General features: G+C 45.8%; 2 protein-coding genes and 1 long non-coding RNA gene across 4 annotated transcripts in view; 1 reads left to right on the top strand and 2 right to left on the bottom strand.

Annotated features, from left to right (window-relative positions):
* LOC123830603 (selection and upkeep of intraepithelial T-cells protein 7-like) overlaps positions 1–1,263 on the bottom strand; it is a 19,737-nt gene extending 18,474 nt beyond the window's left edge. The window contains exon 1 of the mRNA XM_045857010.1: positions 1,185–1,263. Within this exon, the coding sequence (XP_045712966.1) occupies positions 1,185–1,263 (79 nt within the window). The remainder of the gene's footprint in view (positions 1–1,184) is intronic.
* Positions 1,264–28,520: 27,257 nt separating this feature from the next.
* Positions 28,521–46,160, bottom strand: LOC123830749. Its single transcript, XR_006787807.1, has 3 exons — positions 46,151–46,160; positions 45,165–45,166; positions 28,521–28,671 (listed from the first exon to the last, which is right to left on the bottom strand). It is a non-coding gene; the product is annotated as an uncharacterized LOC123830749 (long non-coding RNA).
* On the top strand, positions 43,255–64,100 carry SLC5A9 (solute carrier family 5 member 9). Of its 2 annotated transcripts, none has more exons than XM_045857265.1 (14): positions 43,255–43,560; positions 44,825–44,896; positions 45,859–45,963; positions 46,277–46,441; positions 47,510–47,615; positions 48,489–48,569; positions 48,890–49,095; positions 49,280–49,415; positions 50,042–50,149; positions 52,275–52,425; positions 54,427–54,595; positions 55,508–55,723; positions 56,940–57,099; positions 62,487–64,100. In XM_045857265.1, the coding sequence occupies exons 1-14, from the start codon at positions 43,399–43,401 to the stop codon at positions 62,693–62,695; spliced, it is 2,046 nt and encodes a 681-aa protein (XP_045713221.1). In that variant the 5' UTR covers positions 43,255–43,398; the 3' UTR covers positions 62,696–64,100. The 2 variants fall into 2 exon arrangements, with proteins under 2 accessions (XP_045713221.1, XP_045713223.1); XM_045857267.1 differs by lacking the exon at positions 62,487–64,100 and adding an exon at positions 61,530–61,667.
* The last annotated feature ends 2,304 nt before the right edge of the window (positions 64,101–66,404 follow it).

Genomic DNA, 66,404 nt, shown 5'->3' with positions numbered 1-66,404 from the left:
TTTCTCTTTCTCTTAAAACTCCTTTTTTTCTATTTGTTTTTCAGGTCTGAAAGTTTCCATTGATATTTCTTCTTACTCAAGATATTCTTTCGTCATTTACATCTAGTCTACTATGAGTCCATAAAAGGTATTCTTCATTTCTGCTACAATGTTTTTGATCTCTATAATTTTTTAAATTCTTTCTTAGAATTTACATTTTTCTGCTTGCATTTCTTATCTGGTCTTGCAAGTTGCCTGCTTTTTCCATTAGAGCCCTTAGCATAGTAAATATAATTATTATATTAAATTCCAAATCTGACAATTCCAAAATGTTACTACATCAAAGTCTGGATTTGATGTTTGCTCTGTCCCTTTAAACTGTACTTTTTGCCTTTTCTATGCCTTGCAACTTTTTTCTGAAAGCTGAACATGGCAGAATGGGTAAAAAGAACTCTGATTAAAGGTTTTTAGTGATAGAATAAGTGTAGGGGGAGGACAGTACCCTTTAATCCTGTGATTAGACCTCAGTCTTTTATTGAGCCTATGTCCTTGGCTGTGAACTTCATAAGTGCATTTCAGTCTCCTCCTCACCCTTAGATGGGCTGAAGTTGGATATTTCTCTATCTCCAAGTCAGACTGATGAAACACTGATAGTTTAGTCTCTGGTAAAGTAGTCTCTTGAAGACAGGTCTTATTAAGGGGATCATATTTCAAAAAATGGTTACTCTTCACCTCTCTCTGCCTAAAACATAAGAGGATTTTTTTTCTCCATTATTCACTGTGAGATCCTAGTAAAAATCCTGGAGGTAAAATTCACAAAAGTGAGTTCAACTGATATGGGCCTTCTTAAAGTCTTTAACTCAGACTTGTCCACAGTGAGCCCCCAGCAATTCAGTAATCACAGCTTAGATCTTCCTACCTTACTTCTGGTTCCCACAGAGAGTTCTGCTCTGAAAGTTGTGAGTTTCTAACTCTGCCATTTGTCTAACTTGCCATTTGGGGGACAGCAATTTGTCCTATGACCTCACTCCCCTATTGGATCTAAAAAGACTTGTTGATTTTCGAGGGGCTTTTCCGGCTTTTTAACTTGATGTTAGGAGGCAATGATGACTTCCAAGCTCTTTCCATGCTGAACTGAACACTGCAAGTCTGCCCGAGGTTCCTTCCATAGTGTGACTCAGTAAGAAAAAAGGAGATGTTCTCACCTGGTGTTGATGTCATCACTTGTAGGAAAAGAAAGCCCACATAATACCCAGAAAAATAAGAGTACTTAGGCGTCATCATGCCTAGAAAAAAAACAAGAAGAAAGTCATAGGCTATGATATACTAGTAGGAATTGTCAAGATACATGAAATTCAATCAAGAACCTGAGAGGGGACAACCTCTCAGTGTTCAACAAAATGACGAGTCTCCCTAAAGTGTTTGATCAGAAAGGTCTTTTCAGTTCCTTTCTCCCACTAAGTCACACTTCACTTTTTATCCCTCACTTTGTAACCTAACCTGCTAAGTGAACATTTTCTCCAGTAGGCATAACAAATGGAGCAGAAAAAATATTCAAGTGAATGAACTGAGGGAGAGAAAAAAATGGCAAGTACAAACACACAAATGCATAAATGTGCATGGTAAAGTAAGGAAAGTATTTTTTAAATTCATTTCTTTGAACAATTAGGACAAGACCAAACTGTGGTGGCACTGAAAAGGCTTGTTAATAATTTTATATATTATTTATTAAAAAGAAAATGTTGCTGAAATATTAACTGGACATCCTGTGTTTTATGTGCAACCTGCTCTAATTCATAGTCACAAACATGAGTTGATTCACAGGGTCAATAAGTAAAAAAAATACATAAAACCAACAACCAAAGAGTGGCTCAGGCAATATATATCTTAAAGGGAGATGTAGGACTTTATAAAAATCATAGATAGCCATGTGCTAAAGAAATGAGTCAAGATCTGAAGGAACAAATTCCTATGGTCCTAGGCACTAACTAAATCTATCTACTATTGAAAAAAAGAGAGAAGTCTATGTGGCCTATATAAAGCCAATGTGAAAAAAATCAAAGTTATGGTGCTTTATATTTTAATATTTTACATATCTGACAGATAAGACAAATGATTATCAGCAACACCAGCCCAACAAACTACTCACATTTGTGTAGGTAAGTTGGCACAGCATCCAGAAATAAAGATTACAATTTCCTAAGAGATGTAGTAATCTCTAGATGATTTATAGTTGCTCTGGTATCTCCATACTTTACTACTCCTACTCAGAATCAGCAACTCAAACCTTGAATCTGTGAAAGACAAATATTCATTTTTAAAAGCCAACTACAAGAAATAAAAGGACATGTCTGTTTTACAACTTGTATCCAAGTGTCAATAACAGCTATATTTGTCAACAACTTGAAATAATTCAAAATTTTATTTATGATGAATGGACAAATAAGTTGTGCTACATCTATATCAAATAATAAAAGGGAATAAACTATTTTTACAGACATGTGAATCTCAAAAGGATTGTGCTGTGGTAAAGAAGTTGGACAGAAAAAAATGGTCCATATTGTGTGACTTCATGAATATAAAATTCTAGAAATTGCAAATAATATCCATAAAAGTAGATCAGTGGTTGCCTAAGGAAGGAAAAATGAAGAGAAGGGAACAATTACAAAAGTACTTGAATTTTTCATCACTTTTAGATGTGATAGATATGTTTATTATATTGATTAGTGATAATTTCACAGGCATATACACAGATAAAACTTGAACAATTCACCTTAAACATGTAGTTTGTTGCATATGAATTATACTGCAATAAATCTGTTTTTTGTAACGTCTACTTTTAAAGTACACTAAAATCTTAATAATAGCCTTTTGGGAGGTAGTGATATTAACAACTGTACCATTTAGATCAGGTCTAAAACACTGGCATCCGCTATAAGCTTTCTTTGAGTTCTTTACAAAAGAGACTGGGGCAGGGGCACCATTTCTGGGACTCGGGCAGATAGGCCCAGTTTTTAATTATTAGCAATCCAATACTAAAATTTGAAAGGAGATCTTCTCTTTTGAAACACCTCACTGACTCTTAACTTTCTACATTGCAGACATTACTTTTCTTTTGATGAAAAGACTGGGGAGGCCTCACGGAATTAGAACTAAAAGGAGCACAAACACCAGGCTTCAGGAGGCAGGAGATAGCCTTGTCCTTAACCGTCATTCACAATCTGATCACTTACTTGAGCTCCAGGATCCAGAGAAAATTTCCTTCCGGTTCTTCAGAAAGTCATCTCTGTGTCTGAAGGTGACTTAACAGTGTGCTTCCACCAACAGTTGGTAACAGGTGAACTACAGTCAAAGTGGGTGCCCTGTTAAGCACAGCTTCCATCTATTGCCTGCCAATGGAACATTTTTTTCTGGCTGATATGAAATCAAAATTCCTTCATGAAAAAAACAACAGGGTATCTGTTTCATGTATTATAAAATTCATTTGCAGCTACACCTTGCGTCACCCAAAAGGACTCTGTGCTGTTTGCCTGAGACATGTCCCAACAAGACATGCCTTCGTCTGAGATGATATCTGAGCCCAAGAGCTTTTCTATATGCGTTTTCCCTGGATCTTTCCCTGGCATCATGAGAAGGCTGGGACAAACCTAAGGGGAATTCTTGCTCTGTTAACAGTGATATGTCCTTTATGGTATCTTTGTAAACACAATTTAGTTTCATTTTACCCACCCACCCTGGCTGAACACTGTTTTCTACGCCCCACGCCAGTGCTGTTTTCCTCCTGAAAACCATATTCCATTCAATTTAGAGAAGAGCACAGAACAAGAACCTGGGAAGTAATATTCCAAACTCTTTAAATTAACCAAACAATGGAATTTTTAAACTAAGAGGAACCTGGATGAAGTTTAAGTAGTCTGTGCTGGAAATTATCAGCTTTAAAAAGAGGCATGGACAGGCCACGAGTACCACAAAGTACAGGTGTAAAATGAGGCTTACTGAGGACAGAATTTACAAGCTGATAAGCAGAAGATTATAGGCAGACCTCTGGACTCTCTGTATTCCAGGGAAAGTTGTGCTCAGGCCAGGCATGGCTGGACTGCAGGTTCAGGGCCAGTGTCTTATAGAGAGGAACTCCTTGCTGTTGTAAAGCTGTACTTTTTTTTTTAAAGATTTTATTCATTCATTTTTAGAGAGGGAAGGAAGGGGGGGAGAGAGAGAGGGAGAGAGAGGGAGAGAGAGAGAGAGAGACATCGATGTGCGGTTGCTGGGGGTCATGGCCTGCAAACCAGGCATGTACCCTGACTGGGAATCAAACCTGCGACACTTTGGTTCGAAGCCCACGCTCAATCCACTGAGCTACGCCAGCCAGGGCTGTAAAGCGCTACTTTTAAGGGAAGAAAAGTAAGAAACATTTATGTGAGTCTAAAACAAAAGTGGCTCCAGAATCAAAGAAATGATTAGTCTTACACTCTTATGCTAACTCAGACCTACTGAGCCATCTGTCTGATGAACTACTGAAAGGGAGGGTTGGAAACGAGCCCCCAGGGCCGTCTAGATTTCTTCAGTACCTCTGTGACACTTGAGGGTTCAGTACATATTTCTTTTCATTGTAATTCACTGCCTGCAGGAGTAGCGGAAAGCTGTTTGGAGGACAGTCCTCTGTATTTGTAATAAGAAAAAGACACTTAATCACCCTAAAAATAGGAGTACTGAAAGCTAACTAAATTCTGCCAATTATCCCTCCCTTTCCCAGAATTTAGCAGGACTAATCCATTCTTGGACAGAGTAAAAATTTGAACAGGTGTCCCGAAGTTTCTATTCTTTCTTCATATAAACTTTAGAATTACCTAACAATTTGTAGTTTTAAAAAGACTTGCTGGGATTTTGATTCAACACCATTGATTTTTGAGACTTCTAGTCTATGACTACGGGTATTGACCAATTTACTTAGTTCATCTTTAATGTATTTGCTTATTAGCAGTTATAGTAACTTTTTATTAGACATTAGGTGGTTCCCCTTTCTGTAAACCACATAATTAAGTGCTATCTTAGATTAGGTTTTAGGAAACTGACTCTAAGATTGTATTCAGGGAATTTATAGGGTGTACACTTGGAATCAACACCAATGCTCAAGTGAAAGAAGTAGCATTTAGTTGTAATGGTTATTGAACTGTAATGAAGCAACAGCAAAGGTCAGTCCTGCAGAAAATTAAGATGGTTCTTGAGGGTTTCACCATCGTGAGGCAAGGGGGTGGGGTAGGCCTTTATACCACCACAAGGACAGTCATTGGTACAAGCTGCCACTGTACCTAAACAAGATGTGTGACCTTTGCTTTGGCTGAGGACATTTCCCATGAAGGCACTCAGCTGAGAAATTTTAATCACCAATGTTCCCAACAACTTGGGAAATGGGTGCCCCAGTCTTGAAGGGACATCTGGGTGGCACACCAACATGTCTACTATATGCCATCCCAGGCACTGCTTGATCCACATACAGTGTATAGTAAGTAAATCTAGGAGACTGGATGCTGTCTTTTTACTGGTAACATAATAGCCAGTCTTAAGGGCATAACTAATACTTAGCATCTTCCCCTTCTCCCACCCATTCTGATTTCTCTCACCTTCAGCTTTTACCCTCACAGCAGCATCTCTGTGAACCTATGGAGCTCAACTGGTGTAATGGTTGAGATCTTATTCCTGAAGTGTGAAAGACCTTTATCACCAAGACCTTCTCAAGCCATAGATGTTACATTTTTCCATTTGCTGTTAATATTTGACAAGGGGAATTTCAAAGGGGCAAGAGGGAGCTTTTGGAACCAAGTCACAGAAAAGTTCTATGTCTTAAATGTGGTAATGGCTACATGTTATACATTTTTTAAAATGCCTAAAAATCTACCTTAAATGGCCACATTTTACTGTATCTAAATGATATTTTAATAAAGTTTATTTTTTTAATTGAGAAATGAAGCCCCAATAGATCATCTGGATGTCAAACTATGCAAATTATACACAACTAAACATAAGTATTTGTAGAAATGACTCATAAAATTTAATGGTTTATACTCATAGGACAGTTTTATCACACAGCATAGAATAGTAACAGCAGAAGGATATGTATTAAAAGGGATTTGGAATTCTCGGGAGCAAGCTTTTTGGTTTGCCCACCACTGGGTCACATCACACAGGATATGCATTGTCTCGAGATCTCAAACCACCATCAGTGTTTTGTGAAGCGCCCCAGTACCAGAAATTCCCAAATCTTCCCACCATAGGGTTCTCAGGTTAAACTGTTCATATACATCTATTCCAGCTATGTGATCAGACTTCATGTTTGAACCCTAAAATTCCTTACTCCCAGACTCCACCAAATGTGATGCTAATCTTAGATATAATAACCATTAATAAGCAATGAAGATAGGCGGATACTTCTTTTCTGTAACAACTCACAGATCCATGGTTTTACAGCACCATATATCTTTAGTTAATAAATTCTATATAATTTACCAAGGGTAATAACTCTGAAGATAAGTATTCAGTCAATCCAGACCAGTTGAAATTAACCAAATGCTATAAACAAACATATTCTCTCCTACCTTCACTCTGTAGTAGTAGTTCTACCTCTTTCTGATGATAAGCATAAATTACCACTATGAAGATAATGGGGTCGCTACCAATTTTCCCTAACTGCTTTTCTCTTAGCAATAGAAACCCAAACACTGTATGGGACTTCTTATTCCAGCTATGATAAAGTAACAAAGATGGAACCTAGTATCAATAAACAATGACAAAATGTGAAAAAAACTTTTTTTAATTTTAGAAAACAGAGACAAGAAAATCAATGAGGCAAGTCCTACAATTGCTTCATCTTCCCGGGGGTAATTTTTTATTGTGGGGAAAGGAATAGAGAACACAAAGAAAACCCAAAAAGGTGGGACTGAATTGAGAAGACATAATACATTTCAAGGAAGCTAAGGTGGCAGGAAGATGTAAGGCTGAGTTTCAGAAGGAAGAGAACTGCTCCAGACTTCTTCAAATGAAATCCCCTGAAAATTTTCTGACTACTCAATAGTACATGTGTAAAGTGAAAATGATAAACTAGGCAAAAAATGATCAACATCATCTTAATGCCTGCACTGGACAAAGACAAGAAAAGAAAAGAAACTATAGGCTAATATCCCCATATGAACATTCATATGAAAATCCTTTACAAAATACTACTAAGCAGAATTCAGAGTATATTAAAAGGAGTATACATCATGGTGAAGTGGGAGTTAATCCGGGATTGTATAAATGGTTCAACATAAAAATAATTGATCAAAGTAATAATACACCACATTAACAAAATCAAAGGAGAAAAAAAACACATGGTCATCTTAACTGATGGAGAAAAATCATTTGATAGAATGAAATGCCCTTACATGACAAAATATTCAAGAACTAGGAATAAAAAGAAACTACTTTGACATAATAAAAGCTATATCTGAAAAATCCACAGTAAACATTATATTCAGTGGTGAAAGATGAAAAGTCTTTTCTCTAAGATCAAGAATAAGGTAAAGATGACCGCTTTTCCACTTCTGTTAAACATAATACTGGAAATCCTAATCAGAAGAAATAAAAGGCATTCATACTGAAAAGAAATAAAATTATTTCTGTTCACAGATTACATGATCTTAAATGTAGAAAACCCTGAAGATTCCATGAAAAACTATCTAAACTAATAAATGAATTTAGCAAAGTAGTAGGATTGTAAAATCAGCACACAAAAAATCAGTTGCATTTCTACACACTATGAATAATATGAAAAGAAAATTTTAAAAAACATTCCATTTACAATAGCATTGAAAAGAATAAAATGCTCAGGAATTAAACAAGGAAGTAGAAGAATTGTATAATGTAAAAAAATTTAAAAATTTCACAGACATCAGAGAAGACATAACTAAATGGAAACACATCCTGAGAGCATGGATTAGAAGACTTAATATTGTTAAAATGTCAATAATACCCAAAGTGATCTATAGATTCAATGAAGTTCTGTCAAAATCCCAATGATTTTTTTACAGAAATAGGAAAACCCATCCTAAAATTCACATGGAATATCAAAGTACCTCAAATAGCCAAAATAATATTGAAAAAAAAGAACAAAATAGGAAGAATCACACTTCATGATTTCAAAACTTACTACAAATCTATAGAAACAAAACGGTGTGAGACTGGCATAAAGATAGACATATGGGCCAATGGAATAGAATAGGCCTCGAAAACAAACTCTCATATATGTGGTCAAATGATCTTGGAAAGAATGTAGAGATCATTCAATGGTGAAAAGAGAGTCGTTTGAACTATTAGTGCTGGGAAAACTGGATATCCACATGCAGAAGAATGAAGTTGGACTCTTGTTGTACACCATATACAAAAAAATTAACAAAATGGATTAAAGACTTGAATATAATAGATAAAATTACAAATACCTTAGAAGAAAACATAGGGGGGAAATTTCATGATAATAAACTCCATAATGATCTCTTGGTTATGATGCCAAAGGAACAGGCAAAAAAAGCAAAAAGAGATATATTTGACCACATCAAAATTAAACTGAATCAAAGGACAAAATTGACAGAGTGAAAAGGCAACTTTTATAATGGAAAAAAGTATTTGCAAATCATATACTGATAAGATTCATATCCAGAGTTATACGGCAGATTCCAAAAACTCAATAACAACAAATTACTCCATTCAAAAATGGAAACTAGGACTTCAGTTTAGCCTAAGTTAATTCAGTGTGTGGAATGATATGACAATTTGAATATTAGCCTAATGAAAAGTTACTTTGCTTTTAATGATAAAATTAAAATTCTAGTTGAATAAATAAAATTTGTATGATGGGAAGTTCTAACACAGCACAAATTTATGCTCAGATCAGCGTAATCCTCCCATTCCTTTCATGCTTTCATGCTGTTCTTATCCTCATTAGTCCCCAATTTTTCCATTATGCTATCAATTCGGGCATGTTATTAATATGTATAGTCTTTATTACTTGGTATTTTTTAAAGTTTTTATTTATTTGTTTTTAGAGAAGGAAGGGAGGAAGGGAGAGAGAGAGAAACATCAATGTGCGGTTGCTGGGGGTCATGGCCTGTGACCCAGGCATGTACCCTGACTGGGAATCAAACCTGCGACACTTTGGTTCGCAGCCCACGCTCAATCCACTGAGCTACGCCAGCCAGGGCTAGTACTTGGTATTTTTAATACTCTATTTTATTTATTTTCTCTTTGGACCAAAATTTGTGTAGGAAAAGGCTTGATTTTTTTCTTTTAACTTTTCCAAGTTTTTATGTCTATTTGTATTTTTGTTAACAATTTCCCTTTGTATGGCATTTGATCAGCCAATTTGTTCTTCATCATTGTTTTCTTCAGAGAATTTAGTAAAGTTTTTTATTCCTGGATTAACAAAGAACCAGAAATGGAGTCAATAAATGTTAACTATAATCATTATGAATTATAGATAGATTTCACTTGCTGTGGTGTAGATATTGGATTAGATAATGAGATTGAAAATTTTTAGTCAGAGAGATTATTTTAGGTGATTATTACTGTAATATCATTGAGAAGTTACCTATACACTCAAATTATAGAAGAGTCCATCTTATAGTTATTTTGTAAATATCCCACAAGGTCTTTGAAAAAATGAAAACAGTAATATACAAGTACTCAGTGTCTCCTGTTGCCAGGTACTGTGTTCAAGGTCCCACAGCCCATAAATAGCACGCAGAATTAAGATCCAAGGTTTGTACCCCCAAGACTGGGATTGGCCATGACCTTCCTCGCAAGGCCCCTGAGCACACGCCCTGGGGCCAGCTGCAGAAACCCCCATCTTAGCTTCCCTCCTCCCAGGGCTCCATTCCTGGCTGCTTCATTTGCCTCTTTTTTTTCCTTCTTTTTGTTTTTTTGCCAGAATTACAATTACTTTTCCCTAATGTGTTGGAAATGGCCTTTTTATTTTGCACAAATAGTTGCACATTTACTGAGGAAATTTAGGAGAGTCGAGTTTTAGCTCTAAAGGGAACTTTTATAACACTCACTAGTAAAGCTACTGATGCAGACGGGCCTCATGGTTGTTGGAAAACCTCTGCTATGGAAAGAGCATGTTTTTCCTCCTGTACATTTCCCTCTTTTAACTGCTATTAAACAAGAAAGCCTATACACCTGTAAAATTTTAAAAAAGATCCAAGATTTGTGTGATTTTCAAATCTGTGGTATTTTCACAGTCCCTAACTTCCTCTTTTTCAAAAATCACACTTAAACATCTCTCCTTCAACTCTCCATAAACTGAGTATATTTTCCACATGGTACACATGGCTTTTCATTTTCTGTTCATCAACAATCAGTAAGTAATCAGGCAAAACATATGCACACATCTCAGCAAACATTTTCCCACTTAGTATGTATAACTTTTGTGTAGGAGTTTCCTTTGAAATTGAGACCTCAGACTATTTATTTACTGGGGAGAAGAGGAATTCACCCTTCATTTTAATGAACCAATCCAGCACTTGAGAAAACAATGCATCCAACTAAACAGGCTCTAAGTCCACAATTGCAAAACCTACTGACACAAAAATACAGAAAGTGTCATTCACAATGAACAGTATTAACAAGCAGATGGAAAAGTAAATCTAAGGTCTACACAGACCAAGAGAAAGTACAGAGCTTAGAGTCTGAAGATCTGTTTTTGGAATCCCACCATGAGATCAGGAGCAAAACAAAATCTTTGAGTCCATTTCATTATCTTTAGAGTAGGGGTATAGAGATATAGAGATGTAGGGGTATAGAATAGGGGTATAGAGATAATTACATATTACAGCAAAACCTCTTTGTACACGACAATGAAACGTTTTCTCAATAAACAAGATTCCTTAGGACAATGAATAAACACATACAATTTCCACGAATAGAAAAACATGGCAACACAAGGAGATGATTGCACAAAGTACCACCCACATGATGTAATTAAAGAGTTACTGATATTTTGTTGAATGTGCATATAACACATTGTCTTTATTTATTTATCTGTTGATGGAGACTTGGGTTGTTTGCATATCATGGTTGTTGTGAATGATGCTGCAATGAACATGGGAGTAGAGGTATCTCTTCCAGATCCTGACTTCAATTCTTTTTAGATATGGACCTTGAAATGGAACTGGTGAATCATAGGTAGTTCCATTTTTAATGTTTTGAGAGATAACTATATCGTTTTTCATAGTTGTGGCAACATTTGACATTCCCACCAACAGTGTGCACAGGTTTCAATTTCTCCACAACCTGTATGGAAATACTTCCACTTCCAACAATGTGGATGAATCTGGAGGACATTATTCTAAGTGAATAAAGTTAGTTGTGGAAGGACAATTACTGCATGGTTCCACCTATATGAGGTGTCCAAAATAGTTTAACTGATAGAAGCAGAGAATACCTAGTGGTTGCCAGGGGCTGCTTGGGAGGGGCTGGGAGAAATGAGTTTTATTCAATGTGTTTACATTTTGATAAATAAATAAGTTCTCGAGATCTGTTGTACAACATAGTGCCTATAGTTAACAATGTGGAATCTATAAAGGACACATGGACAAAACCAAGGTGGGTGGAAGCAGAGGAGGGAGGTGAGGATGATTGGGGTAGGGAGGGAGTGGTGGGGGGTAATTGCAGACAACTGTAATTGAACAATAATAAAATAATTTTAAAAAACAAACAATGTGGAATCACGCACCTCGAAAGTGTAGTCCTCATGTTAAGTGTTCATATGACAAAACACACACACACAGGAAACAACAAAGGGGCAGAAGGAAGCTCTGATAGTATAGGCCATGTGTATTACTTTGATTGCCGTGACAGTATTACAGCTGTTTGCATTTGCCCAAACTCATTAAATTGTACACATTAAACATGTGCAGTTCTTTATATATCAATTATACCTCAATACAGCTCTTTAAAAAAGAGTTAATAGTTAAATTACAAGTGCTTGCTCTCCAAAATTATTGACAGAAATGTTGCCTATTGGTACTAACAAAGATTCTTTGCTTGATCATAATTTATTCAGGGTTTTGAACTTTCTCCTATGCCCATTGGCGCACTTCCTTGAAAAATCTAGTTTCAGCAAGAAACCTGCTAAATCAGTTTAACCAGAATCCCTCACCCACAACACATGATCACCCTCCACGTCTGACCAATGCCTCCCTCCACCATTTCCGCGTGATGTCTAATCACCCTGACCTATCTCCAACAAAGAATCCTTTCAGGTTGGTTTAGCTAAAAACCCCTTACTTCTGATGTTGCCTTTTAGTAATTTTCCACTCACTGATTTTCACCCTGCTCTTTGGCAATAAATTCTCACTTGCCCACACTGCATGTGGAGTTGAACCCACTCTCTCTTTCCCACTGTAAAATCCCATTGTAGAAGTCCATTTGCCCATTACAGTGATGCTGAATAAAGTCTGCTTTACCATCTTTAACAAATGTCATCAAATAAGTTTTTCTTTAACAGGAGCATGCTGGCTCCCTCAAGGAGACACCTTGGGACTTTATCCTGGAGGTCTTCAATATTTTCCTCACGTATCCTGTACCAGGATTTGAGCAAGTCTATATTCCCTTACATATTTATATTAATATCTAGACTGCTATGCAAGTTAAAGTAGTTGCAAAAGGTATAATTTCTAGACTTTTGTAAGTATTGATGCTTTAAAGTAAAGCTTCCTCAGATTTTATATCAGTATGAATATAATAAGCTTGAGAATGTTTATTGATAACCCTATCATAAATTTCTACTATAAAATTATAAATTAGTTTTCTATTTGCGATAAGGTTAAAAATTTTCCTTTACTGATTTATTATTATAATTTCTATCAGAACATATCTAATAAGACATTATAAATATATTATCAATTTTGATAAATAATATTAAAGATAAAAAGTAAAATTTCATTAGAAACAAACCTCTTAAGATGACTGGACTGTTTTTAAAAATAAATTTATCCTTGGATTAATATTAATTATGGATATAATGAAACAGGATTAGCAACAATTCTGTGCTTATCTGTGATGGTTAATTTTATGTTTAAGCTTGGCTAGGCTTTGACACTATGTTTTTTGGTGAAACAACTTCACAGCTGTTGTTGTGAGGGTATTTTTTAGACTTAAAAAAAAGTAGAATATTTTCCATAATCTTGGTGGTCCTAATCCAATCAATTGAAGGCCTTAAGAACAAAGACTGAACTTTCCCAAAGAAGAAACAAATCAGCCTAAAAATTATAATATAGAAACTTTGCCTGTTTTCCCAGTTTGTTAGCCTGTCCTACAGATTTCGGAGTCAGGACTTCACCATCAGCTTTTACCCAAATCTCTAGCCTGCTGCTCTGCCCCAAACCAGATTTTGAACTTGCCAGCTCCTACAACAATCACATGAGCCAATTTCATATTCATTATATATACAGAGTGGGGCAAAAGAGGTTTACAGTTGCTTGCATGGAAAATAATACAGCAACTAATAAATAATAATACAAGAATAAACTGCCTCATGTACTCACATCTATAACCTACTTTTAAACCCTGTATATATTTATTATGTATATATTCATGAGAGAGAGAGATTAACCAAGACATTTTCAAAAATTAAAATTAATATAATTCCTTTCCCTGATCCAAAGGATAAAAGGATTTAGAATACTTTTGGATCCCTATTTTAAGAAATACCAAGATCACATACAAATATATCAGGCATGTTCTCCAGGAAATATTTGCTCTTGAAATCAAGACTGAACCAATTAAAATAGCTAACTTATAAAGACTAACAACTTTTTCATCAAGATTTTGAGACTCTTACTTCCCTGCTCCTATCATTCCTGAGTCCTGCTCAGTCCTAACCAGTTCAGCTCCTGGAAAGATTCTTCTTCAAATCACTGAGCCCATACCCTAAAATCCTAAGAATATCCTTGCTTTATTTGATAGATTAGCTGTTTTTCTCTCTGTTGGTCATTTGGAAACCTGAGATTGGCATCATTCATTGTATTTTTATAGATATAAATGCTGGTTAAAGTTTCCCAGAAATTAGCAATATTGTTTAATTTCTAAATCTCCATTGGAAAATACAAACTAAACCAGAAGTTACTTTTTCAAGAAAGACACAATTGACAAATCTTTAGCAATATTGACCAGAAAAAAATATAAGAATATGCAATATTAAGATTGCAAATCACAATTTAATTGCAAAAGCAGAAAAAAGTAAAGGTGATAAGATTAAAAGAATGACTGTATACCAATATATTTGAAACAGACAAAATGAAGAAAATCATAGAAAAGAAATCAACTAGTTATGGCAGAGGTTGCAAATTTTTCTACAGTACCTGCTTTTTCTTCAATCTTTCTACAAGCTTTGATCTTTAGGTGAGTACATAGCCAAATGGAATACAAACCATATTGCAGCATTTCTTGCAGCCGTATAACCTGAAGAGACTAAGTCCTGGCCAATTAAATATAAGTGCGAATGGTGGTCCTGCTCCAAGGAAGCGTCCTCAGAGAGAAGATATGTTCCTTTCTCTTTGTGTTGTTCCTTTTGCTTGGATATGTCATGAACCACACAGTGGAACCCACATATTGAGGACAGAAAAACATTTTTGAAGAAATTTAAGTTACTGGTGAGTGTGGAATAGACATCCTGCATTAGTGAGGAAAAAAAAGTCATCTTGTTTAAGCCATAGTTACTTGGAGTCTACCACCATCTGCAACTAAACTCAACCATTGAATAAAATTGATAAATTGGATTTCACCAAAATTTAACACTTCTTATCAAAAAATTATTAAAAAATAAATTAAAACTTAGACCAGAAGAAATACTTGTCACATATACATCTGATAAAGGGTTTGTATTCAGAATATATAAATAACATTCACAACTCAACAATAATTTTTAAAACAACTCAGTTTAAAAAGGAGATATATGAAATGGCCAGTAAGTATATTAAAATGTGCTCAATATTACTATCCATTAGGGAATTGCAAAGTAAAGTTACCAAGAGATAATAAGGAACTAAAATGAAAAACACCAACAACACAAAATGTTGGCAAGGATGTGACTAACGAAACTCCCACACATTGCTTTTGTGTCAAAGACTGGCCATTTCTTATAAAGTAAAGCATATATCTACCCAATTGTTGGCATCAAATTGGCACCAACAATTCTACTCCCAGGAACTAATGCAAGAAAAATGAAAACATATCCACAAATCTCTTTGTATAATAATGCTCACAGCAATCTTATTTACAATAGCTAAAAACTAGAAACAGTCCTGCCTGGTGCCCATCAATAAGCAAATGAATGAACTGTGCTGTATTCTGACATTGAAGTAATACTCAGCAGCAACAAAGAAAAGCTAACGATACATGGAACAACATGGATGAATCTCAAAACATTATGCTGAATAAAAGAAGCCACAAGAAAATATGTGCTGTATGATCTCATGTGTATGAAGTTCTAGAACAGGCAAAGCCAATCTAAGTTGCCAAATAGAATGTTCATCACTGGAAGAGAAGGATTGACTAGAAGGGTGTGAACACTTAAGGGGAAAAAAGACCTACTGGGAAGGGCTTCTGGTGGCCAGTTGGGCTCAAATTTTTAAAAATAGAGTCTAGCAGCTATTTCTACACAGTGGCCTCTCACGCAAACTGCATTTCAGGAGACCTGTGCTGGACTGCCTGCCTGCACTCTTTTTCTGTCATCTGTACAAACCCTTATAAAGGAGTCCCTGGAATCCAATTTCAACCAAAAAGACTGAAGCTTTCCTCCCTCCATGGGAGCTGTGCAATCCAGCCAATCAGAGTGGCTCTATTCTGACCAATCAAGACAGTGTCTTTTGGACTAAACTGCAAGGATTGGAGTCCTCACTTGCATGAGGATGAACCAGCCAAGGACCAGGGGTAGGTGGGGAATTCTGTCTATATTAGCCAGCTCCCCTCTGGCTCTGGTTGTGTGCTTTTCTAATCCACTAGAGACTGGAGACTGCATCTCTCTGGCTGAACTGAAATAGAAGATGTCTCATCAGAGCAGAGCAGATCAGAGTGGACTAGTGTAGCACAAAGCAGATTAGCATGGAGCAGAATACAGCAGACCATCAAGCAGGGCAGGTCTGTCTAGTTAGAGGGGGACCTGGCCCCAGGGCTGCCTCACAGTCATGCTGTTTTCACAGTTGTTTTGTATCACAATTGAGCTGTCTTGCACCAAATAAAATTTCCTTCTTCATCTTACCTCAAGTTTGTGAGGCCTGTTGGCATCAAATTGGCACCAATGACTATTGGTTGAGAAGGGATAAGAGAGAACAAATGCTCTAGGATAATAAAAATGTGCTATATATGCACAGGTTATACAGGCATATGCATTTTTCATTCATTAAACTGTATACTTAGTACCTATTTATTTCACTGTATTAAATTATACTTCTACTATAAACACAGAAATTATTCCATTGATTATCTCAGTTTTTTGTTTAGGGGAAATAAACTAGTTGGTAATCAGTTGGCCCAGAATGGGAAAATTTCCACCTCTCACTAACTTTCCTTTCCGTGGGATGTTAAACTGTCTCTACACCACATTAAAAGTTCACACAGCAACATTTTTACTGATATGTCCCCTAGAGCAAAGGACATAAAGGAAAGAATAAAGAAATGGAATCTCATCAAAATAAAAAGCTTCTGCATGGCTAAAGAAAACAGTATTAAAATAAAAAGAGAACCACTGTATGGGAAAACATATTTGCCAATGATACCTCAGACAAGGGTTTAATCTCCAAAATATATAAAGAACTTACACGACTCTACTCTAAGAAGACAAGCAACCCAATTTAAAAAAATGGGCAAAGGACTTGAACAGACACTTCTCCAAGGAGGACACACAGAGGATCCAGAGACACATGAAAAGATGCTCAATATTGTTAGCTATCAAAGAGATGCAAATTAAAAACACAATGAAATACCACTTCACCCCAGTCAGAATGGCCATCACAAACAAAGCAAAAACAAGTGTTGGAGTGGTTGTGGAGAAAAGGGAACCCTAGTGCACTGTTGGTGGGATTGCAGACGGGTACAACCACTATGGAAAAGAGTATGGAATTTTCTCAGAAAACTAAAAATGGATCTGCCTTTTAACCTAGAAATTCCACTGCTGGGATTATATCCTAAGAACCCTGAAACACCAATCCAAAAGGACCTATGTACCCCAATGTTCATAGCAGCACAATTTACAATAGCCAAGTGCTGAAAGCAATCTAGGTGCCCATCAGTAAATGAATGGATCAAAAAACTATGGTACATTTACACAGTGGAATTCTATGCAGCAGAAAGAAAGAAGGAGCTCCTACCCTTTTGCTACAGCATGGATGGAATTGGAGAGCATTATGCTAAGCGAAATAAGCCAGGTGGTGAAAGATAAATACCACATGATCTCACCTTTAACAAGAACCTAAACAACAAAACAAACAGACAAGCAAAATATAACCTAAGACACTGAAATAGAGAACAGGCTGGCAGTAACCAGAGGGGAGAGGGGAGGGAATTTCAGGGGAATTTCAGGGGAAAAGGAGAAGGGTTTACAAGAACAAATATAAAGGACACATGGATAAAAACTAGGGGGGGTGGAAATGGGAGGGAGATAGGGAGGGATGGGTGGGTGGGCTGGGATGGGAATAAAGGACAGAAAACTGTACTTGAACAACGATTAAAATAAAATTAAAATTAAAAATAAAAATTTCCTTGACTATTGCCATAGCCAGGAAAATATTGACTAGGGGAAATCTTAGAGAGTTTTGTCTTTCAGCATTGGCCAGAAACAGCAGTAAAATGGTGATAGGTTATTCATATAGGGAAAAATTCTCAATAAAGAAAATCCCAAGGAATCACAAAAACAAAAGAAAACAAACTCCTGGAATGGATAAGCAGTTATAACAAGGTTGTAGGATACATTGTTAATATGCAAATGTTAATTTCTTTTGGATCTGTATTTGCAATTTATCTATGAACATGTAATTATTTAAAAATAAAAATTCTTAATGGAAAAATTTATCTACTCTCTTTAATATACATATTTGTAATCTTGCCCAGCTTTGATAAAGGCTGATAATTCACCAAATGACATTAAGAATTGATGGTCCACTTAATGAGATTTATTGATAGGACATAAGCCAAGAAGGCCACAAAAACATCTGAAAATGGGGTTCTTTATTTTAATACTAACCTATACTGAAACATACACAAACTTATACAACTGTAGCCCCACTTCTCAAAGAAAATTATTATGATCATTTTGTTAAAACTCAATCTAGTAGTGTGTGTGTGTTAAAAATGAGTTCTCCTCAAACTTCAGTGTGCATGATAATCATTGCAGAACTTGTTAAAACACAACCCACTTGGGCTCCACCCACAGGGTTTCTGATTCAGAAGATCAAGATAGAGTCCAATAATTTGTTTCTAAGAAGTTTCCAGGTAGTGCTAATACTATCAGTACTGAGACTACACATTTGAAATGATTGATAAATACCAGATTATACTCTTTTTTTGTGTTCCACAAAATATATTGTAAACATTTTGTTCAATTCCCACTCAGGCCACATACCTGGGTTGCAGGCCACGGCCCCCAGGAACCTCACATTGATGTTTCTCTCTCTCTCTCCCTCCCTTCCTTCTCTCTCTAAAAATAAATAAATAAAATCTTTTTAAAAAATTTTTTATGTTACTCTTCAAAAACATAATTTTAATGGATTGACAGATTTTCAATATATTTGTGTCCTATAATTTATTTTAAGGTCTTTATACTTTGTTGGGGGTTAGAAAGGACCAAAAATTACCTTCATTAAAGAAAAAAATAAAACATGATATTGGAAAATGAACCTACTATCCACAGACAATTGAACTTTCAAATACTAAATCCAAAAACTAGGCAGATCTATTTGTATAGTCACTGGAAGATTTTCACCACTAAAGACAAATACCTCCATGGGACATGACCAAGAGCAATTGAGAGCATGTGTCCTTTGTGGGCTGCTGGACTCCCAAGACAGAAATTTATGGCTATCTTCACCAAGGATAGAAAACAAACAATCTCTTGGGACAGTTTTACTCATACCTTCACTAGGCTATTCTACAGCAGCAAATGTCAGATCACTTCATTTCTGTGTTCATCTAGGACAACTGGTAAATCACAGACTGCTCACAGAAAATTCATGTTCCTAAACCTCTGCCTAATGAATAACTTATTTTTTATTGCCTAAGTTCTAAACTGATTGAGAAATAATACAAAAAAATAAGGCAGATTGTAGGTTAAAATGTTATCTTTGTAAATCATTGGTATAAGATAAAGCTGGTTTCTGTATGTGGCTGAGTGGACAATGTAATAATGAACTCCAGCATAAGGCTGATTTATCTGCCCTCTCACAGGCAGAACTCAGTTCTTGATCCAAAATTTATACCATGGAGGTACTATGAGGAGGTAGAAAGAGGCCAAGGGTATTACTCTAGTGGTAACAAAAGCTCCTTTAACAAGGAAGTAAACCTCAGCAGTTGGAGAAAACACAGACCTCACAATCTCCACCAACATTTTGTCTCCCCCTCCATCCAATATTGTTAATCACTTAACTCATTTCCAGTGGTCCAGTGTTGTGAAGAGATGACAATGGATATCCATGCATGTCAACCCATTTCTGTGTCTCTGGTTATTTGGCTAGGAAAATTCCTAGAAGTGTGAAATTATTGGGCTAGCAGTTTAAGACTTTTTCTACATCCAATTGTCTCTCAGAAAGGTACAGAGATTTACACTCCCGTCACCACATTGTACTGCAGTATGAGTCAAAATAAATCTCTGTGGTGTTAAACCAGTGAAAAAAGAATAGTATTCACTGCTTTAGAAACATTATCGCTAAATCTTACAGCAGCCCAACAAAATGGAAACTATTATTACCTACTTTATAGAGGCAAAAAACAGGATTAAAGAGGTTAAAATAGTTGCTTGAAGTAACAGCTGATAAGTAGCTGAGGGGCCACTCAAATTTAGGTTTGTCTTACTCCACTCAGGTTTTAAATCACAATTGGTTTGAAGAACGATTTATAGAGAAAATGTCGTGGTTTGAAATCACATGAGATGTAAGCGGAACAGGTATAGATGAGAATCCCACTTATGAAAAGTGCCAACTCCCTTACAGTTTTATTGGAGCATATGTTTATCTACTTATCATCCATTCATTAAGATAAGATTCCTGGAGCCCAGGGTGGCCACCTGGGAAGAGCACTGCCATTAGCAAAGAGGATGGCTCCTCAAGGAAGCCTGGAGAATTTCCTTCCTCCCTCAGTGCATCACAAAAACTTTAACCCTGTAACCAAACACAGGTCCAACTGCCTTCCACTTCAAAAGCCAATACTCAAGAAGCAGTTTCTGATGTAAAGTTTATATTCAGGTGCCAGAAACCAAGAAGATGGAGGACTCTTGTCTCAAAGTCCATCTCCATGTCTCAGAACAGATAGAGATTTCTATAAGGAGGGAGAGGGGAAAGAGACAAAAAGATCAAGGGAATGGGATGAAAAATTCTCTACGTGCAGATAAGCATAGTCCATTCTAATAAGGCAAGTGATGGTTCAGAGTGCATCACACAAACACAATCCCTTTCAATAAGGCAAGTGGTGGTCCAATGTGTGTCATCCTGGTTTAGCCATCCTGACTTTACATCATCCTGGCTCCATGGTTGAAGGTCAGCAAATCTCCTAGAGCTGGATGCCTGAAAGTTGGAGTCTGTATCTTTTGAAGTTAGTTCCTAAGATCCTGAATAGCCAAAAACAAAAACAAAAACAAAAAAAACCCACAAAGTAGGGTGTAACCCACCCCACTATTACAATTCCCTATTGTCACAATTCCTCACTGTCAATTTTTCTTCCATTTCCATGGTAATTAGAAGGTTGTAGCCAAAACATTTAAGAAAACTAGAAAAATTCAGGATCCATTCAAGTTCATAGGTAAAAAAATAAAATTAACTGAACTAGACAATTAACTGAACTAGAGTCTAATTTCCATAATTGTGTACTATAGATTCTATTGAAATATAATTTTTCTCCTAAAATTATCCTCATTCTTATCAAAGAGCCTAATCAAGACCAATTTATTTACTGTATTAAGTCCAGTTTCAATTCAGCATGATTATTTGCATAAATACAATGGGACTAGCAATTGATTGTATAGGCTTTCTTAAATCTGTTTTGCTGCAATGTTACAGGGAATTTTTAGACTGAGCTTTGATAAGCTTCTCAGGGTTGCCATAAGTCTTTACCTGCAATGCCTACATATTTAGGTAAATTTGTCAAGTCCTCAAGGTCCCCAAAATGTCCTGAGGTTCTTCCTTGCCATCTCCCAGGAAAGCAACTTGTTAACTACCCTGTAACCCAATCTCTGCCTTGCTTTCTCCCACCTTCATGTAATCTTCCTTATGTCCCCTCCTTAATTTCAGAGACACAAAAGAAGCTGTAGAGCTGTTACTCTCTAGAGCGTTTGAGATCTTGCTCCCTAGCATTTCTTCAGTTTAGCACAAATAATCTCTTCTTAAAATTCCCTACAGGTTTGGATGGTTTTATATGAATAACTCTTTATCTGATATTCAAATTTAACTGGGACTCTAACATTTTTTGGCTCCACTAGTTGAGAGTTCATTACTGCAGAAAAAAAGATGTGGAAATGTGTGATTTCTAGAACTTCTTGCCCCTGTTATTGCTGTTTCTGAATCCTTCTCACTTGTTACCACAGGTGTAATAGAATCTACAGAACTCCCTCTCCCCAGACACTTTGTTATCCTGCTCCTCCTTCAGACAATAGCACCAAGGTCAAGCATGACTGTCTCTCCTCTCTGTATGAGCCACAAAAATACCAAGTGTGCAGAAAGAGTGAGAACCAAACAAAAGGGTCAAGTTCCTTTGACCATTGTTCCTCAAGTTTCATACCTCGTGATATAATATGGATGTGTAGTGCAAGACCTAGCTTATGGTTGAAAAATTATTTCTAATCAGCAAGTCTTCTTTATCATGTACCTCAACTTTGTTAAATTCCTGGGAGAAGAAGCAAATGAAGAACTAATACTTGCCCTTGAAAACCAATATTCACATTGAAGAAACATGGTTTATGTATTACTTACACAGTAAAAAAATGGTCCAAGATATGGATCCACACTGCAGTAATATATCTGATAAGGAAGGACAAAATAGGCTGGTGGGTGCTTGACACATAATAAAATTTGCCTTTGTAAAGGGATCCGTACAAAGCAGAAATAAATATAGCTTATTTAAAGACAAATAAAATAAAAGTTAAGACAACAAATAGCATAAAAAAATAAAAGTTTCTATTAAATCTTATCTGTTGAATGTCAGAAATCTTACTGGGGCACATGTTTTGGTATCCTGTCTCTGGTTGATCAAAGTAATACTGCCACAAACATCTTATACGTGTGTTTTGACAAAGCCCATGAGCACATAGGTAGGAAATATTCCTGAGTAGAACTGCTTGTCAATGTTATGTGCTATTTTATTATAATACTGCAAGTGTTTTTCTGAAATAGTGACCAACATACATTTTCACCACCGGTATATGTGAGTTGTCAGGTGGTAGTATTATTTCAGATACTATAGGTATTACAGGTATCAGAGCTTTTTATCTTTTCTAAAAACTACAGATGAAAAATGAATCTCTTAGTGATTATATTTTACCATTTTATTAGTGAGTGAAATAGAATATTTTTTAAAGTATATGTTTTTTTCTCCAAATGTCTGCATATGTTCTTCCTCTAAGTCTCCTTTGCACTGTTGATCTTTCTGATGTTGGTTTTTAAGAACTCTGCAGGTTTGGACATTTCTTACATCAACAATGATGATACTAAGATCAGGCCAATCCTTGCTCTCTGAAGCTCATGGGAGGAACGTAAATATATGAGACCACAAGGCAAGAGGTGGGGTACAGGAGGACATGGGACAAGGCAGCAGTGTGTGCACAGTCTGTGCAGTGGAAGGGAACCCTGAGCACTGTCAGGGATGGAAGACCACAGTGAGGGGAGTGCAGGGAGCAGAGAAGAGGAGCCCTGAGGCCAAATGACCCTGTCAGATAGACCACATGGGGACTAGTCAACTTTATTAATACTACTGGAAAACCTCTGAAAAGGTATTATGCAGAGTATAGGATTTGGGGGTGAGGTACTCAGAGTGACAATTGAAAAGTTCTCTCCAGCTTTAAGGGAGGGGATAGATTGGAGATGGGAAGTGGAGAAAAAATTGTACCATTACAGCTTTTCACCGTTACATGCCCAGTGCTGCTTTGGGGAGATACCCTATTTTCCTCCCTTCATACTGCTTGGAGCTGAAGCCTGATCAATAAATCCTGGCTTTCATAGTCCTTTCTTGAATTACTAGCCCAGTAATTTTATAGTTCTAGGAATTATTCCTAGCCAAATAACCAGATATATGGATATAGCAGGATATGCATTTAGGGGGAAAAGTAATACACAAAAACCACCTTCTTCCCCCTTCCCATTTCTTTCAATGTTTTTTTTTAAGATTTTATTTACTTTTAGTGAGAGGTGAAGGGAGAGAGAGAAGAAGTGAAACATCAGTGTGTGTGAGATACATTGATTGGTTGCCTCTTGCACGCTCCCAATGGGAGACCTAGCCTGCAACCCATACATGTGCCCTGACCGGGAATCAAACAAGTGACCTTTTGGTTCATAGCCAGGACTTAAACTACTGAGCCACATCATCCAGGGCTCTTTCAATGTTTTTTAACTTAAAAATTCTAAACCAGTTTTTTAAAGAAACATTCTCTTTTTCCATCAGTAAAGCGAGGGTATCACTGAGTTCATTCATATCCAGGGCTTTACTCTTCACTAGTTTTTGAGGTTCCCTACTGAAGTAAAGAGTATAAAAATTATTCTACCTGATTCTAAAGGTGATCTGATGAAAAGAATGTGAGACAATGAGACCAGTGGCTCCTTCTCCATTTGTTCACCGAAGCAAGTGGCTAAGAGATGATGTTACCCAAGCAGACATTTCTTCCCTTTTCAATTTGGTTTTCCAGAAAGTAGATGCTAAACTTTGTAGTCTTTGTAATTAAAGACAGGGTGGGACAAAAGTAGATTTACAGTTGTTCATGTAGAAAGTAATACAATAATTAATAAATAATAATACAGGAATAAACTCTGTTTCACATACTCAAAACTGTGAACCTACTTTTCCCCACCCTGTATAATCTCAATAGAGTCAAAACAATTCTCAGGTAATAACTTTTTTCTTTTGATTCTCTGAATAACACATTAGTTCTCTTTGCCAAATATGATAGCCCTTCAGCCAATGTCTTTATTTAGATCATGCACTACATTTGCTAATAACATGGCCAAGAACCGAGCTAAATGGTCACATCTCTAGAGACCTACCTCTAGGTTGTCATGGTGGCATCAGCTCTTAAAGCCCACCAAACACATTTCTCCATCGTGTTTCCTGGAGACTTTGGAAAATGTCTTTTTGAAACCCCAATTTTAAAAATTGTCATTCCGTCACATAACTGGTGCCAAAGAACTACTTGATCATTTCATTAATAAATTCTGTGATACCTGTTGGGCAACTCATCTTGAAGATATAAACAGGGCAGTGAGTCTCACATGTCTTGACCATCATTCCTCAAGTCTCCCCTCCAGTACTCATGGTGTATCCTCAAGAAGCCGTGAGTCTCCTTTTATGTTTGAGTGTGCGTGGTATATGTTTGCTCTCCATTGATCCACTTGGAAGGGAGCAGCCCTTCCTCCTGCCCCTCTTGCCCCTTCTCCCTGGGCTGCACAGCCACCCCCTGCCGTGTGGGGGCACTACAGTCTCTGTCCTAGACCAGTGCTATGAGGTGATGTTCTTCCTTGAACCAGACCTTCTCTATTCTCCCACGAGTCTAGACTTCCTCTGGTCAGGGGCCAATCCTCTTTTCTTAGACCCAGGTTGTGGTTAATTACAAGGTTAATGGTCGAACATGCCACTAGAATGTCTTACTGAGGATGGCTCACGCTAGCCGTCTGCTCGGACTCTGTCTTCTCTCCTTTTCCAGTAAAACCCGTCTTCTTTCTACCAGCTCAAATCCAACCTTCTTTAGACGACCTTTGAATAACATCCCACTTGATGTGATATATCCTCCTGTGAGTGCCTCCTCAGTGTGAAATAATTGTTTTAGACTAAGAGACCCACTGTCAATGTAAGAAACTGTGGGGAACCAAGCCCCCAGGAAGGGGTCAAGAGTTAGGGTCCTGCATTGTGAGAATGATGCTTGGGCCTGTTCCTTGGCCTCGGGGGAGGTGACCTGACATCACCCCGGCCTTGTTTGTTATCGGATTGTGCCCAAGAGAAGGACAGGGAGGTGCCGGAGCCTTGAGGCGATGCGTCGTGTCCTTGGAGTTAATCTAAACCAGGATGTTCTGTACGTGACCTGAAGGGGGTGTGTAAACTTTCTTGAACAAAGACTCTCATTGCGTAGCAAGCATTCTATTTTTAGAACATCTCACTATATAATGACAGGAGTTTTCAATAAACTTGCCTTTTGCCACCAGAGCAACTGGTCGCTCTCTCTTTTCAGTCCGTCACTGCGCGTCTCGAACCCACTGCCTCGCTGGCCGCGGCAAGTGGCGCCCGAACAAGGGACCGGAACCAGAGGTCTTCGGGGGACCACCAGAGTCCTGAGATTGACGACAGCAGAGCCTGACAGGACCGCTGCTACAGGGGCCCAGTAAGTATACGAAAGAAAAAAGAAAAACGAAAGTAGCAGGGAGTAGACGAAGAGAGCTAATAAAAATGGGGGGTTTCACTTTCTACCGAGAGGGAACTCTTTGAGCAGGTATTATGTTCCCTATTGAGGGGACGGGGAATTTCCACGTCGAAAGGGCAAATCCATCACTTTGTAGATTTCATTCAGCAGATCTGCCCGTGGTTTCCAGAAGAAGGGACTATAAATATAGATACGTGGAAGAAAGTGGGGGAGCGCATCAAAGAGCATTATCAAACTAATGGTCCTGAGAAGACACCTGTAGATGCGTTCTCTCTTTGGTCTCTTGTTCGAGACTGCTTAAGGGGGGATTCTGAGCTTGCCAAGTGGGAGCGCAGCATGCGGGGCAGTCTCTGTGCTGCTCGCTCGGCGGAGAATCTATATTCCCCACCACCTCCGCCGACCGCACCCCCCCTAAAATGGGAACCGCCGAAGTATGATCAGCCAGAAGTGAACTTATCGGAGAAACCCTGGGTTCCCGATCCAGCAGAAGTTGATTGGGGGGACCTTGCTGACCAGACAGCATCGTATCACCCCCCTCAGGAGGTGTTCCTCGCCTCGGCTGAGGATAAGAAGCCGGCCGGCGAGGCGGATCCAACCCTGAAAGAATTATTGTCTGTGCTTAAAGAATTAAGGGATGAGCGAGTTCAAGAGGGCGTGAAACCGTTAAGAGGTAAACGAGTGGGGTCCGCGCAGTCCGCCCGGAGGATTCAACCCGGCGGCGGGTCCGGCCGTGCCGGCGGCCCGGCGGGTCTTTCCCGCTTCCCCGTTCCTCCCGGTCCCTCCCCCCGCCCTTCCCCTCCCCCGCCACCCGGCGGGTGCGTGGGGCCGGGCGGGCGGGGGCCGGGGGTGGGGTCGCCGGGGGACCGCCCCCCGGCCGGCGACCGGCCGCTGCCGGACGCATTTCCGCCGCGGCGGTGCGCCGCAACCGGCTCCGGGACGGCTGGGAAGGCTGGCGGGGAAGGTGGCTCGGGGGGGCCCCGTCTCGTTCCCCCCTCCCGGGGGGGTAGGGCGGGGGCCCGCCCTCCCGAGTGTTACAGCCCCCCGGCAGCAGCGCTCGCCGCATCCCGGGGCCGAGGAAGCCGAGACCGTCGCCGCGCTCGGCCCTGGCAGTTAATTATCATTCCCACCTTGCTGACACCAACAGGCGTTCTCTACCAACAGGGTGTTTTGCAATGGCTCCATGGCTCTGCCACCCCGCGGAAAGCCCTTCTTTCCTACCCTACCCTGGTGGCGGAGCGCGTTCAGCAAGGCCGTAAATTATCTATACAAGTCCTAGGCAGGGATCCTCCCACAATTATTATCCCCTATACTGCAGAGCAATATTCTTGGTTGATGAATTTTAATGACTCCTTTGCTCTTGCCTTTGAAGGGTTTGCAGGTGAAATAGCTCATCACCTCCCGCATGACAAGATTCTACAGTTCGCGCACGTTGCCTCTTTCACTTTTCCTAAGGTTGTCGTCAGTGACCCCATCGCAGGAGCCATTTCTCTCTTCACTGACGGCTCTTCTAATGGCAGAGCATCTTTAGTTACTCCTGATAAAACTTTTGTATGGTCCACCTCCTTTTCATCTGCACAGGAAGTTGAGCTTTATGCAGTGTCCCGCGCGTTGGAGCTTTTTCAGCAGGCAATCAATCTTTACACTGACAGTCAATATATCGTTCGTGCCTTATCTGTCCTTGAAACAGTCCCTCTGATCCATACTCACAACCCTACTATTTTCCAATTATTCCTTATAATTCAATCCCTCCTTCAATCTCGTTCTTCCCCTTGTTTTGTCGGACATATTCGAGGTCACTCCCGACTCCCTGGTCCTCTTGCGCAAGGTAATCATTTTGCTGATCTTCATACACAAGTCTATCTGTCACAGGTACAGCAAGCTACGGATTCTCATGCCCTTCACCATCAGTCAGCCCGCTCGTTACGATATCAATTCCGCTTGACCAGGGATGCCGCACGACAGATTGTCAAGTCATGCTCTTCCTGTGCTCCCTTATCCCCTGTTCCTCATTTTGGCGTCAACCCTAGGGGCCTTCGCCCTAACGATCTCTGGCAGATGGATGTAACCCACCTTCCCTCCTTCGGAAAACTTCAATATTTGCATGTTACGATTGACACCTGTTCTCATTTTTTATGCGCTACAGCTCTTCCCGGCGAAAATACCCGTAACGTTATTCTTCACCTCCTTTCCTGTTTTGCCGTTTTAGGAACCCCTCGCGTACTGAAAACTGATAATGCTCCCGCCTATACCAGCCGTACTTTCCACGATTTTTGTCTCTCTTTTCGAATTATTCACAAAACCAGTATCCCTTATAATCCACAGGGCCAAGGGCTTGTTGAATGTGCCCATCTTACTTTGAAACACCAGCTTACTAAATTAAAAGGGGGGAGATGGTATGATCCTCGGTCCCCGAAGTTACTGTTAGCCCATTCCCTTTTCGTTTTAAATTTCCTCACTCTAGATACCGAGGGGCGCTCTGCAGCTGACCGTCATTGGAGCCCACGTATGAGTCAATACCCACAAGTTTATTGGAGAGATCCCATTGACGGGTCACGCCATGGCCCAGACCCAGTATTAATATGGGGGAAGAGGGTATGTGTGTGTTTTTCCCTACAGACGCTGAGACTCCTCGTTGGCTGCCTGAACGCTGTGTTCGTCATGCACCCAGTCACTTGGGAAGACAACGAGTTCATTCCAGTTTATGTCAACAACACCCAGGTACTGGGCACCCCTTCCGTCGGACACGTGATACCAGTGAGTGCGATGGTCAATTATTCAGGCATATCTACGACGCAGCCGCTTTGCTTCTCCACCTCTCTGGAAAACTGTACTCTTATCCAGAGGAACTCCCCCTGCCGACATTCCAACTTGCAGAAGTCGGACCCCGTCGCCCAGCCAATGGGGACCGGCCTGGAGGATTTGCCATCTCAATCAAACAGTTTGCGACCAAGGGGTTTGTGACTGGAGTGACTTTCGCAACGGCTCGTTGCAGCCTCAAAAATCTTCTCTACGGAATTTGGACCAAAAACAATAGAACCTATCAGACTATGTTGTGGAAAGCTGTGGCCTCTCTTCAGTATATTACCGTAGCAAAGAGAGCAGTCCAGTGGATGCACATAGGAGCTCAGGACGCCATCTCTTGGTCTGGAAATCAGAAGAATGTTTCTGTGATAGCTTGTGTACCCGACCCTTTCGCGTTCATTGCTGGAGACTTGCAGGTCTCTCATAATACTGTATATAACCTAACCTGTGATCAGTGCTATCTAACTAACTGCCGTAATCTATCTATGAATGTTAGTTCATTTGCTGTATTGAAACAACCTTCTTTTGCCTTTGTACCTGTTAACCTTTCCACCCCTTGGTATGGGGACCCTGGTTTTGCTATCATCCAAAAAGGTTAATGACTTAATGTTGGCCCGCACAAAACGGTTCGTAGGAATGCTCCTTACAGGAATATCTGCCTTAATTGCCCTTATAGCTACGGCCGCCACCGCCGCCATAGCACTAACAGAAGAGGTTCAGACCGCGGACTTCGTTAACGAGCTAGCTCGCAATGTGTCTGTTGCATTTCAGACCCAAGAGGAATGGGATCGAAAAAATAGAGCAGAAGTTGAATGCTCTGTACGATACCGTAAGGGTTGTCGGAGAGGAACTGAACTCTCTCGAGGTCCGCTCCTCTCTAAAATGTCACTTCCAATACTCACATATTTGTGTTACCCCGTTTCCTTACAATTCTTCTCGATTCCCTTGGGATAAGGTGCGGAATCACCTGACGGGAATCTGGCATAATTGTAACACTTCTTTGGACCTCGCCGCCTTACACAAAGAGATACAGGATCTAGTCAATGCCCCCCCATTGGACGTCGACATTGCTCGAGATGCCGAAAAATTCTTTAACACTTTAGCCGGTTATTTTCCCTCCATTCACCAACTCTTGTACAATTGGCTAGGAACCGGAGTCGTTGTCCTTATTTTACTGCTTTGCCTTCCGTGCATTTTGCGATATCTACTTGGGCACATCCAAACTCTATACCTCGATTTAAAAAAGACAAAGATTGGATTATAAAAGTCATGAGGCACCTATTGCCTTGTCCTAAACAAGAAAGGGGGAGATGTGGGGGAACCAAGCCCCCCAGGAAGGGGTCAAGAGTTAGGGTCCTGCATTGTGAGAATGATGCTTGGGCCTGTTCCTTGGCCTCGGGGGAGGTGACCTGACATCACCCCGGCCTTGTTTGTTATCGGATTGTGCCCAAGAGAAGGACAGGGAGGTGCCGGAGCCTTGAGGCGATGCGTCGTGTCCTTGGAGTTAATCTAAACCAGGATGTTCTGTACGTGACCTGAAGGGGTGTGTAAACTTTCTTGAACAAAGACTCTCATTACGTAGCAAGCATTCTATTTTTAGAACATCTCACTATATAATGACAGGAGTTTTCAATAAACTTGCCTTTTGCCACCAGAGCAACTGGTCGCTCTCTCTTTTCAGTCCGTCACTGCGCGTCTCGAACCCACTGCCTCGCTGGCCGCGGCAAGAAACCTCCAAAACTGCAGAGAATTTTTATATTCTCTAACTTTAGTTATTTAAGCCAAACTGAGGACATATGCTGGGGAGCAAGATCTCAAATGCTCCAGAGAAGAACAGTTTTGCAGCTTCATTTACACATTTGAGATTAAGGAGGGGAAATAGCATACACAATAAACCATAAAGGAAAAAAGAAGTGAAGGCGGGGACATAAAGATTGGAGAAAGCAAGGTGTGGCTTGAATTATAGGATAGTTAATACGAGTATCTGCTCTCTTGAGGGTCAATATTCTTTTGGAGGAGTACTACTTCTGCATGTCAAAGGAGCGTTAACCTGGATGCACAAGAACAATGGAGAGGACTGGCTTAAAACCCTTCACTGAAGACATTAGATAGGCCCGGGCATGACCACCCACCAAGACCTGTCCCTTTAGGAGTTTATGATCAGCTCACCCTGTGAAGTTACCTTGCACAGAACCACTTTTTTCTTTTTCTTTTTGGCCCATACCACCTAGATTAGAGTCTAAATTATCCACCACAAACCAACCATTTGGGCACTCTGAGCCTTGGTTTTCTCACCTGCAAAATTTCATAGGGATGCTGTGAGGATTAAGTCACATTGTAAAGTGTTTTGCTTTAGGTTCGGCACTCATAAAAGCAGCCATCAGTATAATTTATCTCCTTGTAATTAGATCAGTTTCACTTTAGTGTTTCCTAATTTATCTTTGTTTCTTTCCACACTCTACACCCCTCTTCTACTGTGAGCTTTTTGAGGGACAACCTGATTTATCTTTAAAACCCCAACGTCAAAAAGGGGTGGAAACAGAGAGTGCTCAGTTATCACTAGATAAACTGAAGTTTGTAGAACTCTGCGCTGTCCTGTCTAGAGGCTGTTACTCATTGTAGCTATTTATGTTTAAATTAATTAAACAAAATAATAATTTTTGCTCCTCACCACACTAGCCACACTTCACGTGCTGAATATCCACATGCAGTTAATGGCTGTACTTTGGGACGGCACAGGTGTAGGTCATTTCAGTCACAGGGGGAAGTTCTGTTGGACCATACTGCTGTGATGCTAAACTCAGAGACTCGCTGCCCAACAACGGCTCGGATTTCCAGAACCCGCCCTCCCATGCCCCCCTCCCAGTGCCACACACTGCAGGCAGAGAGGTCACACGGTATCGGTATCGTGTCTGGAGATGTACAGCAGTTGGCTCTTCATTAAAGGTCGCTGGCAGCGGAGGGTGCGGGAACCTGTTGGATTGCTCCACCTTCTGTCCAACTCTTGATACTGCACATTCAAAGTAAGTAATTCATGGCAATAAATGCCTACGTCAAGAAAAACAAAGAGATATACAATCTAATTTTATACCTTAAGTAACTAGAAAAAGAACAAATTAAGATCAAAGTTATGGGGTTTAAATAACTAATTACCAGAGCATAAATAAATAAAATAGAGATTGGAAAGGCCAAAGAAAAGATTAATTAAACTAAGAGTTGGTTTTCTGAAAAGATAAACAAAATGAACACAACTCTAGCTAGACTCACCAAGAACTACAGAGAGAACTCAAATAAAATCAGAAATGAAAGAAAAGATGTTACGACTGATACCACAGAAATATAAAGGATCATAAGAGACTACTATGAACAATTTTATAACAACAAATTGGATGACCTGGAAAAAACTTAAAAAATTCATGAAACAAACACATACCAAGCCTGAATCAAGAAGAAATTAAAAAGTATAAAAAGATCAATAATAAATTGATTCGAGGTTGAATCAGTAATTGAAACTTCCAGTAATGAAAAGCCCAGTACCAGATAGCTTCACTAGTGAATTCTACTAAATATTTTAAAATTAATACCAATACTTTTCAAACTCTTCCAAAGATTGAAGGAATACTTCCAACCTGGTTCTGTGATACCTGCATACTCTGATCCTGAAGCCAAACAAAAACACCACAAAAATTTTTTAAATAAAAATAAAAATGACAGGCCACTATCCTTGATGAACACAGATGCAAAAATCCTCAACAAAATGCTAGCAAACCAAATCCAACAGCACATTAAAGGATTCCACACTGTGATAAAGTGATGTTTGTCCCTGGAGTGCAATTATGATCCAACACGTAAATCAATAAATGCGGTATACCACTTCCATGAAATAAAGGATAAAAATCTTTTAATTATTCTAATGATGCAGAAAAGCACTTGGCAAAATTTACTATCTTTTCACAATTAAAAAAATCTCAACAAATAAGGTATAGATGGAATGTGTCTACAAAATAAACACTTTAAACTTCAGTAAACACTCAGGATACAAAATCAACATACATAAATCAGCTGTACTTCTATACACTAAAAACAAATAATTCAAAAAATTAAGAAAACAATCTCATTTACAACAGCAACCAAAAAACAAATACTTAGGAATAAATTTCACCAAGGAGGTAAAACTTCTGTACACTGAAAACTATAAACATTGATTAAAGAACTTGAAAAAGACAGAAACAAATGGAAAGCTATACCTTGTTCATGGGTTTGAAAAATTAATATTATTCAAATGGCCATACTACCCAAAGTGAGCTATATATTCAATGCAATTGCTATCAAAATTTCAATGTCATTTTTCACAGAAATAGAAAAAAACTAAAAGTCATGTGAAACCACAAAAGATCCCAAATAATTAGAGCAATCTTGAGAAAGAAGAACAAATTTGGAGGCATCTCACTTACTGGTTTCAAACTATATTACAAAACTACAGTAATCCAAGCGGTATAATATTGGCATAAAAAACAGACACATCAGTGGGACCAAATAGACAGACTGGAAATAAACTCACACATATATGGTAAATTAATTATTAAAAATGGTGCTAAGAATACAAAATGGAGGAAAAGGTAGTCTCTTCAACAAATGGTGTTGGAAAAACTGGCTATTCACACGCAAAAGAGTGAAATGGACCCCTTTCTTACACCACACCTAAAAATCAACTCAAAATTGATTAGACTTAAAGGTAAGACTTCAAACCATAACACATAGGAGAAAAGCTCCTCGGAATTTTTCATGGCAATTATTTTTTTTTAAGCTGACACCAAAATTACAGGCAACAACAGCAAAAATAAACAAGTGAAACTGTATCAAACCAAAAAGTTTCTGCACAGCAAAGAACCAACACAATGAAAAGGAACCCTATGGAATGGGGGGAAATATTTGCAAACTGTATATTGAAGATGGGGTTAATATCCAAAATACACAAGGAATTCTCACAACTCAAAAGCAAAAACCAAATAACCTAATTTAAAAAATGGGCAAAACACCCGAGTAGGTGTTTTGCCAAAGAAGACATTTATATGTCTACAAATGACCAACAGGTACATAAAAAGATGCTCAACATCACTAATCATCAGGAGAATATGAACCAAAACCACAGTCAGATGTCACCTCACATTTGTTAGGATGGCTAGTATCAAAAGACAAAAGAAAACAAGGGTTGGCAAGAATGTGGAGAAAAAACCACTTGTACATTGTTGCCAGTAACGTAACTTGATACAGCCCTGATGGAAAACAGTATAGAGATTCTCAAAAACCTAAAACTAAAATCATCATATGATCTAGCAATTACACTTTGGGTGCATAACAGAAGAAAAGAAAACTCAGTGTTGCAAAGAAATCTACACTCCTAGGTTCACTGCAGCATTAGTCACAAGAGTCAAGACATGTGAACAACCTGTTTGTGGATGTATTAATGGATAAAGAACACATATATAACCCTGGCTAGTGTGGCTCAGTGGATTGAGTGCTGGCTTGCAAACCAAAGGGTGCTGGTTCAATTCCCAGTCAGGGCACATGCCTGGGTTGCGGGCCAGGTCCCCAGTAGGGGGTGTGGGAGAGGCAAACACTCATTGACATTTCTGTCACCCTCTTTCACTCTCCTTTCCCTTCTATCTAAACATAAATAGTAAAAAAAAATGTATAATATGTATACATGTATAATCACATATATGTTCTATATATATATACATATATATAAAATTTAGCCTTAAAAAAGATCAAAATCCTGCTTCCACTTGCAACAACATGAAAGAAACTGAAGGGCATTATTCCAAGTGTAACAACAACAACAACAACAAAAGACACATTGAGTAGCAAGGTCATTTTCAGAGGGCAGAGAAATGGGGAAGAGGTTTGTCTAAGGGTCCAAACTTTCAGTATAAGGTGAATGAGTTCTGAGTGTCTAGTGTACAGCATGGTGGCTACAGTTAATAATACTGTGTTGTGTACTTGCAATTTGCTAAGAAAGTACATATTAAACATTCTCCTGAAAAAGAAAAGGTAATTATATGAGCTGATAGATGTGCTAATTATGTGATTGTGGGAATCATTTCACAATGTATAGGTATATGAAATCATTATGTTGTACAATTTAAATATATTACAATTTTATTGGTTAATTATACCTCAGGAAAGCTGGGGGAGGGAGTAGGACTAATTCTTGCAGGTTCACAGCCCACAGAATCTGCAGAGGAGGCAATATTGTGGGCAATTTTAATGGCAATTTCTTAAATTCAATGGGCTCTCTGACTTACTTTCTCTCTATGCCACAGGCTCGTGAAACACACACACAAATCTCTCCGGCCTCTGACCTCCAATCCCATACTATCTTCACTAGACTGGGAAAGAGAGACGAGGAGGGGAGAAGTGATTGGCTCAATGTCACACAAAAGGGAAGATGAGGAAAAGAAAACTCAAACCTGGGTTTGCCTGGCTCCAAAGGGGCTGGCTCTCTTCTCTTGCTCCAGTTCAGCTGAAACTTCCCTTGTGAGAAGGGATCCGATCTCCACTTTCTTCTGAAAGGGGGGGGGGGTGCATCCAGTGTAAGGCAGTGGTTGAAATCCTGAGGCTGGTGAGAGGGGAGGGAACTTTTGTTGCAGATAGCACCTGTCTTGGCCCGGCGCCCATCAGTGAAAGGAGAACAAGCTGTGGCAGATAGATGGAGTGAGTCTCTGAGATTCAGAAAGCATGCGTGGTTTCAAAAAGTAGATAAATTCAGAAAAAGCCATCTTTGTGGAGATTCAGAACTTCAGAGATTTACAGAAAGTCACAGCATTTCAAGGACTTCCAGCATATTTGAGAGACAGTCGCAGTGTTCCAGAGAAAGTTTGCAAAAGTTTCAGCAAGACACAACCATAGGTATTTGCATATTTTCAGAGAGATATTAAGAAAGTGACACAGAGAACTTTAAAAAAATTCAAATTTGAGAGAAGAGAAATGGCATCAGAGATTTTTCTGACACACGAGTTTCTGCATGCCAGGAATATCTGAGAACACTTGACACTTTGCTTCAAAATGTAAAGTCTAGTGAGTCCCTCACTTATCTACAGATACTGTATGTGGAAGTTTAGCTAGAATACAGCATGAAAGGGGCAAGGAGGAAGTGAAGACAGGACAGTCACCTCGCGGTCTCTGCCCAGAGGTGTGGAGGGAAGAAAGATGCTGAAATTTGTCCTAGTCCTCCCCCTGGTGGCCATCTCTTGAACCGAAAATACTGAAAAGTGCAACCTTTCTGAGTCCTGGGACACCTACATGAGTCTGAATTCCCTGCTCTACAAGGCAAGGTCTTACAAGACAGTTTGTATCTGAATCACTCTCTTCTCTGAATTCCTACCTCACTTTAAATAGCTGCGTGCATTTTCCCTGCATTTGACAGTTCCAACCAAGAGAGCACTTTCCATGGACCCAGCAGTGAGCAAGAGCTTTTACATTCTCTCCTTTAACATTCACAACTTTCAGGCCCAGTGTCTGGAGACAGTGAGCTCAAAGGAGACAGCTAATAAGCTGAAGTGTTGTCATTCAAATGGTGTCTGTCTTACTCCAAACCCATCGTTCTTCCCCTGTTCCTAAGTCTGAGCTTTCCTCAGCCAGACAGATATGCTCTGGTGCTGCCACCATGGGTTCAGCTCTTCCTCCAGGACTCAGCTCTGGTCCTCCCTAAAAGGGATGTCTGCAGAGAAGACAGCAGCTGCAGGACTGTCAGATGCCGGTGAGCAGAGGAGCCTACGTGAGCCTGGGATCATCAGACTCAAAATTTGTGTCCTACCTAAGCACAAGTCACATGTATGAACATGTATGTGCACACATGTGCCAGTCATGCCTGTGCAGGAGCTGTGGCCCAACACCAAGCCTTTCTTCTAAACCATAGACAATGGCTAAGTTTCTAGTGTCAGCCCCACCCCTCGTCCTGTCTCGAGAAACCTGTTCGCCCAGGTGTGTGGTGACAGGGCTGTCACAGCAGCTAACTCTGAGCTGTGGTCTTTGTCTGACCCTTCCAGGGGTCCTGAAGAATGCTGCACCCAGAACAGGTTCTCTTCTCCCCACCAGCACAAGGACAGGCCAAAGGACAAGCACTGTCCCTCAGAACCCAAGGCCCAGCAGGCTAGGTGGGGGTTCAGGGCCTCCCACCTCCTTACCTGGGGGAGGAGCCAGGGCTCCTGCTCAGCCTGGACTCCAGCTATCAGAGGCCAGGTCTGAGCCACACCAGGCTGGGGAGCGCCTGGCCGGGAGCCTGAGGCTAAGACTGGGCCCAGGAGGTTTTGTCCAGGCTGGGCCGTGCAGGTAGGAGTCATCTGGGTTTGCAAGGATAAGTTTTCAGTAATGCAGCGTGCAACTCTCTTGCTTTTCTTTCCTTTCTTTTCTCCATCCTTAGGTGTCTGTCACCATCTTTCTCAGACTTATTGTCCTACGTAATAATCCTTTCCTCTTGGAATTAAGCAGGCAGCCTGTCCATATGGAGCCTCCTCCTTCTCTGTTGTGTGATCTGAACCTGGGGGACTCCTGAGCCTTGGTCCTTTGGTGGCTGGGAGAGGAGTGGGGGCTGTGTGACACCATGAAGAAGTGAGTGCCTGTTGCGCGTGGGTCACCGGCCAGCAGTGACCACGGAACGCTGTGGATGGCTCGACAATACGCGAGAAAAAACACACATGCACAGAGACAGACTAGTTTCTGTGGGGAAGTAGGGACGGAATGGCCACCCCCCTAGTGGGGGAGCGTGCCGATTTACAGTCCATACCTGCTTTTATTGGGCTCATGCTGCATAATAATTCAGGTAAAGTACAGTACTCATTAGGGGAAGTAAGGAACTATAGAAAACAAAGAACTCTGCCGGTCTATTGAGTTGGGGGGTCAAAGAGCTGTAAGACTGAGGAACAAACTAACTTCCTCCTAAGACCCTTCTCATTCAACTGAGAGCATTCTAAACAAAGAAGGTTTCACAGTAATTTACATGTTCTTTCTTAGGCCTGATCACCCTGGGGAATCCGCACTTCTCAGTACCGAGCTGCACCACCCTGTCATTGTTTCAGGCTTAGGTGGAGCAAGGGAACTAAGGCAACCGAGAGATAAGGAGATTTTCTTCCAGACGCTGAGAACTCAGGCTATGTCAAAGCCAAGGAGCGAGGGTCCATCACCCCCTTTTGCTGCAGCCCCCCAAGTCCTTCTTTTGGGGGGCCTCCCAAAGTGATCGTGCCTGGCTTAGGTCGTTCCCCCCGTGGGGAATCTTACCCGTCTTTGGCTAACCGACCAAGCTTTTTGGGGGTTCAGTTATGAATAAAGCAGCAGAAACAGCATTCCTGCCAGGAAGATAAGCTTTTGTCTCCTTGCTGGCTCACGGTTCCAAGGGCGTTCCCTTAGCTTTAGCTAGGTGGGGGTTTCAGCCTCTGATACCAGTCTGGGCGGTTCCCAACAAGTGCCTTTCCTGGACCCCAGGGATAATGTGGTTTTCTTTCCAGCAGAGCTCCCCCTCCAGGACCAGGTCTTCCTACCTCTCTCCCCAGTACAAAAGCATAGCCACCACCCTCCACAATGCCAGGAAAAGAGCGCCCCCTGGGGTTGTGCAGTGGGGCAGCCCTGACAAAGGGCATGGCACAGAGTGAGCTCAGGGAGTGACTGACTGCGATCAATTACACTGAACTGCATGTATTCTGAGTTGAAAGGAGCATAGGCAGGTGGCAAAAAATAGAATCACTAGGCCATGCAGGCTAAGAGCTAGAGCAGTGGCCAGGGAAGGAGTGACAGCCAAGGGCTGGGGTGGCAAGAGAGAGGGCTTACAAGGTCTCTGCTACCTGAACTCAGATAGTGGGGTTCCTGTCCCCGGTGGGGTTCCTGTCCCCAGTCCAGCCAGCTCAGTGCCCCACTGGAAGGGGGAAAACAGAGCTGATTTCTACCATACCACCAGGAGGACACTCCTTCCATGCTGTCTCTAGTGGACATAGGACTTATGAGAAAGGGACAGGCGGTGTAGCACAGCTTTTGGAGTGAGTCAGGCTTGAACTGGAAATCCAAAGAAGCCATAGTTACAGGATATCACTTGTGAGTCTCAGCTTCTGCACCTGCAAAATTGGGATAATGAGGCCAACTCATAGTCAATATAAGAATTGCAATTGTATTTGGGATGTGATCTATTCAACACTTGAAGTCTGGCACATACTGGTAAATGTTAGTCCTCACCCTTCATTGTTCTGGAAGAGGAAGTTCTCTGTGGGAGGCTGGTAGAGAGGTTTTTCAGGAAGAACTTGCAAGTACACAGAGGTACAGCAGAACCCGCCCAGGATTCTTCCAGAAGGCCAGAGGAGGTGGATAATTGCCCAGGCACAGCATGAGGTTGGGGGTGGGGGATGTCCTTCCACATGGAAAACTCTGATCCGCTGTGAGGATTGGTGGGCTCCGGGGCTGGGGCCCACTCTGTGTCACCAGCATCTCATCCCTCATGTTCAAGGTCTCAGTGCTTCCTTCCCTTAGCCAAAGGCTTCCCACCCTGGTTATAATTTCAGTCCCTCTGGGATTGGAACAAACCCATGGCTGCTTCTCACTACAGCTCTGTGAGGGGGAGGAGTACTTGCAGGCACTGGGAGCTGGCGGGGGACCCTGAAGGGGTTAGGAAAAGCAACACGGAGAATCCTAGACCAGCCGCTGGAACCAGGGTCAGCGCAGGGACCCCAGGGGAGAGGCAGCTACAAGCACCTACTTGCTGCTAGTTCAGTAAGAATGGCCAGGACCCTCTCTGTCCATCTTTTCAGCTAGATGCCCGTCTCCACCTAAACTACTGCATCAGCTTCTTCAGTGCATCCACGCCCCGCCCCCCCCCCCACCCCATGCTGGCCCAGGAGGGATTCTCCTCAATGCCAGTCTCACACCCTCTGCTCACACCCTCCACCCACTCCGTCCAAACTCTAAGCCCCACCCCCACCACATGGCCGTTTCCTGAACACATTCTGCCTGCTCACACACCTCTGCCATGTTCCTCCAGTTCCCCCTCCCCAGAGTAGTGCCCGCCCTGCCCACCGCTCACCCCTCTCACTCCCACACAGTCTATTAAAAACATTCGCTGTTGTTCAAGCACTGATTTTGCTCTAGTCTCTGGAGACATAAAAATGAATGAGACACTCAGATCCCTGCTCTTGAGAGGCTCAGGTCTAAGGGAGACACACCCCAAATCAACAGGTACCTTTAGAGAGATAAATGGGGGGCAGGTTGGGGTGGTGGGTGTTCCCCAGGGTAGGGGGTCAGAGAAGGCTGCTGAGGAAGGAGCAGGTGGAGGACACAGCCCAGACAAAGTCCTGGGTGGAAGGGGGAATGCGGCCCTTCTGGAACCGCACGGTTACAGTGCAGCAGGACGCGTGGCAAGGAGGGCTCTGACCCACAGCCCAGGTCGTGGGAGAAGGAAGAGCTCCCGAGTGAGCAGGATGCCAAAGAGGAAGGTGCCGCTGGGGCAGCCTGGTCGCTATCACAGCTGTGGGGGTTCTGACAGTGATGGCAGAGAGGCACTTGGTCACCAGGGGCCCTGTGCTGGGGGGTGGGGGGGGGGGTGCGAGCAGAGCAGGGGGAGGCTGGAGAAGAGCAGGCAAACGCATCCTGAGGATGGGGGATGGGAGAAGGGAGCTGTCCTCAGAGTCTGGCATGCTGGGTGGGGACCTTGGAGGAAAAGGCCATGAGGCCGGTGGAATTAGCTGGCCCCCAGATTTCAAGCACAACTCCCGTTTCCAGAATCTTCAGCGCAGGGTCAGCCTGAAGCCTCAGGGGGGGGACAGGCTTCGGAGCCAGAAGTACAGCTCCTGGTCTTCATTTCCTGTGACCTGCACGTGGAGGAGAGGATGCTGGTGACAAGAGCCCACAGGCAACTTCCTCAAGCCCCTGACCCCAGCGGCCTGCTCCCGGAGTGTACATGCTCTTCCTCCAGGCCTGGACGGAAGCAGGCGGTTCTGCGCGTGTGCTGGTGACGATTAAGCCATAACGATCTCTGCTGTCACTTTAAGTCACAGTACACAGTCTCAACTCAGATATTGTCCCAAAACTATATCTCCCAGTGCCATTTCATTCAACATCTCTATCATTATTTAAAGGTAAGTCTCCCTCTCCCTGTGTGCCGGCCCTCAGGTGGGCTGGCTGCAAGGCCTGCCAGCCTTGGACGAAGGGGATGCGTTCGGCCTGTTTAGTGTCTCTCACCTTCTCGAGCAGATGCCTGGGAGCTGTGGGGCCGAGGAAGGGCGAGAAGTCAGGCAGGAATGTTCTGACTTGCCCAGGCTGCCCCTAAGACGGCTCTGGCATGCTGGTGTCGCACACCTTGGGCTGACCCTCCCCTGAGGGTGCTCTGGTGCGGCACTCGGGGTTCCCTCAGCCAGGGGAGTCTCCCTGGCCCACCCCGCCTTGCACCGCACCCCTGATCTATCCTTCCACAGCCTCCGTGAACCCCCAAGTTCACTGCCAGTTCTGCCCCCTGAGCCCCATCTCAACAGCCCATTGGACAGGATCTGAGAAGATCCCCACGCCGTCTTTTCCATGCACGTGGCCCACATCTAATACACGAACCCCAAAACATCCACACATTCTTCACCCAACCCAGGGTGCAGCCCAACCCCAAACCAGCTGCTGCCATCCGTCTGCCCCACAGTGGAAGCCCAGAGTCCACCCCAGGCTCTCATGCCTCTGTACCCCAGGCAGAGGCAGCCCTGTCCTCGGTGACCCCGGCTGAGGGGGACGCTCGCCAAGCTCTCCAAAGCCCCTCTACACAAGGCTAACTCGGGCGAGCAGCCCTCACACCCTTTCCCTTTTTTGTTGGGAAAAACACAACGAGGATTTATCCAACAAAATGTTTACAAAACCCTTTTATCTCCTCCTTACAGAGCCTAGAATTGCCCTTCCAGCTCTTAGCTTTTCCTGTGCAGATCTGCCCCTCCTTTTGTCATTTTTTCGTGTACTGTGCTGTGGCAGAAACCTCCATTTTACTGACCTGTTCCACTTCTGTTATACTGTTCTTCAAGGCCTGGCTCAAATGCCCCGCCCCTCTCTAAGCCCCGCCCACCCTCTTCAAAGGGACTTTGTGGCTTCCTCCTCCCAGCTCCTTAGCTAAGAGGAAAGGGTAGATGAATGTTGACCTACTTTGTGCCGAAGGTGCCTGTCCTGTGTGACTGCCTGGCTTCCCGCTGGGCAGGGCCCCATGGCACGTGTGCTGGTGCCTCGACAGGTGCTCACCCCAGGTGACAATGACAATATGACCACACCCTTCCATCTTGGGCGTTTTCTGAGAGGGTCTCCTGGGTAAATGAGGCCTCACTCTTGAAGGCCAACACCTGTCTGGAACGTTAGACGATTCTGTGTGAAACTCGTCTGCCTGGACTTCCTACTCTGCGCCTCCTCAGTAGAAACCCTGTGGTTGCAATGCTGTGTTTCCTCAGTGACTCTGGGCTGGTGCATCCGCATCCTCAGCTGTGGTTCAAGACACCCTTTGCTGAGAATGGAGGGAGCCTGACTTACAGGTCCATTTGCTTGTCCGGCCTGTCCTTTGCAACATTCTTTCTGTGTTGCCTGGTGCGATGACGTTTTGTGCACCGTCCAGCCCACAGCCAGGCAAGCCTCCGGCAGCCTCCTTCCTGCCGCTGAGCTGTCTCTTGTTTGTTGTGGGCTGGAGCTCAGGGTAAACACCAGAGCTCAAGGTAAAGCAACAACAGACAGGCCCTGATGCCGGCTCCGGGCTCTCCGATACCGGGAAGCTAGGGCTGTGAGCATAGGCTTTACAATATGTATTCCAATGGTGCCAGAGCCTTTTCTGCTCCCTCCTGGCACTGTCTGGGCTCTAGATGCTAAAACACCTGGCTAGTTAACTGATAGGCGTGGCTGCTGTGGGCCCAACCTGCTGGCTCAGGGTGAAATAGACAGTGCAGGGGTGCAGCTCCACCTCCAGCATCTGTGCAGAGGGGGTTGGGGGGCAGGGTATGTGGGCAGTAGAACCCTGAGGGCCAGGTGGGCCTCTCCTTGGGACCAGGGTCATAGGGGGAGGGGCAGGCAGGGCACAGGCCATGCTGACTGAGGACACCAAGCTCAGAGTCACTTAGCCACCTGCCCAGGGTCACCCAGCAGCTCACTGAGACATCAGCCTATACTGGAAAGCAGGCCACCTAGTCCGTGGGCTGGACTTCCCGCACTTCAGTTTCCTGCACTGTAAAAAAGGGGAGATAGCAGAACTTGGTGGGCAGGAGGCAGGAGTATGTGAGGGGCAGATGCTTTGCAAGGGTAACAGCAGGCTCCCTCCTCCCTGGTTTCCCCACTCTGGGCGGAGGAAAATGTGTAGGAGTGACTGCGGAGAAACCTGGATCAAGGCCCAGCTCTGCCTTTACTTCTCTGTGTGACCCTTTCCCCCCTGGGCCTCAGTTTCCCCTCCACACAAGCACGGGTTTGAACACCTTGACTGATGAATTTCTTCTCAGCTATGAGATTCCACACTCTGCTCCTTTCCTCCTCCTCCTCCTCCTCTTCCCTCTCCAACTTCCCTGGGTGGGTGAGTGTGCCTGCGTGGGTGTGGCGGGGGCAGGGGCAGGGCCAGGGAGAGAGTCCTGCAGAAGAGGGTGGCAGTCAGGGGGAAGGGTGGCCAGGCTTTCACCTGCCCATGGGGCTCAGGGCTTCCTCAGCAGCTAAGGGTACTTGGGGCTGTTTAATCATTAAAGGAAAGGAGTGGAGCCAGGAGCACCTCAAAGTCCAGCCCGGTGGTGAGCGACTCACCGATGAGCATGGAGCTGGCGGCAATGGGGCCTGGAGCTGCAGGAAATGGGGCCAGGACGGCGACAGTTCTACGCTCAGCCCTGGGCGCCGGAGTCAGCCTGCACGCCTACGACATCGGTGTGCTGGTCGTCTACTTTGTCTTCGTCATTGGCGTAGGGGTCTGGGTGAGTCCTTCCGGAGGTCAGAGACCGGGACTGGCAGGGGAGGCAGAGCCACACTCTCATCTCTGGCTGCTGAGCCAGGGGCAGGTGGGGTAGAGCAGGGAGGGGCAGGGAAGCACAGGGGTTGGGGCAGAAGGGCCTTCAGGAAACAGCTGCACCAAGCCCTCCTTTCCTAGTGGGGCAGACCAAAGCCCAGAGAGGGGAGTGACTTGCCTGAGGTCACACAGGGAGCCAGAGCAGGCCAGCCCTGAGCTCTCTCCTGACTCCCTGCCCCACCCCTTCCCTCTTCCCCACGCAGAGACCCTGGCTCTGCGGATGCTTAACTCCTGGCCTACCCCACCCCGTTAGTCAGTGTCTCTCTCGGAAGGAAGCAGGGCTCCCAAAGGAGCTGGAACTCCCCTGTTCCCAGGAAGGGAGCCATGCGGGCCCCAAGGACCTTCTGCTCCCCGCTGTTCACCGAAGCCTCGGTGCCACAGACGGGGCCAGGCTCCGAGGTCAGCGAGCCCTGAGTTCAGACCCTGACTCCAACAGTTGGGGCCGCCTGGCCCTGGGAGCAGCGCGTAGCTGGCAGCAGTGAGCGGCTGCGATGACCACAGAACTATTGGGGGGACACGCCAGCACCTGTAGGCCCTGCTGCGAGGCCGATGGCGAGTGGAGTCCCAGCCGGGCACTCCCCAGGCTGTGGCCAGGCAGGAAGCCTCCCTGGGGCTTGTTTCCTCCTCTGTAAGGTGGGGTGAACAGTCCCTGCTCCCAGAGCCGGTGGGAGGAGGAAACGGACAACAGGTGCTCTCTGGCTCCTGGGAGGCCGAGCGCTGTGAGAGGCACCGATTTGTGGGCGACTTCGGACAAGTTGCCCTCGAGTTCTTCATCTACGAAATTAACTCCTTCTGCCCGTCGGGGCTCCCCGAAGACTAGAGGTGACACTGGGAAGTTCAGGAGAGATTGAACAAGCACCAGGCTCCCCCCACACTGGTCTCCACCCAGTGACTAATCAATTACTTTTCCCTGGGGAAGAGAAGCTTCTTGAAATTTCCCCTTTTCCTCCCCTCTCCCAGGCGTTTCTCCCGTCTCCAGACCCAGTCAGAGACCCGTTCACCTCAGCAGCTTAGTGACGGCTTTGAGTTTACCCTTCCCTCCTCACTGCCCTGTCCTCACTTTCCCCCAACCGTGTCCCCGCGGTTCCTGGGCTGCGGAGCAGAGAATCTGCATGTGGGCAGGGGTTGGGGGAATCTTGGGGAAACCCCACCTCTGACCACTTCCTTTCCAGTCCTCCATCCGTGCAAGCCGAGGGACCATTGGTGGCTACTTCCTGGCAGGGAGGTCCATGAGCTGGTGGCCGGTGAGTTACCTTCCTTCCTCCCCTCCTCCCACATCCAGGTCTTTGTTTCAGCTTCTCCCGCCTGGACCAAGTGAGTGCCTTCCAGCTCTGGGCATCTTCTCTCTAGTGCACACGCACCTGCCACCTGAGCGATCTTGCTAACAGACTCCTCAGACCAGCGTCCACGGGTGCCCCCCAACGGGCCGCAGGCGGGACCTGCAGAGATGACCCAGAATGCTCCTGCCACAGACACACCATCCTGAGCAGACAGGCTCTTAAGCAGCAGGACTGCTGCTGAGCTTGGGGTGGGGGGGGGGCGGGGAAGGGGCTTGTGGGCATTTGCAGGAAGCCTCAGGAAGCCTCCAGGCTCCAGACAGTGCACATGGGGTCAGCGAAGGTTTCCTCAGGAGGGTGACACATCAGCTTGCTATAGAAGAGCAGTTAAATGAGGGAAATCCTACACTATTTTCAAGGAGTTGAACCTGAGACCTTTGTGACCCAGTCTCTCCCCTCCTCCGTTTGACCTTCCTCCTCCCTGGGGGCCCACAGATCTGTGGCCTAATCAGTGGGTTAGCCCCCCACCCCCCACCATGTGGACTGGGCTCCCCATGGCCTTCCTTTTTTCCCACTTAGCTACTCACTCACAGCGGGGCCTGCTGCCAGCATCATTATCTTTCCTAACAGTAGTCCTTTTCTTTGTATATTGGAACAATTTTTAATATTCATACACCCAAATCTTTGTGGGTGTTAGGTATATTAGCACACATAAATTCCCTAGCACAGTCAGTGCCTGGCATACAGTAGGCACCCAACAAATGTCATTTCCACCCCTCTTTCTCTTTGCTCCCCCACTTCCTCTCCTCCCTCCGATCTCAGATTTCCTGAGTCCTGGTGCTGCTCTCCCCACCTCGTCCCCACTCCTGAAGATCAGGATCCTGACTCCAGATTGGTTCCAGTTAAAACTGACACCTTCTGCCTTGCAGATCGGAGCATCTCTGATGTCCAGCAACGTGGGCAGTGGCTTGTTCATCGGCCTGGCTGGGACAGGGGCTGCTGGAGGCCTCGCTGTGGGTGGCTTCGAATGGAACGTAAGAAAGCTGGCCTGGGGGCTTCTCAGGGACACTGTGGTTCTGAACCCACCCACCCCACCCCTGGCCTTAGCCCCGAGAGGAACCTCAAGTGTGCTTGGGGAGGCTGCATGGTGAATGGAGAACCCATTTTACAGATGAAGAAACCAAGGCCTGGAGGAGCTAGAGGGGCCATCAGAGGCTATACAGGACTGGGATCAGGTCCCAGCCCCTTACCTCTCAGCTGTCCTCTGCAAGGCACCACCTCTCCGTAGGGGGCCACCCCTACCTATGCATCCAGAACGTGGACACCCTCTTCTCCCCACTCTCCCAGGCAACCTGGCTGCTGCTGGCCCTCGGCTGGGTCTTCGTCCCTGTGTACATCGCAGCCGGTGTGGTCACAATGCCGCAGTACCTGCAGAAGCGGTTCGGGGGCCAGAGGATCCAGGTGTACATGTCTGTGCTGTCTCTCATCCTCTACATCTTCACCAAGATTTCGGTGAGGACCCACGCTAGTGTGGCCGTCCTGTCTCCCTGGAAATGCTGAGTACGGGCATGGGTGGATAGATGGAAGGATGGGTGGGTGAAGAAAGGATGACTCCATGTACCTCCAATGCATGTTCCCCCTCAGCAGAGGGTAATCAGAGGTGAACGAGAAATGTTTGCACAGTGAATGACAGTCCCTTCATCTGAAGACCAAATAATCTGGAGTTCATTAATTCATTCATTCCTCTCTCCATCAACTGATTCTTCATTCAGTGCCATGCATTAATTGCCTAGAATGTAACTGTTAAAAAGGTCCTTATTCTTTCTCTATGGACCTAACCTTAGAAAATAAACCTGTGTCACATGATGTGCCCAGAGGGGCAGCTCTGGGACTGAAACTAAACCTGGGGTCCTATGGCCAGTCCAGGTCCCCTGTCCTTTGCTGCATTGCAGCCCTGTGACAAGTCCATAAAATAGTTACTGGCAAGCAGGCACTGAGGGGAACTGGCTCACTCAGGTGCCAGGCCCAGGGCTAGGTACAATGATACTGCATCTTGTTCCACCAGTGCTTGTAAGCAGCCAAAGTCAGCTTAGGCAAAGGATGCGACCCCACCTCCTCTAATAAACCCAAACATGTGGGACATGCAGGAGCTGTGGTCACCTGCACCCGCCAGGGCAGCCCCGGGCCTGTCCAGCAGCTGAGTGGGCTCTGCTCTGTCAGGGAGCTGTTGGGGGCCCTCTGGGGCCCTTGTCTCCTCCCAAGTGGCCTCTTCTTCTCTGACACTAGCCCTCCGATTCACTTCCTCAGTCGTCCATGTCACCCCTCACCACACCCTCCTTGGCCAACGGGCTGTCCTGTCAGTGAGCCGGGTCTCCTCACTCTCGGTCTCCAAGTTGCGTGGGGTTCTCCTCTGCTTTGAAGTCTCACAGCAGCTCAACAAGATCAAGCCCATCCTCCTCAGGGCAGCACTTAAGGCTTGTTGTCATGTGACAAGGGCTGACAGCAGCGGGCACTGCTGAGCGGGGAGGGGACATGCCCTGGTGGCCACACTGGGTGACCCCCTGGTCCGGGTCTCTGCAGACTGACATCTTCTCTGGAGCCCTCTTCATCCAGATGGCCTTGGGCTGGAACCTCTACCTCTCCACAGTGATCTTGCTGGTGGTGACGGCTGTCTACACCATCGCAGGTAGGGCCAAGGGCAGGCCAGGTCTGGGTGCAGGCACCGGGAACGGAGGCCAGCGACAGGGAGAGGGAGAGAGGTGGAGAGAGGGAGAGGGAAGCTTCTGCCTGCGGAGACACAGAGGGAAGAGCTGGAGGAGAGGGACGTCCTGAGGGAGGGGCAGGGAGAAAACTGTCCTTCAGAGAGGACCAGAAAAAGGAAGAGCTGAGGGTGGAGACAGAGGATCAAAGGAAAACAGAGGAAAAGACTGAGAGACACAATGTAGCCGAGAAAGGGGGGACATGAAGGGCAGGAACAGGGGAAACAGAGCCAGCCAGAGAAAGACAAGGAAGGAGAGACCCTGAGAAACGCCTACTGTAACAGGAAGCAGGGTGGTGACGGGGGACCGCCATCTGGACCAGGGTCACTGTGGGCCACTTCAGACAAAGGCCACCAACCCGCCTTCCTCGGCCTTCTCCAGAGCACCCCACACAGGCCTGCGCATCCTGGGATGCGGGGCCAGGGCAGGCTTACTGGTGGCTCGGTCAGCCTGGACGGACGGGGGACTTAAGTGGGCATTCAGCTAGGGGCAGCAGGTGCTCCTGGTGGAGCTAACAGCTCACACAGGAACAGACTTGGGAAATGAAACAGCAAGTTAGGGCAGGGCAGCCGCAGGCAGAGGCTGCTGGGTGGAAAGGGCTGGGCCTGAGCACCTGACTGGGACCAGCCTCCACCCTGCAGGGGAGCATGCAGTGCAGGGAAAGGCAGGCGGGCAGAGTCCACCTGCTAAGAGGGCTCCATGTCTTCTCTGGTCCCCCCAGGGTGGCCACACGCAGGGCGGGCACCCAGAGAGGAAGCCCTGTCGGTGCTGACTGATGAGCCCTCTCCTTGGGTCCCCAGGGGGCCTCACGGCTGTGATCTACACAGACGCTCTGCAGACGGTCATCATGGTGGGGGGAGCCCTGGTCCTCATGTTTCTGGGTAAGGAGGAGAACTGCACACACCCCAGCTCTGCCCCTAAATCCCTCTCTCATCTGCCTTTGGCTGTCACCTCCGCAGTTTGGTCGGAACTTCCCAGGACACAGAGCCACACCCTGCTCCAGGCCAGGTGCCGCTTCTCTCTAGGCCAAACCAGGGAAGCCCCGCCTCCCTCCCGCATTTCCCAGTCCCACACCGGTTCCGAACCCAGGGACTCCACGCAGAACTGGGAGCTGGCGGGCCGGGGGGTGGGGGGGGGGCGGCACGTGACAGGCCCACTGGGGTCTGAGGGCTGTCTCACTCACTGCAGCCTCTCCCCGCAGGCTTCAAGGAGGTGGGCTGGTACCCAGGGCTGGAGCAGCGGTACAGACAGGCCATCCCTAACGTCACAGTCCCCAACACCACCTGCCACCTCCCCCGGCCCGATGCCTTCCACATGCTTCGGGACCCTGTGAGCGGGGACATCCCTTGGCCAGGCCTCATTTTCGGGCTCACGGTGCTGGCCACATGGTGCTGGTGCACGGACCAGGTAAGACCCCAGCCAGGCTTGGCCCCGCCCACCATGAGCTGGGCGCGGATTCTGCTTGCACAGAGGGCGGGGCCTGCTGTGGGACCACTGCAGGGGTGCAAGCAGCTACCTCCTCAGAGCCCACCTGTGACTGAGCCGGGCCTGGCCCGGCGCCAGCGCCTTGCCTCCACTGGTGCCTTTTCAGGTCATTGTGCAGAGGTCGCTCTCTGCCAAGAGTCTGTCCCACGCCAAGGGAGGCTCAGTGCTGGGGGGCTACCTGAAGATCCTGCCCATGTTCTTCATCGTCATGCCCGGCATGATCAGCCGCGCTCTGTACCCAGGTGAGAGCTGGCTCCCTCCTGGCAATGTTGGGATAGGGTATGCAGGGGTGGCGCAGCTTTTCACAAGACCATATAGTGGTATGTTAACCTCTGTGGGCCAAACAAATACATCTGAATGTCCTTTTAAAGTCCTGCTGTGGCCCTGACCAGGTAGTTCATTTGGTTTGAGTACTGTCCCCTTATGCCAAGGTTGTGGGTTGGATCAAGGTCAAGGCACATGCTAAAATCAACCAATGAATGCATCAGTAAGTAGACTGATGTTTCTCATTCTCTCCCTTCTTTTCTTTCTAAAATTAATAAATAGAAATAAAAAAGAACAAAATCTGACTTTCTCTTTATAAGGGAAAGAGCAGTTAAGGCATTTGTGATGCCTTCCAAGGATATCTGCCTTTCTCAGGATATAATGCCTAAAACTCAAACCAGGCTCTCAGCCAGGCCAGGTAGTATATGGCAGAGAAATGTTCCAGCGAGAGCTACACCATGTGCCCAGACAGAGTCTGGCCCGACTGCCCAGCCCTGCCAGAGTCAGCAGTGAGCACTCCCCTGTGGGGGCGGAAAGCAAATGCTGGGCCAACCCAAGAAGGCAGAGGACGGTTCAGCTCTAAGTGCCACCACTTCTTCTGCAGATGAGGTGGGCTGCGTGGACCCCGACATCTGCCAGAGAATCTGTGGGGCCCGCGTGGGCTGTTCCAACATCGCCTACCCCAAGCTGGTCATTGCTCTCATGCCCGTTGGTGAGTCCTGTGTCCCCCACACCCCCTGCCCCTCCTACCTCCCGGCCACCTCCAGTCCCACTGTCCAGGAAGGGCTGCATCAAAGACAGACATGGGGGAAGAGGGAATAAAAGCATTCTCTTCCCTACCCGTCCCAGTGTGCACGTGCATGCACACGCACACGCACACACTTTCACAGGCATGTATAAAGCACCGCTCTGTGCCCTGGCCCTGCTGCGCAGGATAGAGGGCAGGCCCTTGCACTCGGGCTCTGGGCTGACTCCAGGACTCAGGCCGGCAGAGGCCACCATACAAGGTGACCAGTGTGGGGACACAGGGGGTGCCGAGGGAGCCCTGAGGAGGCACCTGGCCCACTCTGGAGGAGTGTTGGGGATGGTTCCTCAGGGGACAGGACATGGAGCTGAGTCCTGAGGAGCATCTTCGGCAGACAAAGCTGGAGGGTGTGGGAAATGTCACCCAGGCAGCAGGGGCTGCCGGTGCTGAGGCCCAGGGCTGGGAAAGCATGAGTCTGAGCTGAAGGTGGCCCCGTGTGGGCTCACACACAGCAGGACTGAGGACAGCCATTGTGGAGAAGGGGTGGTGGTCACACCTTGTTCTGGAGGATCACCTTTACCTGAGGGCCATGGATGGGTGCTGGGGGTTTGAGGCCAGGGTGCATGATTGGGCTTGAGCTTTAGAAGGACCCATCTGCCTGGAGGGCTCAGCTCAGGGGCAGGCAGGCAGGTGAGTGACAAAAGATTGGCAGTGGTCGGGGGAGGAGCAGTGATGGTGGCTTGGACCAGGTCAGTGGCCTTAGAGACGGAGAAAAGAGGTTTAAAAGGTACTGATGAGGTGGAACCAACAGGACTCAATGACATTATATTTGAGGAATGAGAAAGACAGCAGGATCCAAAGAGATCTCTGGGTCTTGGGTTTAGGAAGCTATTGAATTTGAGCATAGAAAGAAAGGCAGGTTTATGAAGGGAAGTTGATGACTTGAGTTGACCCCCCCACACCCCCTCCTGCCTCAGTAGAATAGGAAATGAATCAAAGTAACAGTGGAGGTGGAGGAGGGGAGGCCCAGCTATGACAGAGCAGCCACAGAGGGAGGTGGGGAGGGCAGCTGAGGAGAGGTCTAGGGTACCTCTGAGGACACCGGTATAGAGACTAGAAAGACATTATTAACCAAACAAAGGACAGGGAAGGCCCTGGAGGAAGATGCTGGCCTGGGCTGGTGACACCTTGAGCCTTCCAAGGAGACATGCAGGAGGTGGTTAAATATGTGGACAGGGGCCCTGGCCAGTCACTCAGTGGTTAGAACATTGTCCCCACAGGCCAAGGGTGCGGGTCAATCTTCAGTCAGGGCATGGGCAAGAATTGACCAATAAATGCACAAATAGTGGAACAACAAATCAGGGCTTCTCTCTCCTTCTAAAATCAATAAATAACTTTAAAATTACAGAACAGATTTGGACTAGAGGTGGGAAAAGGATAGAGGTGGGACCGGTGGGGAGTCCTCCCCTCCCCCTCCAGGGCGAGCAGACACTCTGTAGAGGCTTGGTCATTGGAGTCAGAGACTTCAGGGATGAGTGGGGCTCGTCCTCTCTTGCTACAGGAGGAAAAATTGTCCCCCAAAGGAAGGGCTCAGTTCAAAGATCACACAGCTGGTTACGTACTTGCAGAACCAGGAAACAAATCTGGGCTTTCTGCTCTCCAGACCAGGGTTTTGCCCGGCAGGAATATCAGTGAAAAAAGGAACACAGTTAAAACAATTATTAACAATCACCCTCCCCCTACCAGTGACCCACTAGCCAAGTGTCTACAAGCTCTGAAACCCAGACTGAGGTGTCAGGGCTGCAGAGAACCTTAAAGATCAACTAGTCTCACAGCACTGAATGGTGTACCTTAGGCTCAGGGAGGGCAGAAGGCTCACCCAGGGCCACCAAGCAAGGAAGACAGAGTACGGTCAGGACTGAGCGGCCAGTCCAGTGTTCCTTACCTGCGTGGGTTGCGAACCTCACCCATCACCTTCCCCATCCCAGTTCCACCCCAGACTCACTACCCTACTGGGTGCTGCAACCTCCGTGGTCCCTGGCAGAGCCTAAATGGCCAGCCAGTTGTCCATGGAGACGTCGTCTCTCCCCAGGTCTGCGGGGTCTGATGATCGCCGTGATCATGGCCGCCCTCATGAGCTCGCTCACCTCCATCTTCAACAGCAGCAGCACCCTGTTTGCCATCGACGTGTGGCAGCGCTTCCGCAGGAAGGCAACGGAGCAGGAGCTGATGGTGGTGGGCAGGTGTGTTAGCCCACCCTCCTCGGGGCCACCTTCCTGTAGGCAGACCCCTCTCCCCCTCCCTTCTGCCTGGGTTGCCCTGGGGAGAGGTGGCCGGGTCTGGGCCTCTGCCTGGCCAGCAGAGCTCCTGGTTCTAGCACCACTGTCCTATAAGACCTCAGGTAAGTATCCCCCTGCCATCTACACCCCCACCCCTACCCACCACCCCTCTGCAGCTCTGCACCACTCCTCCTGCTCCAGAAAAGGAGAAAAAAAATCTCTTCCCCACCTGTTCTGCCTCCTCTTGAAATTGATCGAAGGGGTAAATGAGAACATCTGACAAAGCACCAAAACAATGAAAAGTGAACCATGTCAGTGGGTGGAAGTTAGCAACTCACATGCCCCATGGTCTTTCAGACCAGCTGTTACCCTGGGGGTAACAGAAGTGCTATTAACGGACTCCATCCCTCTCACTCTGAGGTCCTCCTGGCATCACACCTTTGTGCTGGGGACACCCTGCCTTGAGGGTATGCAGGGTTTGATGAGAAGGGCAGAAGCACAGGTGACAGTGAGGGACGTGCACTGGCAAAGATGTTTATTGGGAGTTTGTCTCCAAAGGATGCAGAGTCTCAAACACCAGGCTAAAGAATTTGAACTTTACCTCGTAGGTGCTGGTTTTATGCTCTTCAGAGTATAAGTGGGTGGCTAATTGTTCTTTTTCTCCCTGAGGCTGGCATGTTTGTAGTTTTCATAGGCTTACAGGCCTTTTCTGAAATCTTTGCTTCATAATTTAAGGCTCTATAACTCAGGTTTCTGGACTAATGTGTCCATTCTCCCCTTTGGATACCTTGTACTTGAGTTTAGATAACTTGCTTTTTCCCATCTCCCTGCCTCTGCATGCACTGTCGCTCCCCCCACAGTGCCTTCTGCCCACGGCAGCCCAGTAGACCCACTGCCTGCTCATAGGGGCACCCAGCCCTACACACAGGGACTGGAAGGATCGGTACTCGGGACAGAGTGTGCAAAGAGGCGAGGCTAAGTGAGAGGGAGGCCACTTGGGCAGCTGCTGCTTTCGTGGGGCCTGAGAGAAAATGGGAGGGAGAGGAAAGGAGAGGCTGGTGTGCCAGGGCATTTCTAAAAGACATTTAGAAATCCTGTGACATTTGCACACTGAACTGCCAGCCAGCGGTGTCCAACCTTTTGGTGTCTCTGGAACACATTGGAAGAAGAAAGGTTGCCTTGGGCCACACATTAAATACATTGCAACATGTAATCATGCACCCCCCCAAAAAATCTCATAATGTGTTAAGTAAATTTACGATTTTGTGTTGGGCTGCATGAGACCCTGGGTTGCAGGTTGAACACCCCTGTACAAGTGGGGTTTTGGTGCCATCTGCTGACCAAAAGCATTATTGCATCCAGCACCTGCAAAAAAGTTTTTCATCATCCTGATCGCACACCTGCAAAATCATACATAGAAAGCGTTTTGGGGACCTGGGCCTGAGCCAGAATCGTTGAGGGGGAGTCAGGATGTGAGGGTGCAGTCTCTTCTCTGAGCTAAATGACAATGTAAGGGAGAGAGGCTTAGAGCGGAGAAGCCTAGAGAAGGGAGAGTGCCTGGAGCCCGGAGCCATGGTGGAGAAGGGGGCTGCCTTGTACCGAGTTTGGGTGAGAAAGAGGAAGAAAGGCATCCCAAGCAAAGACCAGAGGCCACCTGCCTGGGTGGGTGGTGGGGCGAGAGGTATGGGTTCCCTTCTGGAGGCAGGTGGGCTATATGACCTCAAAGGCATCTGATTCAAAGATCCTTGGTCTCTTAGATTCTGGAGTTCTGGGATTTTAAGAGTTTAAAATTCTGGATTTTAGCACTTGGGATTCCAGTCCTGACATTCTCTGACTCAGGGCCATGCATCTACTCCCTCTCCCCTGTTCCCAAGCATCCCCTGCACCCCACCCCATGCCCTGCCACCCCACCCCATGCCCTGCCACTCTGAGCATACCTCATGGCACCCTGTGCCCTCCTGGCAGAGTGTTTGTGGTGTTCCTGGTCGTCATCAGCATCCTCTGGATCCCCATCATCCAGAGCTCCAACAGCGGCCAGCTCTTCGACTATATCCAGTCTGTCACCAGCTACCTGGCCCCGCCTATCACTGCCCTGTTCCTGCTGGCCATCTTCTGCAAGAGGGTCACAGAGCCTGTGAGTACAGCAGGTCACCACAGGGTCAGGAGAACGGGTCTGGCCATAACCTGGTCTCTCTCCCTGACCCTGACAAGCCAACTGCCCCCTCCCTACCCATAGCATCAGGTCTAGAGTCATTCACCTGCTCAACAGACATCCATCCGCCTTATTGTGAAGGTGTGGGGTGTGTGGTTTACAAGGTCCACACAGGCCGGCCATCACGGGGCCAGCGCCTGCTGTTTGTGGAGGTCCACTCTCCCTGCCAGTGATGACGGTCACAGCAAAACTCCACTGAACTCTGGACGTTTCTGCTCATTGCAGAAGTTTTGAAATTGGGACTAGCATCTCAATTTAAAAAACTCCAAGTCATCTGACTCTTACATATAGGGAACAGGCATAGTTGGGGTTGAACAGGGCTATAAAGAAGGCATGAAAGGTGCCAGAGCTTTTCATTTGTTAAAAAAGACAGAAGACAAGAAAAATAAAAGTAGCAAAAGGGAGATGTCTACACTGATTTATGATTTATCATAACAGGAAGTGGGGAACGGGGATCCTGGCACTTATACAAGATCATATTCCATTCCAGTTGAATATTAAACTCCTCTACTTAGTACTTATGAATTTCTCCCATCAGGGCACCCGAGGAAAGTGTGGCTCAGCGAGGTTAGGTCCCTGCGTCAGTTACTCTGGAACGGAGCCAGGGTCCGAACCCCGGTCTGTCTGACTCTGGAGCCCGTGTCATGTCCAGTACCCTGCTCTGCCTGCCTTTACGTCAAGACAAAACCTCAGCATTAATCGGGAATTCACTCCGATGGATGTGCAAACACTGTAACCAGCCAGGGGAGAGAGGTTTGAAGGCAGAGTGACTTTTAGCTTCCCAGGGTCTCCCACCTGGATCTCTCCCCCACCTGTTCTGTCCTCTCTCCACAGGGAGCCTTCTGGGGGCTCATGTTCGGCCTGGTGGTGGGGCTTGTGCGCATGATCTTGGAGTTCTGCTACCCCGCCCCAGCCTGTGGGGAGGTGGACCAGAGGCCAGCCGTGCTCAAGGACTTCCACTACCTCTACTTTGCCCTCGTCCTCTGCGGGCTCACTGCCATCGTCATCGTCACTGTCAGCCTCTGTACAACCCCCGTCCCTGAGGAAAAGGCAAGTGGACTGCTCAGGCCAAGGGGCCCCCAGGCTGCCCCCTCCTCCCAGGCCTGGAATCCCACCACCGAGTTCTGCTCCACTGAGTTATGGTCCCGCCTGTGGCCACACAGATGTCCCAGGGAGGGGGCCTCATTGGGTTATTAATTCCCAACCGAAGAGTAATTCATTCCATTAGAAAATAACTCAGTGAGCACCTACTATGTGCCGGGGTTACAGAGATGAGGCTTAGCGGGGCCAGCACAGCTGGGTGCCCCATGGACAGTGTCTCAGGAGAGGGGCCAGCCCTGCCCTGCTGTGCACATTTGTGGGAGGTCAGTGTCAGGGCAGCGGTTCCTGGTTGAACATGTAACGGAGAGCTGCCTGGCCAGGAGGGCAGCCTCATTGGAAAGGAGCTCAGGTCCTCGCAGTCGGGCCCCACTGATGTCAGCCAGAGAACCTGCCACGTTCTCCTCTCCTGAGCCACCACAAAGGGAGTGGCAGGAAAGCCACAGGGCCGTCCAGGTACACAGGTGTGCTTCTCCTCACCTGGACGTCTGCACCTGGAGGCCCTACAGACTCTTCAAACTCATCATTGTGTGTGTGTCTGAGCCATTTCTTTCTCTCTCTCACACACACACACGCACACACTCATGCACACACACAAATTCATTCCTGCTCCTGACCACTCTCTCTGGGGCAGGGGGCACCACTAACTGCCTGATGGTCCAAGGCAGGAGCCTGAGACCACATTACCACTTCCATCTCCCTTGCCCAGCTCACTCCGACAGTCCCCATGGCCTGGAGGCCTTACTCCTTAACATTCCACAATGACTGCTCCCTCTGCCGCCCCAGGCGCGCTTTATTTCTTGCTTCACTTTTGCAACAGCCTCCCAGCTGGGTCCCTTCAATTCACTCTGAGGGATCTTTCTAAATCCCAAGACTTAGCTTTTCTTCCCAGTTCCCAAAGTCTGTAGTGACTCTCCATTGCATTGTTTTTATGAGAGATATCAGATCCTCAGTCTGACCATGGAAGCCCTTTGTCATGGTGCCTGCCTCCCTGATGGCTTCTTTTCTCCCCATCTGTGAGCTCGTGAGGTCAGGGGCCGTCCTGCCTCGATGTGTTTTCCAGTCTCGGCATGCCCTCACGCCTCCCACAATGGGCCCTCTGTCTCTACAGCACGACTTCCCTCCAGAGGTAACTGAGCAAGACAGCGTTTGTTTTCTTTCCCTCCAGCTCTCTCGCCTGACGTGGTGGACACGGAACCATCCAGCTGAGCTAGAGAAGGAAGCCCATGAGGACACACCAGGGAAAGTGGAGATCCCACCTGGGGAGCCCCCTGCAGGAGGCAGAGAGGCAGACCACTGCAGCCAGGGCCCGGAGCAGCAGCCTGGAGGTAGGCTGAGGGTGTGCTGGGGGTGCGCACCCCGGGGGACTGATGGGGACAGACACTGGGCCCTAGGTCCCCAAAGACCCCATTTGGGGATCATTGGGAATGGAGTCTCTATAGGAGTCCAAAGATATCCTTCCTCCCTTCCCATGTGGCTATGAACTATTTGAGGAATAAGACAAACAATAAGGCTGAGGGGAGTCAAAATATTGCCCTCATTACTGGTAAAATGTAGGTGGAAAGATGTGGTTTAGATCCATGGGGAGGTACAGTTCCTAATCCTGAACTCCAGCATTAGTCGGAGGGAACCACAGTCGCCTCCCCTGTGAGCACTGCACTGCCAAGGAGGAGGAGGAGGGGGCAGGGAGGGACTGAGCCAAGCATGCCCTCTTCATCCTCCTCAGATCTACAATAGGGAAGTCCCCTCACCTCTCCTGGGTTGAATGAACCTAAGGACAGAAAATCACAGGGTGATACACTAATTGAGCTCCATCCACATGCAAGGAAACATCAGCTGTGGCGAAGAAACAGCCCCCCACCCACACATGCATTTTATTATTTATTCCCCACTGGGCTTAATTACCTGCCTAGAGTCACACAAAAGCCAGGCCATCCTTCCCAGAAAGAGAGCAGGTGTGTCCATACGGTGCTGTCTGTGTTCATGAGGTTCCTCCAGAGCTACCACCCTTCCCAGGGGTACCCCCCAGGGCTGCTCAGGGGCTATATGAATGTTGCCTCTGGAGGTTCTCAAATGCGTTAGAGTATGAATTAAATGTACTCCAAGACCACACAGTATCTAAAGTTGACATAGACATGATGTAGCTGTTTTAGATGTAATGCACTTATAACCTCCCTCTATGTGATTAAATAATAATGTTAAGATATTCGGATTTCATAACATCATAGAGAATTCCCAAAGTATGAAATTCCCAAGGAAAGATTGATGTTAAAAATGGTAAATCAATTTGCAATTTAATGCCCCAAATCAATTTCTCTTGCCCTTGTGAGTTAAAACTTTAGTGAAATGTAAGTCCTAAGTTTACTTCCTGCCTCTGGCAGAAGGAGCCCCAGTGCCCAGGTGGAGCTGGGGTGCCTTCAGATACTGCCCCCTCCCATTGGGTTGGACAGAGCTCCATCAGGGCCTCAGAAAGTGTCTTCGTTCCATCTCTGTCATCTGGTGGGCTAAACCCCTAATACTCCAGCAGATTTAAACCTTAGATAAGGTTATCCAGGCACTGGTTATTGGACCCCACAGCTGGCAGCTGCACCACTCAGCTCCACGTCTTTGCCAGGTGCTGGGAGCCCGGTGCTTCCCCCAGGGCTGAGATGCCTCCTACCTTTCTTGAGCCTTTCTCCTTTGCTTTGGGTTCTGACTCCAGAGAAACAACCACTGGCCCAGAGGTAATGACACCATAAACTCTAGAATATGAGCTCCACCAATATCTAAGACTCCAAGCTTCTTGACCTGTTTGCACAGGGAAAAGCCAGTGGTCCACTATATACATGAAATTCATAATGGGGAATATAATCTTTTATAAAGTCCCAGGGCCCACTTCAGAAAGCACCAACAGGACTTCTGATCAAGGTGGAGGCGTAGGTACACTTTGCCTCTTCTCATAAGCAAAAGAAGGACAACAACAAATTTAAAAACAAAAAATAACCAGAACTGCCTGAAAGTCGAACTGTATGGAAGTCCAAGAACCAAGGAGTTAAAGATGAAACATTCATCCGGACCAGTAGGAGGGGCAGGGAGGGGACGCTGGGATGGTGAGGACTCATAGCAAGGCAGCAGCTGGCAGAGCAGGTGGTCCCACATTTGTGTTCAGGTAAGCCAGGAGGAACAACTGAGGAGCAACACAGACTGCACTGCAACTCAGGTTTCCAGTGTGGGGAAATGAAGCCTCAAAACCTCCAACACTAAAAACCTGTGGGGGTTGAGGTGGCAGGAGAAACTCCCAGCCTCACAGTAGAGTTCACTGGAGAGACCCACAGTATCCTAAAATGTGCACAAAACCACCCACCTGGCAATCAGCAACAGAAGGGCCCAATTTGTTTGTGGGTAGTGGAGGAAGTGACTGAAAGCTGACCAAGAGCTGAGCAAGTGGCATTGTTCCCTCTTAGACTCCTCCCCCACACAGGCACCATAGCACAACAACCTGGGTTGCAGTACTCTGGCAAATACCTAAGGCTCCGCCCCTTACTACATAACAGGTGTGCCAAGACAAAGAAATATGGCCCAAATGAAAGAAAAAATCAAAGCTCCAGAAAAAATACAACTAAGTGATGAAAAGATAGCCTACCTATCAGATGCAGGGTTCAAAACACTGTAATCAGGATGATTACAGAAATGGTTGAGTACAGTCACAAAATAGAAGAAAAAGTAAAGGCTATGAAAAGTGAAATAAAGGAAAATGTACAGGGAACCAACAGTGAAGGGAAGGAAACCGGAACTCAACTCAACAGTTTGGACCAGAAGGAAGAAATAAACATTCAACCAGAACAGAATGAAGAAACAAGAATTTTTTTAAAATGAGGAGAGGCTTAGGAACCTCTGGAAAAACTTTAAACATTCCAACTTCCAAATCATAGTGGTGTTAGCAGGAGAAGAAGAAGAGCAAGAAACTGAAAACTTATTTGAAAAAATAATTAGAGAAAACTTCCCCAATGTGGCAAAGGAAATAGACTTCCATGAAGTCCAGGAAGCTCAGAGTCTCAAAAACACTGGACCCAAAACAAGGAAGCACACACCAAGGCACATTCATAATTACATTACCCAAGATTAAAGATATGGAGAGAATCTTAAAAGCAGCAAGAGAAAAGGAGAGAGTTACTTACAAAGGAGTGCCAATAAGACTATCAGCTGATATCTCAAAAGAAACCTTACAGGCAAGAAGGGGCTGGAAAGAAGTATTCAAAGTGATGAAAGGCAAGGACCTACAACCAAGATGACTCTATCCAGCAAAGCTATCATTTAGAATGGAAAGGCAGAAAAAGTGCTTCTCAGATAAGGTCAGGTTAAAGGAGTTCATCATCACCCAGCCATTATTATATGGAATGTTAAAGGGATTTATCAAAGAAAAGAATCTAAAAAAAAATAAAAACAAAAATAAAACCGAACTAAGTGAACAACTAGAACAGGAACAGATTCACAGAAACAGAGATCACATGGGGGGTTATCAGCAGGGAGTGAGAGGGGGAGAATGGGGAAAAAAGTAGAGGGAATAAGCAGCATAAATGGTAGATACAAAACAGACAGGGGGAGGTTAAGAATAGTATGGGAAATGGAGAAGCCAAAGAGCTAATATGTACAACCCATGGACATGAACTAAGGTGGGGGAATGATGGTGGGAGGTGGGGTACAGGATGGAGGGGAATAAAGTGGAGAAAAAATGGGACAACTGTAATAGCACAATCAATAAAATATATTTTTTAAGAAAAGAAAGCACCAACGAAGCTCAAAGTCACCAGCCTTAGTCTAATCAGTTGCCCTAATTTTGCTTTGCAAAATGTAACTCCTTACTTCTTGTTTGAACTTTGTGGTCCATGTACCAGATGCTGGGGCTCAAAACTGCTTTTCACCCCATGATAGCAAGGACCTGGTCCTGGTCCCTGTAAAAACTTACAGGGTGGAAGAAGCAATCTGAGAGCAATCTGCAGGTCTTTGCAGGTGAGGCAGCTACTGAGGGAGAGGAAAGAGCAAGGGAAGAAGCTGCAAAGACAGCTCCCAACCTGAAGCAGGGAGGGCACGGCTTATACTCTCCGCGGCCAAGCCTCAGGACCAGACAGACTTACAGGGTCATGGCTGTCCTTCCTGGTGGCCCCCATGTCAAGGGCAGAGCCTGTCTCTGGAGAATCTAGGAAATGACTTTCCCTGTGGGTGGCTTGTGCCCAAAAGGGACATAGGAGACACTGAGTCAGCCAAGTTCAATGAGGGAAATCCCTCCCAACCACGAGGAGACGGAAAGGGCAGGGAGAGTACTATAATATGCAAGAGCCCCTTTCCTGCCAAGGGCAACACCGGGAATGGGGCAGAAGCACCTGTCTCTCAAAAGGCGGCAGGTGGATGAAGCCTCATTTGTGCTGTACTCAGTTAAAAAGCAAAATGACAGTGTGCTTTTGAGTACTGCAAAAAGGAAGTTCACAATGAATTTAAGGACATCAGAGCAGATCTGAAAGAAGTATATACATCCCAAGCTGTAGACAGGTTTAGGTTCATTGATACACCCCAGGCTGTCCATAGGTTTAGGTTTATTGAGTCATTGCTCATTAATAACTGCCAAAGTGACTCAGAAGAGAGAGCTGGGACCGCTTGCGGGAAGATAAAGCTTTGTGCAGTCGAAGACCTGAAGTCATCTTACTGCTCTTCAAGCAGGTCTGTGGCTCTGGGACTTTTGGAAGTTGCTTCCTCTCTCTGAACCTTTCCCTCCTCTGCACAGTGGAGAAGCCAGACCAGGGGCACCCCGGTGTCTGCATCCCTGAGACCAGACAGGTGTCTGCATCCCTGAGACCGGACAGTCGCACTGAACTCACCAAGTGCCAAGTCCCAAAGCCATTAAGATAATGAAGCATTTCCAATGGGCTGTATGCAACTTCAGTGAAAGGACTTTTACTGGCATTTTATTTTAATATACTACTAATAGTAAAAAAAAAAAAAACTTTACAAGTATTTACTTTATTTGTTCTTTTAAACTTAGTCTTTAATGAATTGTACTCCTTTTTAACCTCAGGGTGAGCCCCTTCTCCACTCTGGGGACCTGTGTCTGCACTGCAGTCTCGTGCACCTCACTGCTCCAGCGCTGTACCTTGGTAGAGTGCTGTCAAATTTGTGTTCTCATTTGATGAACAAACCACCTGCAGACAGGACATACTCCATTAACGTATTTGGGAGGGAAAGACCCCACAGCTCAGAGAGGTTGCGTGATTTGCATATGGCCTCAGTCAGGCACTGACTTGGCCAGAGGGCGGAGCTGACCCTGGAATGCAGCTTCCAGCCCAATGCCCTTCCCATAGCAGAGATCACATCAGTCTGCCTGGCCCAGCTGCTGCCTCCCTCCTGGGTGGGCTAGTGTTCCCCACTGCGTCCTCACGGGGGCATGTGATCTGAATTGGGTTGAACAGCATTATACACACCTCCTCACCTGCACCATGGAGAAGCGTCTGCTCCATGGCTGTTTGGAGGCTGCGGCTGGGGTCAGAGCTCAGAGTAGAGGCCCAGCTCAGCACCCAGTCTGTGGCTAAGTTGATTGTCCCACATCCCCCCTCTCCGTGCACTTCCTCCCTGTTTGGTTTCTCACCATCTCTCTCCCTTTCCGGCTCCCTCATCACTCTCCTTTCTGACTTTGCCTTGCCCCTCCCCTCCTACTTCCCTCCTCCTTCTGGCTTTTGTCTCTCAGCCCCACGCAGATCCTGGGGAAAGCTGCTCTGGGGCTGGTTGTGTGGGCTCTCCGGGGCCCCGCAGCGAGCCCTGAGCCCAGCAGAGAAGGCCGCACTAGAGCAGAAGCTGACCAGCATTGAGGAGGAGCCACTCTGGAGAAGTGTCTGCAACGTCAATGCTGTCCTCCTGCTGGCCATCAATGTCTTCCTCTGGGGCTATTTCGCATGACTCCGCAGACCCAGCTTCAGCTGAGACAGAGGAAACACAGCCCCAGCCTGGCCAGCCACAGACACTGGCTTTCCTTTCACCTTGCTGTCCGAACTGGAGACCCCAGAGGCTGAGGCTGCAAGAGTGCCTGCAGAGCCCCTCATCCAGCCTGTGCCCTTGACTGGTGGTGAAACAGAGGCCCAGAGAGAGCGCTGGGCCTGCCCAGGACCACATAGCAGGATTCACACTGGCCTCCTGACTCCAGCTCTCCTCCCATTACATTGCCTTAAAGTCCTACCTCAAAAATGCTGTTTTCACCTTCTTGGTGAGTTTGCTCAGGAGCATTTACTCAATGTGTGTCTTGAAATTAAAAAGTGGATGATACAAGCAAAGGAATAGCAGGCAAGTTGTAGAAATCCACATGCATCTTTGCTCACCCATACCCCTCCCTTCTCCCCCTTTTGCCCTCGCTCTACATCCCTCATTCCCAATCCCTGTCAACTGTTTTTAGCAGGCATCTACTTGAAGGACTTCAAGCTCCAGTTGGTGGCTCCACACTGTGACTGTCACACCCAAAGGGGGGGGGGAGTTAGCACGGTGACAGATTGTTTGGGGCAGGGAACACAGGGATAAAGGACTCTCCTTGGCACCACTCAAATCTGTCTCTTCTTTCTCTGACATCCAAACACGAGCCAATCTCCATGGCCTTGAGGAGCTGGGAGTCCAGCTGGACAGACGGGACTTGTTGAAAACAGGAGGGACTGATCCAGGCTGCTCTGCTTCGAGTAAGCCCTGCAGAAGGTCTGCACAGGCCACCGAGGAGCCGCTGCAGCTGGGCCTGTGCCCCGCCCTCTGCCTTTGCCTGCAGGGAGCTCCTGCCCTGGAAAACACCACGCCCCTGCTTAGCCACCCCTCCTCCAAGAAGCTGCCTGATGCCCCAAACTGGGTCAAGGTCCCACTCCTGCTCCTACACCCTCTGGACTTGCTTCTGTGGCAGCTCCGATCACTGTACTGTGATGTTTATCTCCTGGCTAGACTGAGTCCTCCAAGGGGCAGGAATCAAGGCCCAAGTGACTTTGTACCCAGAGAGGAGCAGGTGCCTGATAAATGTTGAATTAGCAATTCTCCAAGGCCACATAGGCTGTGCTCTGTGGCTGGCTGGGTTGCGACTTGGGGAGCCTGCTGGTGGGGAGGACTGTCCTTCAGCTGGAGTTCACACACTGAGTCTCAGGTGGCTGGAGGGGAACCACCGTCCCACCCACCCTCTGGCCTGACGCAGATGAGGTGTCCCTTCCTTTATCTAGCTCCCTGTCTGGGCCACCCCTGGTCTTGCCAGATCCACTATAATGCTGCCCTCGATCACCATTTATACTAATCAATCATCACAATTAAATACAAATAAAATTCTAGTTCTCTGAGGTTTCAATACAGCTGACTGATTCTATGACTACCTGCTGTCGCTGCTGCCTCCAAACTCGTGTCCGCAGACCCTTCGACCTCACCCATGTCACCTCACACGGTGATGCGGGTCCTGGCCTGCAGGGACCGTGTGTGTTGTGGCTGCTAGTGAACACATACACACGGATAACAGAAGTCCTTTGGAGAGAAAGGGACAGCATGGCCACTCTCTGAAGGATAGGGTGAGAGGCCAGAAGCCCCCACCTGGACAGTCTTTTATTGTTTTTCTGGGCACATTATATGATGGTCCTCATTTTCTACGCACAGGTTTGCTGCAGGTGATTACCTTTTACAGATAACAAAGAATGCTGCTAATTACTTCAAAGAGAAGGATGTTGCAGACCAAGGGGAAAAGTGGTTGAACTGGTTACACTCCATACTTGGGAGGTTTAGCTCAGATTTTAGGAAGGTGCAGTGAGCCCTTGCTGCCTCAATTCAGGGTGAGGGAGTTTTAGCAAAGGCAAGCCTCATAGCAGCCTAGGTGCAATGCAGGCCTGATTCCCCAAGGGAAAACCTCTCTGTGGGCATGGTCCTATGTGCCACTCGCTCCCCACTGGTTTTCCACATGGAGGCTGAGCTACATTTCCATGCCATGCAAAGCCGTTCCCTACAACATGGCTGTGCTTGCTGTCCCCACCCTGCCCAGGAACTCACTCTCTGCCCTGATTTCCCCCAAACCACAAGTTTTTATGATTATACTGAAGTTTTGGGGAGGGGAGAATTCTAAATCACAGAAGCACAATTTAGAATTAAATATTGAACATCCCTGTTTTCAAAAGCTCTTCAGTGGGCTGCCATGAGAATTCCCACAGGTCTTCTCTGCCTCTATCCTCCTGCTGCCTGCGTGGTTTTGAGTCCCCTCCCCCTGCAGAGCCTCTCACTGCTCCCCAGCCCCCCATTGGGAGGTCCCCTCCCCCATTTCCCACTCTCTTTGTCGTGTTCTCCTCTGGGCTCCAGACTTACCTCCTCTAACATGAGCATGCTATTAGCCACAGCAAGACTGCCGCAAGGGGGTTGCTGTCCTTCTCTACCCTCTTTGCCTGGTTAATTCCTACTCATTCCTCACCCCTTAGCACAAAGTCATGTGCATCTTTATCATTTCTGTGATGACCTTACCACAGCCACCTGCACCCCAGAGCGGGTAAGTCCCAGCACCCAACATGTAACCTCATGGTCCCCTGAATCTACCTTCAAAAAAAATGTTGGAATAAGCTGTATACTTATTTCATGAATACTCAGCTTGTCTCCTAGATTGGAAGTGCCCCTACTGAGTCCCCATCACCTAGGACGGTACCTGACACTTGGTGGGTGCTAAGAAGTATGTACCAATAAGTGAACAAATGAATAAGTGAATGAGTGAAAATGCATTCTTAATGGAGAGAAAACCCACAGGAAAAATTGTAACACAATCAGGAAGCGAGAAGTAGTTTAAAACACCTGGACTGGAGGGTCACATGGCCAGGGCCACGGCCGGCCCATCCATCTTCTTTGTGTGAGTGAGAAAAAGGCGCCCTTCCTTCTTGGTGTGGCACTCCTCAGCAGGGCACACCGGTGGCAGCCGGAGCTCAGGTGCATTTGTGCAGGGAACCACCAGCACCCCGGGAGCGGCAGCCCTGCCGTGTTGGAGACTGGCTGCAGCCAGGGCTGGGAGGTCAGCAGGGTTAGCTCAGGGACGAGGTTCCATGCTAAACTCGGGACGTCCTCGTCTGGTACCCGGATTGGTGCTCCAGTCTCTTGGCTGTTATCTCTGTTCTCAGTTCTCCTCTTCCAATTCACCCGATGCCCGATGTCGAGAGCGATCTTTGTAACCGCACACCTTGGGTCATCTACCTGTTTAAGGTTCCCTACAGGGGCTGTTTCCCAGCCTGGCATGAGACCCTGCCAGAAAGGGCCCCAGGGTCAGTCCTTGGGCCCGCTTCTGGACCCCAGCCACAAAGAGGCTGTTCTCTGTGGTGGTTAAGAGCAGGGATTTGGAAACCTGAACCTCCGAAACCCAGTCTTAGCTCTGCCACTTGCCAACTGTAGCTTAACCTCTCAGTCTCCATCCTGCACAGTGGAGCTGGTAATTGAAGCTACGTCATAGAGTTGAGGGGATTAAATGAGTTATTCACATAACATATTTAAAACAGTACCTGGCCATAATTAAAGTGCTCAATAGACAGTAGCTGTATTACTACCCTTAGTAGCAGGGGAGGTGGGCACACAAGGAGGCATGGCCAGCACACATGCTGTCAGAGCGAAGGGGGTGGGGGAGAGACTCGTTTATCCTGAG

This window comes from Phyllostomus hastatus, unplaced genomic scaffold (assembly GCF_019186645.2).
Source record: "Phyllostomus hastatus isolate PE091 unplaced genomic scaffold, TTU_PhHast_1.1 phas_contig_147, whole genome shotgun sequence".
Taxonomy (NCBI): domain Eukaryota; kingdom Metazoa; phylum Chordata; class Mammalia; order Chiroptera; family Phyllostomidae; genus Phyllostomus; species Phyllostomus hastatus.
Note: the sequence above shows the minus strand (reverse complement) of the source record. Positions and strands in the feature narration are given on the sequence as shown.

What these genes read in the sequence shown, in the direction of transcription:
- SLC5A9 (XM_045857265.1), top strand. Translation starts at nt 43,399, where the DNA reads ATGAGCATGGAGCTGGCGGCAATGGGGCCTGGAGCTGCAGGAAATGGG. An exon ending in GGTCCATGAGCTGGTGGCCG is followed by an intron (nt 44,897 to 45,858) that starts GTGAGTTACCTT and finishes TCTGCCTTGCAG; the next exon opens with ATCGGAGCATCTCTGATGTC. An exon ending in GCAAGAGGGTCACAGAGCCT is followed by an intron (nt 54,596 to 55,507) that starts GTGAGTACAGCA and finishes CTCTCTCCACAG; the next exon opens with GGAGCCTTCTGGGGGCTCAT.